General features: G+C 38.7%; 1 pseudogene; it reads left to right on the forward strand.

Moving 5' to 3' along the window:
- The first annotated feature begins 11,461 nt into the window (after positions 1-11,461).
- Positions 11,462-29,336, forward strand: LOC149183799 (uncharacterized; annotated as a pseudogene).
- The last annotated feature ends 42,753 nt before the right edge of the window (positions 29,337-72,089 follow it).

Consider the following 72,089-nt stretch of genomic DNA (forward strand, 5'->3'; position numbering starts at 1 on the left):
TGGAGCTACAACCCCCTAGCTCTTGTACTATCTAATATGTTTACTAGTACGTAGGTGTCGGCCTACAGAAGGCTACAACCTTCTCTTCTTTTCCAGAGACCACATTTCATAAATTTTCAGACTAGATCCATCAACAACATCATTCAATCATCTGCATCGACCAATCTCCTTTGGAACCAACCACAATTGAATCAATCAATCATTCCATCAATCTGATCATTCAGAATGTTGTCACTAGAATACAGTAACCAGAACCCAAGCAATAACCCAAAACACTGCATCAACAAACAGAAGCAACTAAAACATATTTTATAATATATACGCTACTTAAATGTGTCGAACCAGCATGCATACGCGCTTTCCTCAAAGTGAACCAGCATATAGATCTGAAAATCAAATTTATGATGTATACATTGTTTTGATATGCAGAACCAGCGTGTATACACTCCTTTTCTAAAGTGAACTTGCGTACAGATTTGTAAAAGATGATTTAAACATAGCAACTATTCTAGACTTTAGTCATACCCAGATCGTCATATTTACAGACTACAACATGCGCTACTTATTCAAATACATGATCAAACCACATAAATATAATTCACTTCAAGCCTTAAGATCCTAATACATCATTAGATCTTATCCTTCATCAAGCACTAAGGTTCTTCCTCAGTTTAGATCAATCATGACACCACAAGCTGATAACCTACATATTAGATCTCACACTATATTAGATATTCGATACTTGCACACTTGGCCTAATGATCTTCTCCTCCTTTTATAGTTTTAGGCCTTTCTCAATACCATGGACCAAAACCACTTAGGACCAATACCTTGGACCAGATACGTGGGGTCAATACCTTGGACCCAATACCTTGGACCAATATCATGGATCAAAATACCATGGACCAAATACTTCGGACCAAACACTTAGTTTTCCAAGGTACCTGCACTTTTCCTTTTGTGAAATTGCATGTGTATGTATACGCGACTTGTATACAGTGAACCCGCGTGTATACATGGCTTCATCAATGGTGTACCTGCGTATACCTCGCTTTCTTCATTCTGTGTAGTCTGATCTATAACTCTGTGTTGTTAACTTGTAGTACTATGATTTGTCATCTGAATGAGTTGCTTTCTGAACTGATTCATTGAAGCTTCCCTACAATTCATCTCATTTGTAAACACTCCTATTATGCATTTTGTCACATCCGATATCTCTTTTGTAGATTCATCTAGTTACCATATACAAGAGAGTTGTTCTACTACAAGTGGGTTGCCATCAAGTACAACACATACATCATAATGCCAACAATCTCCCCCTTTGGACTTGATGGCAACAACCACACCAAGTCACTCTCCCCCTTTGACATCAAGGGCAAGGGGCGGACCAAGATATTCTCTCCCTTTGATAATACATTATGTTGTTCATGCTCCGCCTGAGTACATGTTGAATTCTCTAATTTAGCTCCCCCTCTGTACATGCAGAGATTCAATATATCATCAAAGCTCCCCCAAGCATATGTAGAGTCTACAAAAATACTTTCTATAAGAATAACATGACTCTATAACTCAACTAAGTGAGTATGACCATCCTATCACCAATGACTCATACATACATCAATCTCCCAACCAGGTGGGAATACACCACTTTGGACTCATCCACCCAACCAAGTGGGGATATACCAAATGTTTATACATGATTGAAATAGAAATTATTACATCATCCTTCCCATGCATAGTGGGGGTACAAATTACATCATATGACTCATGGGTCCTTAAAATATATACATGACATTTAGACCAAAGACCTAAACAAGACCATGATAGTCATCAACAACTATCATACATCATATATGATCTGCACCATAAGCATCTATCAGCAACATCAACAACTTGTATAGATCCATCATCCAAAGAGTCACCTGAATCAAAACAATTATGTGGATTAAGAAATATAAACATATTCAAGTACCAAGACCTTCTAACATAATGCCAAAAATGCATTATTCGAAGCATATGCTCCCCCTGAACCTGTTCCATCTATTCACTGTCAGATCTGATCATGCATATATCAGCAAGAATTATCAAGGAATCATCATCAATCAGATATACATCAAGTTAACTTGTAAGAATCAAAATCACTTCTAAATAACATCCTATGAGTACCAACACATTTCCACACATCATTAGCAGATTGTAACCATCATCAAACAGATTAGATAATTGATTGAACCATATCAGACCCCTTTTCATGAGTCTATTCTACTGCTTTTCCTCAATCCAACATATACGCGATTGTGTCCATATAAACTTGCGTATTTACGCGACTACACTTCGTGAAACTCGCATATAACCACCTTTCTCTGAAAAATAGGATTTAACAGTGGGATGATGCAGAAACTACTCCTATCTTTTGTCTGAGATATTGAAATGTCTCTCTGGGTAGTGGTTTAGTGAATATATCAGCAACCTGTTCTTTGGAGGGAAAATACTCCAATTTGACCTTTTGTTCAAGCACTTGTTCATGTAGGAAATGATGTTTGATGGGTATGTGCTTGGTCTTGCGGTGCATGACTAGATTCTTTGAAATATTGACGGCACTTGTATTATCACATAGAATGGAGATGGGTGGAGTACATGTGCTTTGAATATCTTGCAAGGTTTGCATCATCCAAAGTAATTGTGTGCAGAAAGATGTTATAGCCACGTATTCTACTTCAGTTGTAGATAATTCAATTGAACTTTGTTTCTTGCTGAACCAATACACCAACCTGGAACCCATATAGAATGGACCACCACTAGTGCTTTTTCTGTCATCAACACTTCCTGCCCAATCTACATCTGTATATGCATGAAGTGTAAGATCTGTATATCTAGGATACAATAAACCAAAGTTCTGTTTTACTTGAAGATATTTAAAAATCCTTTTGATTGCCTGAAGGTGTGATTCCTTTGGATTTTCTTGGAATCTTCTAACTATTCCTAGTGCATCCGTGATGTCAGTTCGAGTACCTATTAGACAAAGTAGACTTCCAATCATGGATCTGTAAGTTGGTTGATGTACCACTGTTGATTCATCATTTGAGTAGAGAATACATCCTGTTACCATTGGAGTACATACTGGTTTAGAATCTTCCATGTTGTACTTTTATAGGGTCTATTTGAGATATTTGGTTTGTGAGAGAAAAATACCGTCTTTATTTTGCTGAACTTGGAGGCCAAGAAAGTAGGTAAGCTCACCAAGCACAGACATTTCAAATTCTTGCTGCATTACTGAAGCAAAATTCTAACTCATGGATTCTTCATTGCTGCAAAAAATAATATCATCAAAATACACAAGAATTATTAGCAATTTATTAGTGTCCATCTTTGTATATAGATTTCTATCTACTGACCCCTTTGAAAAACCCTATTGGTGGAGATATTTGTCAAGATGGTAATACCATTCCCTTGGAGCTTGTTTCAGACCATAGAGAGCTTTTCTGAGTTTGCAGACAAGATTTGCATCATTTCCAAGAATGAATCTTTCTGGTTGTTCAATATAGACTTCTTCTTCTAAGTCTCCATTAAGAAAGACAGATTTTACATCCATTTGGTATACTTTGAATTTCTGAAAACTAGAAAGAGCAAGAAATGTTCTGATGGCTTCAAGTCTAGCTACAGGTGAAAAGGTTTCTTCAAAATCTATACCTTCTTGTTGAGCATATCCTTTACAAACATGTCTGGCCTTGTTTCTAATAACTTCTCCATTTTCATTTAGCTTGTTTTTGAATATCCATTTAGTTCCTACGATATTCTTATCATGAGGTCTAGGAACTAATTCCCAAATATTCTTCTTTTCAATTTGCTCAAGTTCTTCATTCATGGCCTTGACCCAACATTCATCTTTGCATGCTTCATTTACGTTTTTAGGTTCAGTGGAAGATAGTAATGCTAGATATCTTGAAGCTTCGGGAATGGTTATTTTAGTCTACACACCTGCCCCTTTTTCTCCTAATATTTGAGCTTCTGGATGATTTTTCTGAATATACCTGGACAAGGTCTTTTCTTCTATCATTATCTCTTCTTCTAGTGCTTCATTGGTTTCTTCTCCAGAACCAGTGTTATTTGATGTGGGAAAATGATCCTCATCTTCATACACTTCAATTTTTATCTGTTTTGGATTTTTGAATGCTTCATCAACCACAACATCAATACTTTCAATAATTTTCCCAAGTATTTTATTGTAACATTTATATCCTTTACTTCAGGAAGAGTAGCCAAAAAGAATACCTTCATCTGCTCTACGTACAAACTTACCAAGTTTTTCATCAGTCCTTTTGATGTAACATTTTCTTCCAAAAACTTTGAAGTATTTTACAGTAGGAGTATTACCAAACCAAAGTTCATGTGGAGTTTGAGTGTCGTTTACCTGAACATTTGCTTGGTTGAGAATAGTGACGGTGGCGAATGCAGCTTCACCCCAGAAGGTTATAGGAGTTCCAGATTCATCTAACATAGCACGAGCCATTTGTTGAACAGTTCTGTTCATCCTTTCTACCACTCCTTTTTGTTGAGGAGTCCTTGCGGTGAAGAATTTCCTTTTTATTCCATGTTGTTCACAAAAGTCAAATAATTCATTCGAGGTAAATTCCCCTCGTGAATCAGATCTGAGGCATTTGATTTTACGATATGATTCATTTTCAACCAAAGCTTTGAAGGCTTTGAACTTTTCAAATGCTTCATATTTATGCTTTAGAAGACCTATCCAACACATTCTGGAAAAATCATCAATGAACAATATAAAGTATTCTTCTCCGTGAGGTGACATTTTCCTTGATGGACCACATAAATCAGTATGAACAAGTTGAAGAGGCTTACTAGCTTACCCTTCCTTTTTGATGAATTGAGATATGGTTTGCTTACCAAATTGACATGATTTTCATATATTATTTTTAGTAATTTTGATATCTGGAAGATCACAAACAGCTTGGAATCTGCATGCTTTTCTTATTTGAGAAAAGCTTAAATGTCACAATCTTTTGTGCAATAGCTAGTTTTCATCATTTTTTCTTATATAGTGTTGTTGTTGTCCTCCCTTGAGTATGTATAGGTTGTTTGGAGTTCTTGTCTTTTAATCACGGTTTCTCTTGTATCAAGCTCACGAACAACACATCCATTTGATCGAAACACTACTTCATTTCCTTTATCACACATTTGACTCACACTCAACAGATTTTCTTTAAGCCATCAACATACATAACATTCACAGCTTTAACTTTTTCTTTCAAGAAAACAGAGCCTTTACCTTTTATGACAGCAGGAGTGTCATGTCCAAATGAGACACTCTTTTCCTTTTCTAAGGCATTATATGAGTGTAGTTTTCCTCTGTCACCTGTCATGTGTTTTGACCATCCATTGTCGATGTACCACTAGTTTTCTTATCCTTCTGCATACAAGGCTATACCACATCTTTCTGTTTGCGGATCTTTCTTTCCCCATATTTTGGGATTTAATGGAGTTTTCTCCTTTTGAGCTATTTTCTGAAATTTACTCCTGCATTCAGATTCTTCATGGCCAAAGTTGTTACAGATTGAGCATTCTATTTCATTTTCAAGAAGATAAATGTTATTATAGAAACTTTTCTTGATCCCTGTCACATTCCTTTGATTTGGTGCTTCTCTAGTCATGATAGTTTTGTAAGCAACACATTGAGCAGCTTTGTGTCCAAAATTATGACATGAGAAACATTGACCATTAAAGAAGTTCTTGCGATTATCGAATCTACTGACCTGGTGATTGTAGTTTCTATTGATATTCTTTGAAGCAAATTGAGTACGATTTACTTGAGGTTGGTTGTGGCTTCTGTTCATTCTTGAAGTAAATTGAGCTTGATTCACTTGGTGATTTGCTTTATGCATTTGCTGATGATTTTCGAACTGTTCACTGCTCTTTGCTGCATCAAGATATCTTTTAGTGGAGGTTGACAGCTTCTGTGATTGAGATGTTTCTTCAGTATATCCAAGAACTGTCTTTATCAGAGGAGAGTGCTACACTTTGATAATTTCATTTAAGGTTTTTGATCCTTTAGAAAATCTAAGGTTGAGAGCTTTTGTTTTCTCAAGATCCTTTCTTAGACCCACAATTTCACACTCTAACTTTTCATTGTGTTTTTCTCTTTCAACAAGTTGGAATGTCAAGGTATCTAATCATATTCTTTTCTTCCAAATATATTTTGAGTTTAGAGATTTTTTCATAAAGGTCATCTTCATCTAAAGCATCCAAAAAATCATCATCTTCATAAGCCATCAGAATCCTATAGTCATTACTATTTTCATCTTCATCACTATTTGATCAACCATCGCTATCTTCATGAGTATAGTAGTTCTTTTTACTTGCACTTTGTTTTCTATTCCATTTTGTGGAATCCTTCCCTTTATCATATTTGTCTTTATGAGGACATTTGGCAGCATAATAACTGACTCTACCACAGGCAAAACATTTGAAAGGTAGTTTACCTCCTAATCTTCTGAATCCCCGTTGAAGCTTCTTGACAAAGTTTGCTTCCTCTTCTTCTTCTGAAATATGAGTTGATTCATTGAGTTCTTCTTTTCCTTTTGTTGAAGCTTTAAATGTGGCTTCTTTCATATTTGATGGACCTTCTTTTCTCATATCAAAGGCAGTTAAGATTCCGTGAAGATGTGTCATAGTAATAGTCTGTAGATCCTACTTTTCTCCTATGGTAGATACTTTTGATTCAAATTTAGCAGATAGGGATCTTAAAACTTTTTCAACTAAGGTAACTTCCTTTATCTCTTCACCCAGATTCTTCATGCAATTAACAATATCATATATACGTAAGAAGTAACTAGCTATACTTTCATCATTGTGCATCTTGAGAGTTTCATATTGAATTCTAAGAGTTTGCAGTTTAGCATGTTTTACCTGAGAGTCTCCTTCGTAGCTTAGAACGATTTTGTCCCATATTTCTTTGGTTGATTTGAGCTGCATAACTTTGACAAACTCTGATTGTGATAGACTTCCCAATAATGTATTGACAGCCTTGGCATTGGTTTCATATTGCTTTTTACCTACTGTATCTATAGGAATTACTGATGGAAATGTATATCCTCCTTCCACGATTTTCCAGACATCTTTTCCAAGAGATTGAAGATAGGCTTTCTTGATTACTCATGATAAAAAATCTTCCTCCAAGCGATCAAGCTTCTTCTGAAGGACCTACTTTGATACCAATTGTTGGAAATAGTACTGAGAGGGGGGGTGAATCAGTATTGGAAAATCAATAATTTTTCATTTCCATAATCAGATTCATATACGCTACTTCAGATAAGGGAACTCGTGTGTACACGCAACTGTGTTTAATGCAACCAACGTATATCCAGCAAACTTATGATTCAGTTAATTCGTCATATGTGGATCTTTAATCAGTGCATCAAAACTTCATTAACCATATAAATAGTAACCAGGTGCAGTAAAAATAGAATAGATCATCACACATAATAAACACACATGAACACTAAGATAAAAGGTGGAAACCCAATGTGGGTGAAAACCACCTATTGCAACTGTCTTTGTCTTCTTTTAATAATAATAATATTTTGTTTAAAATTTTTTTGTACTGGTGCAGTCTTATACCAGTACGCAGGTTTCTACTTGCAAAAGGCTACAACCTTCTCTTGTTCTCCATCTCCTACTAGAATGGAGCTACAACCCCCTAGCTCTTGTACTAGTTGGTATGTTTGCTAGTGCATAGGTACTGGCCTACAAAACGCTACACCCTTCTCTTTTCTTCCCGGGACCACGTTTCATAAATTTTCAGACTGGATCCATCAACAACATCATTCAATCATCTGCGTCAACCAATCTCCTTTTGAACCAACCACAACTAAATCAATCAATCATTCCATCTATTTTATCATTCAGAATGTTGTCACCAGAATACAAGAACCAAAACCCAAGCAATAACTCAAAACACTGCAACAACAAATAGAAGCAACTAAAACATATTTTATAAGATATACGCTACTTCCATGTGTCGAACCAGCATGCATATGCACTTTCCTCAAAGCAAACCAGCGTACAAATCTGCAAATCAAATTTACGATGTATACATTGTTTTAATATGCAAAACCAACATGTATATGCTCCTTTTCTGAAGTGAACTTGCGTATAGATCTGTAAAATATGATTTAAACATAACAACTATTCCAGACTTAATTCATACCCAGATCGTCATATTTATAGACTACAACATGTGCCAATTATTTAGATACATGATCAAACCACATAAAGATAATTCACTTCAAGCCTTAAGATCATGATACATCATTAGATCTTATCCTTCATCAAGCATTAAGGTTCTTCCTAGAGAGTTGTCATCTTGTCTGTGCATTAGGAAATAGATTTGCAGACCTCTTTACTGGTTGCAGCTGGAAATCACATGGTCTTGTGCATCTGTTTTTGTGGTCAGTATTCTCCATGTTCACCTAATCCTCAAACTATGAGTAATTGGTGGTCTAAAGCCTTGTAGTCTGGGGGTGTTCACCCATGTCTAGAGTTAAGCATAGTAGAAGTGGTTATCTGGCTTGGACAAGCATCATTCCTTCCATTCATCCATTTCCAACATTTTGTTGAGTTTGTAATGTTCCTGAGCATCTCCGAGATACAACCTAGGAGAGTTTCTTGGGGTGATAACATTAATTGGTGTCGTTGCCGGGGAGAGGAGATTGAAGCTCAGCTTCCCTGGGAGAATGACACAGTTCCAGATTTTGATGATAGACAAAGTCTGGGAACATTTATGGTTGTAAGCATCTATCTGGCGACTCCACTAGAGGAATACCAACCTTTGGTGACTCCACATTTCAGTCCTGGCTCAGTTCGTGAGACACACTCAAAGAAATCCTCAGAAATCACCATTTGTTCCAGTTCCTGCCCTGAGAAGATTGTTAACCCGAAGAAAACATCACAGAAAGGAGCATCAGGATCAGGTAAGCCCAAGAAATCTTATTTGTCTCTACATGAGAAGTTTTTAGTTGAAGATACACAGTTTGAGGATCTAGAGCCTAGTATTGCTAGTGAAGAATCACCTGCAGAGATTCATAAAGCTCCTTGTCCATTTAGTTCCCCTTTGGATCCCAGTCCAAAGAAAGCATCCCATACAGTCCATCACATTCCTTTGTCTCTGTCATCCATTGCATCGCTTCATACCACTCAATCTACTAGTATCATTCCACCTACCTCAGTCATGGCTGGCCAGCAAGCTCTCACAAAGATTGAAAGAATCATAGCTGCTAGGTATGGACCCCTGGTCTTGCCTGTCCCTTTGAATGCCATGCCTGCGGGAGATTATCAAAAATATATGCCTAAGTTTACTTGTACAGAGGGAGTAACAGCTGAAGAGCACCTTGAATCCTTTTATAGTTATGCTGATAACTTAGATATAAGTGAAAATGATGTGTGGATGAGGGTTTTTGTCCAAAGCCTAGATGGGGAAGCTAGGAAATTGTTCAGAGAATTAACCCCTAGGTATATAGCAGACATTGAGGCCTTAGATGATGTGTTCCTAAAGCACTGGGGGGATAAGAAAGATCTTCTCTACTATCATACTGAATTTGGGAACTTGTTGAGGGAGAATGGTGAGCTGCTATCTGATTTCAACATCAGATTCAACCATATGTACAACAGAATACCAGCTGAAGTGAAACCTACCCCTACTTCTGCTATGTTCACTTATGCCAATGCCTTCAATTCTCAGTTCTGCCTGCTGTTAAGAGAAAGAAGATGTGCTTCTTTTGTTGATATGCAAGATGCATCCTTTGAAGTAGAATCAAACATCATAGCTGTAGAGAGGCTCGGAGGTGATGCTGATAGGAGAAGATAGAGGGGTGAGCTCTCATCATCCTCAGATCCTAAGATCGATAAATGGGCCAGGATGTTAGAGTCATTAGCCTCTGAAGGTTCCAAACTAAAGGTTGAGCAACATTATGAGGAAGCAGGAGCTCCTATTACCTTTGCTCTTCCAAAGCCAAATCTATATAGAGGAGCAAAGGAGTAGTTACAGATTTTGCAAAGAAACAAAGATGCAAATGAAGACAAAAGGGTGAAGACCCTTTTTCAGAATATAGTCATGGAAGAAGAGCAGTTTGAAGAAGAGGAGGAGGTCCATGGTTTGGAAGATAAGGGCAGTGCCCCTTTCTTAACCAAAGCTGCCTATGAAGAGTCATTATCCAGAGGCATTGCTCGTGAGTTTGTTGTACCTGCAGAACAACAAGCTTATCAGCATAAGCAATCAATAGTAGGTCCCACCATCCTCGAAGACCTCGAGCCTAAAGCCAGCCCATCTTCCCATGACTATGCAGATCTGCAAATTGACCAACCTGTTGTTATCCCTAGCCCAGTGATTAAAAAGGGTGAAGTCAATTCCCCATCATCTTATGCTTCTCTGTCTGTCCAAGTGACAATCCCTCATAATTTCCCATTAGGCACTGGAGCAAGCCAGAATTCAATGCCCAAGGCTGATATGGATAATATCTATCTTGATATTCTGAAGCCTGCTCAATTGGCTCCACACAGCTTGAAAGGGCAGTTTGCTAGATCAGAGAGGAAGACGATGCATGGTTTCTGGACACCTCCTTGGATGTGGACTGTTCCAAGAAAGATGCAAGAGCATATGAAGTCTTTGTGTCCCCCGCACAAGAATACATTGGTTCACCATTCATAGTAATTGTGCAGGCCACAAACGACTCAGACAAGTGCACAACAATCATTGTTGTTCAGCAGGTGTACAAAGGCTCCCATGAAGAACATCCAAGGATGAGAGCATACAAAAAGGGGGTGAAATATAAGCCATCTCTACCCAATAAGGTCAAATTCCCCAAACGTTTTGAGGTAGAGGATCAAATAAATCAAATTTTGAAGATCTTTGATGAACCGGCTCATAGGCCGGCCGGGAGGAGGAGAAACAGTTTTGATGGTACAGTAGAGGGCCAGTTTTTGAATATTTATGTTGTTTAAGGTTTTCGAGCCTCAATGATTGTAAGAATGTTCTTTTATAGGTTTTAGCATAGACTTAATTAGACTCCATGCCCAATGGAATACTAGGCAATGTTTTTAAGCTTGATATATATGAAGGCATTGGTCTACGGTTCTTGAGACCTCACGGGGAGGATCTCATCCCTAGAAGGAGCCATTGTTAGCTCTGCTATACAACAAGGATTTTCTATGGTCAGAGACAGGCCTGGTCTGCTTGGTTGTGCTCAAATAGGATGTCAGTGTTAGCCTTGTGGGAAAATGGCCCAAAAAATGGATTCAAAACACTCTTGAACTCTTTAAGAGTTGATTAAGATCTTCCCAAGGTTGAAACAATCATATGCCAAAAGCCCTCAGGAGAGTGGAAATAGACTATCGGGAGGGAAAAACACTCCAAAACCATGAAAAAATACCAAAATCGCAGGCTTAAACAATGGTTGCACAACGGCCATTCGATTTGGCCGATCAATGGTCTAGATCTAATCGATGGATCGCATCGGCAGATCTGATCGGCACTGGCAGGAAGTGGCAATCGGCTGAGGAAAATCAGCAGTATCGGCATGAAAAAAAGGGGAATTGTGATTGCGATCAGCGATGCAATGTGGACCATCGATCGTGCATGCAGATTGACGGCCCACATCGCATCGTTATATCATTGTTGGAAAAAACCAAAGGAGGACTTACGAATGGGCACAGGACACTGCCGATCAGCGATCGTTGATGATCGGATCGGTGCGTCATATCAATGGAGGCTATTGGCATAAACAAAATATAAAGGAACCTTGGGGCAGTGCGATAGAAATGAAACCCGGACTTGATGGGTTTCCGGAATGAAATTGTTTAAATATTTGAAGTCTAGAGGGAGGCCTTTCTTATGTATTTCTCGTGTTTTTCAAGTATTTCAAGAAACAAAGGGAACAAAGGGACCAAGTCTAGTGCGACATGCGACAACGACCCAAGGGCAGACCCGATAGATAGTTAAACCATACTTGAGGAATTTTGAAGTCCGAAAGAAGCAGAATGGGCGGGATTTCTCAGTATTACAGCATTTTCTGTATACAACAGAAAACAATCATTATTAAGAATTTTTCAAGAGGTCACATCACCTAAAAAAGGCCGAGAGACAGAGACAGAAGGTTGGAAGTCGAAAGGCGATAGCACAACACGATGCAGCCCGCAACAGAAGTGATCAAGGAGCATAGACAGCATAACATAGCCATTTCATATTCCCCGAAGGATGAAGGTGGCCAGTGTTCAGCACTCCACACAGTTACTCTTCAACCAACACATTCAAAAAACAGGATGGCTGAGAAGAGAAAGGACAAGACATGAGCAGATCAGCACATCCAACAGTTAAGGGATTTCATCCTTTACGACACTCCACCTGCTCGAGGAGTACAACAGAGCATCAGAGAATGTCAAATTAATTCATTGAAGCAAGCAGATTGCAATAGAGACTCCATCAGATAGTTAAGGTGGTTGGTGGTCAATTATGACCCCTCCACGCATAGAATAGTAGAACATTTTGTAATGAAACTCTATATATACCTAGAACACAGATGTAATCAGGGTTGATGGTTTTTGTTTTGATGTAAGATTCAACTTCTGGGGACTGTAACTACTTTGATATTTGTAGCGTCTGGTCTTCATTTTCAGCTAATACAACCTTCTTTTGTTGTTAATTGCTCACTTTCCATTTCTACTCTATTCTAGGCTATGCCTATTATGCATTTGTTCATGTGCTCTTGATATTTAACATTAGAGGGGTTGTCATCCCACCTCTGTGTTGAAGTCTAGTATGTATCATTGAATGTGTTATGTAGGTTTCTGTTTACTTAGTGCCAGAGAGCTTTCATCTTGTCTGTGCATTAGGAAATAGATTTGCAAACCTCTTTACTGGTTGCAACCAACCATCACATGGTCTTGTGCATTTGCTGGTGTGGTCAGTATTCTCCATGTTCACCTAATCCTCAAACTGTGAGTAATTGGTGGTCTAAAGCCTTGTAGTCTGGGGGTGTTCACCCATGTCTAGAGTTAAGCATAGTAGAAGTGGTTATCTGGCTTGGACAAGCATCATTCCTTCCATTCATCCATTTCCAACATTTTGTTGAGTTTGTAATGTTCCCGAGCATCTCCGAGATACAACCTAGGAGAGTTTCTTAGGGTGATAACAAGCATACACTGGATGTCTGAAAAGAGAAAAACTTTATTTTAAACTCTCAAAATATGAATTTGGCAAAACATCTTTTAATTATTTGGGACATATAGTAGGGGGTGGTGAATTGAAGATAGATCCCTCTAAGGTTGCAGTCATTGTAAACTGGCATAAGCCTAAATCTTCTACAGAGGTTAGAAGCTTCTTAGGACCAACACAATATTGGAGAAAGTTTATTTCCAACTTTTCCTTAATTGCAGCTCCCTTACATTCTTTAACAGGATTGAACAAGGTGTTTCAGTGGGGAGGCAAATAGCAGAAAACCTTCGACACCTTGAAAAAAAAGATTAGTACAGCATTAGTACTAGCACTACCCAATCTTCAAAGACCATTTGAGATTGAAACAAATGCCAATGAATATGCCATGGGAGCAGTGTTGATGCGGCACAGTAAACCCATATGTTATCATTCTGATACATTTAATTCTGCAGTAGTTAAAAAGTGGAAACATTACTTAATGGGCAAAGAGATAGGTAAACATACTGATCATCAACCACTTCAATATCTACACTCCCAAACTAAGTTGGAACAATCAAGACACTATAGATGGGTGGGTTTTCTACAACAATTTCATTTAGTCATCAGATATAGAAAGGGCATACACAATAAAGTTGCAGATATGTTATCTAGATGAATTATAAATGAATCTGCTATACTTAAGCATAATTCAGTATTGCATGAGAGATACATTGAACAATATGCTCAAGATATAGATTTTAAAGATGTATATGCAACTTTGAGTCAAGGGAAACAGGTAGAAGAATTGGATTATCATATTAAGGACCAACTATTGTATCATTGTGGGAAGTTATGCATTCCACAAACTGAAAGAGTAAAGATAATTCGAGAAGCTCACACTTCTCTAATATCAAGTCACTTTGGTGTAAGTAAAACGGTTGCATAGCTGCAAAGATTTTGTTATTGGCCGAAAATGAATGAGACAGTTTCTAGATATGTAAGAGGGTGTACCATGTGTGCTAAAAGCAAGCCCAACAATATAAAACTAGGCTTGTACACTCCACTACCAGTTCCTTCTCGTCCTTGGGAAAGTGTTTCCATGGACTTTGTTGGAGGATTGCCTGAATCTAGGAAAGGTCATGACTATTTATATGTTGTTGTGGATAGGTTCAGTAAAATGTGTATTTTAATACCTTGTAACAAACAAATAACAGTTGAACAAATTGCAAAGTTGTTCTTTCAGCATGTATGGGTTCATTTTGGATTACCCACTTCCATAATATCTTATCAAGATACCCAATTTCTTGGGAATGTTTGGTCAAGCTTATGGGAATTGATGGACACCAGGCTGAAGAAAAGCACAGCTTTTCATCCGAAAATAGATGGTCAAACAGAAGTGGTCAACAGGATAGTGATCTAGTTTCTCAGAGGCTATTGCAGCAAGCATCCCAAACTTTGGGATGAACATTTATGCTATGTGCAACATGCTTACAATTGAGCTAAACATTCTTCTACATAGATATCTCCTTTTGAGACTTGTTTTGGTTTCACACCAAGGTCTCCCTTAGATTTTGACTTTAGTAAAGACATAGCAGTTGATGGACACAGTGATGTAGACAAAGCAACCAAGTTCGTTGAACAAATCCAAGAGATTCACCAGGTACTACAGGAGCAACTGGAAAAGAACCAAATCAAGTACAAGGCAAGGCATGACAAGCATCGGGTGGAGCATAGTTTCCAAGTTGGTGACCAAGTCTGGTTGTATATCAACAAAGACAGGATGTAAGGTGAAGGTAACAAGCTAAAGCCAATAAGGTATGGACCTTTCAAGATACTTGAGAAAATTGATGAGAATGCTTTTTGCCTTGATCTACCAACTTACATGCACATCTACTCAGTTGTTAATGTAGACAACATGGGACTATTTGAACCTCATTAATTGAAGATCATGAAGAGTATATTCAATTGCCTTCTATTGATGATCTGTTACCTAAATATCTTAATGAATTGAAAGAAGATATAGTTCTGGACAAGAAGGTAAGAACTACATGCAAAGGGGATGTCGAGTACCTCAGGATTGGACTCAAAGGTTCAAAACCAAGTAGTTCGAAATGCATAGAAATTGAGCAAGCGAGGAAGAAATACCCTCACTTGATTGATGCTTGAAGGAAAACCAACTTTTGGTGTTCCAAAATCTTTTTCATTGGGAAGGCTATGATCTGAATTAGATCCTAAAACTCTCTAAGTTTCACGACTATTTAAAATTATGCTAAAAGATTCAAGTCCTATAAAATATCGAAGCTATCAGAAGGAATCCTCATAACAATTGTAGTTGTGGCCAGAGCGGAGCAACGAGGACCCTCAATCAAGTGCACAGACCATTGGTCCATGGTAAAGCACAAAGGCACAAAACTGGAAAAACCGGAGGCTAATTCAGGAAACAGAGGTGGATTCTGATATGCGATTAGTGCTAAGTGCTAATTGCGTATCGCAGGGCGTCCCCCTCAGTGAAGGAAAGCCTCGAAATGCTCGAACCCAAAAATGCTATAATATTTGGAAAAGTAACTATTTCGATTCCCTAGCACAGGATTCCCCAAACTAGCAGGATATCGGAAGGCTTCGAGGTGGTAAGTAGTTTTGACTGAGTCCCTCCTGATTCGACACATCGATCGGCACGCGTCCAGTGGAAGAGATATAAAGCCACCCACATCAGACGGGTAAACCTCATGCGACTTATTCGCCTGATATGAAGGATGATCATAGGATCTCGGGGGTCTAGATCGACAGCGGAGATACGTCCCAATGGCTAACCAGATTTGACAGGTCAAAAAGCAAGATGATAGGGATTTGAAGTCCAACATGGATGATAATTTGGTTAAAGGTTCGTGTTCGCAGTCGATCTTGAAGCAAACAGATTTAATGATCATTTGAATATGATTTAGGGAATCTAACACCGAGTTTGTTAGCAAATAGGTGGCCACTTCCCTACAAGGTGTTACCAAGTGATGATGATGTAGAGCATAGGAATTCAAACGGACAGAGGAAAGGAAACCAGAAGGCCAAGAAGTGGAAATGAGTAGCCAAAGAGCATATTGGCTTTAAAGCCATGAACTGATAGAAGCAGAGAAGGAGGTAGAATACAGAGAGGAAACACACAGAGATGAAGAAAGATAATAGCAAAGAATAGAGAGTAGAAGCTGAGCTAACCTAAAGGCAGCATCGAGCCAGACAGATCCAGAAAGAGTTAGAGAGCCTGTGTACTCCATTGAATGCTTGAGAGGTTCAAGAAAGCTCCTTGGTATAGGCCTGTCATACTACTGTGACCCTCATAGGTCAAGTTTCAGTAAGGAGAGTATGTGCACTCCATTCCTACTAACTTCATTTTGTTATTGAGACTCTAATTGAGCTCATTGTTGTAAAACTCTGCTTGAAACATAATAGAGAGGCCACCACTGAAAGGCTGGACCAGGATACGTAGCCCAGGAGCATTGGGTGAACTCCTTATTAAACTTGTTTTCTTTACATGTTTAACTATTATGTTTTCTCTTATTTCCTCAGTGCCTATGTATTTCACAATATTATTGATCTATTGCATAAATTAGCATAGGCACATCCATGCACATGAGTCTATAATACCTTTCATTCTTTATCATGAACAACTTCTAGATCAAATACCATGGATCAAAATACCATGGACCAAATACTTCGGACCAAACACTTAGTTTTCCAAGGTATACACACTTTTCCTTTTGTGAAAGTGCATGTGTATGTACACGTGACTTATATACAGTGAGCCTGCGTGTATACGTGGCTTGGTCAATGGTGTACCTGCATATACCTCTCTTTCTTCATTTTGTGTAGTCTGATATGTAACTCTGTGTTGTTAACCTGTAGTATTGTGATTTTTCATCTGAATGAGTTACTTTCTGAACTGATTCCTTGAACCTGCCCTGCAATTCATCTCATTTTTAAACACTCCTGTCATGCTTTCTGTTGCATCTGATATCTCTTCTCTAGATTCATCTAGTTACCATATACAAGAGAGTTGTTCTGCTACAAGTGGGTTGCCATCAAGTACAACACATACATCATAATGCCAACACAAAATCCAACTCCTAGCTCATTTCCCTTAGAAGAAGTAGTAAAGGAAATCCAAAACAAGCATCCAATTGGCTTATGCTTGGCCAATTCCAACCCACTCCATGTCAAAACCATAGACTTTGGCCTAGAGAGAACCTTGAAAATTAATCTGTCTCTTTATGCTCTCCAAGAAGAGAAGTTATGCAACATGTTAAAGGAAAATCTAGAATCCTTCGCTTGGAGTTACAAGGAAATGAAGGGAGTACACCCCTCAGTGTGTACTCACCCATATACATCAAAGAAGGTTGCAAGCTGGTCTAGAAACTACAAAGGAGGATGAATCGAGCTCTTAAAGATATAGTCAAAGAAGAACTACAAAAACTACTAGATGTAGGATTCATTTACCCTATGTCCGACAGTGAGTGGGTCTCTCCTTTGGTGTTGGTTCTCAAGAAAAATGGTAAGTGGAGAATTTTTGTCGATTACAGGGAGTTGAACAAAGCCACAAAGAAGGATCACTTTCCTCTACCCGTCATTGACCAAGTGCTAGATGGCCTGGCAAGAAAAAAAAAATTATTTCCTAGATGGATTAAATGCATACAACCAAATCCAGATATGTCCAGAAGACCAAGATAAAACCACATTCACTTTTCCTTGGGTTACTTTTGCCTATATGGCCCTTCCTTTTGGCCTATGCAATGCTCTTGCCACTTTATAGAGAGAAATCTTGAGTATTTTCGCTGAATTAGTCCATGATCCGGTGCAGATTTATATGGATGATTTTACACCTTATGGCCGTTATTTTCAAGCAACCCTATCTAACCTAGGAAGAGTGTTGCACAAATGCATCGAAATGAACCTGTCTCTCAGTCTTGAAAAATGTGAATTCTTATTGACTGCAGGGACTGTGCTAGGTCATTCAATATCTCAAAAAGGACAGCAGGTGGACCCAAACAAAATAACTATCTTCCAAAGGTTCCCCACCTCCTTAAAATCGAAGAGATGTCAAAAATTTCCTAGGGTTAGCTGGATACTACCAAAGGTTCATAAAGGACTTTAGCGAGTTGGCCTCTCCTTTATTTGGTCTGTTGGCCAAAGAATCTGAGTTTATATGGTCAAAAACTTGTAAAGAGGCCTTAGACATCTTGAAGGATAAGTTAACTACTGCACTGATTATCCAAGGCCCAAATTGGGCCCTCCCCTTTCATATTCATGATGATGCCTCACACAAAGCCATAGGAGTAGCCCTAGGTCAGATAGATGAAAAACAATCTTATGTTATCTATTTTATCAGTAAGAATTTATCAAAGGCTGAACTAAATTATACAGTGACCGAAAAGGAACTCCTAGCTGTTGTGCATTCATTAAACAAATTCAGGCATTATATTATAGGCTATCAAACATTTGTGCATACTGACCATGCTGAATCAAATATTTAACGAACAAACCAGATGTGAATGCTCGAATTATAAGATGGTTAGTTTTATTACAGCATTTTGATTTAACCATTGTTGATAAGCCTAGTAAGGAAAATGTTGTTGTAGACTTTTTTTCTAGAGTAAATTTTCCTACAGGTGAAGAAGAAATGGTGGATGACCAGTTACTGGATGAGCACTTATTTGTTATTTTAGTTCTCTCTCCATGGTTTGCTGATATAGAAAACTATTTGGTATCAACACAATTTCCACCAAATTTTCCCTCCAAAGAAAAGAGCAAGATAGTCAGGAAAAGTGCCCCCTTGACTTGGATTGGGGCAATCTCTTCAAACTTGGCCCAGATCAAATCTTAAGAAGGTGTGTCAGGAAGGAGGAATTCTTTGACATCCTTCTGACCTGTCATGATGGGCCTTGTGGAGGTCACTTTGCAGCAAAGAGGATGGAATTCCAAGTGTTACAAGCAGGCTATTATTGGGCCACTCTTCATTAGAATGTGAAAAAAAACACTATTCAGTATGATCGATGCCAAAGCATGGGAAGGCCTACTCGAAGAGATGAAATGCCTTCGCAGCCTCACTTTCGAGCCATTTGATAATTGGGACATGGACTTAATTGGGCCTATTGACCCTCCTTCAAAGCAAAAAAAATACATTACTATGTGCACTGATTATTTGACTGAGTGAGCTGAAACTAAGGCAATTAAGGTAGCAACAGAAGAGAAGGTGGTTTAGTTCCTAAGGGAGAATATATTCTACAAATTTGGGTACCCTAGAGAACTAGTCACAGACCAAGGCAGCTAGTTTACCTCCAACATGATTGAAGACTTGCTCAACCATCACAAGATCAAGCATAGAACCTCCACTCCCTATCATCCACAAGCTAATGGGTAAGTGGAGGTGACCAACAGAGCACTGGAGGGCATCTTAACCAAAGTGGTAAGAAACAACAAGAAGGATTGGGCAGAGAGACTAGTTGAGGCCACCTGGGCCTATAATACCACATGGAAGACCACCACTGAATTCACACCCTATGTGCTGGTTTACGAGAAAAATACCTTGATGTCCATTGAATTTGATTATAACACATTAAGGATGGTGGCCCAACTAGATTTGGATCTCAGAAATGCATAGAAAGAGATATTGTTCCAGTTGAATGTCTTGGATGAATTCAAAATTCAGACCCTCCTACATACAGAGGTATTTCAACTTCAGAGCAAGATCTGGCATGATAAAAATATCAAGGAGAAGCAATTTTAGGAAGGTGATTGGGCATTGCTATATGATTCTAGGTATAAAGACTTCAAGGGAAAGTTAAGGACAAGAAGGCTAGGACCTTATGTTGTGGAAAGATGCCACGATAATAGTTCAGTGAAAATCAGAACCATCAATGAAGAAGCCATTCCTTTGCTTGTTAATGGACACCGATTGAAAATTTACAAGAGACCTTTATTAAAAGAAGAGTTCATTGATGATATCAATAAGACAGTGATGATAGTGGAGCAAGTTCTAGCTCATTCCTCATCAAATCACTGAGAAAAGAATTAAGAATAAGGACTTAGGTGGAAACCTCCATGAGGCTCCTGAGTCCCATCATTGGGTTGAAAACTTCTTGAGGTGACCCAATGGTGTCAAAACAAAAAAAAAGAGAATAAGAAAGATCCCTACGTGAAAAACTTTCTTGAGGCACCTAGGGCAAACAACTAGGGTGAAAACCTCTCAGCGGTAGCCTAATTGTTTCCCAAAAAAAAAAAAAAAATCATGAAATTCCCATTTGCAGGTCAGCAAGAAGGATGGTCAAGGAGAAAATGAGGATCGCAAAGAGACCCTTGTCACTCACATATTTATTTTTCCACTCATTACCATGCATTCCTCCATCATTTCTGTCAGTTTTTTCACTCCATTACTTCACTTTATAAAAGGATTGTGTTTTCTATAGGATCCCATGTATTCCTATAGGATCCCTTGAAAACCTACAAGATGATACTGTAGGAATTATAGTGACCCAGAAATCCTACAGGAAGCAGTCCTAAGGCAAATGAATGACTTTCTAGGCCACTAAAATTCACCCTCTTCATCATCAATCACCACACTTTGTCCACCATCATCATCCTTGCACTCACCATTAAAAAGCGAAAAAAAATCAGTTTCAAGAGTATTATTTTTTCAATCTTCAAAAAAAGGGAAATAGAGAGGAAAAATAGAGAGGAATAAAGAACATCACCTGAATATTCCTTGCTCTCCACACTCCATTCCTTCTTTCCATCCATGTCACCATCCTCACAAACCCATTAGGAATAATGATTAAAGAGTTTTGAGGGAGAAGAAGCTACAGGACATCCTGTAGGAAATCCTGTAGCATCCTATCCCATAGAATACTAATCATACTAGCAACAAGCCTTCAGCATGATGATCCAGGAGCTCCAAAACAGCAACATCATATCTTCAACCATAGGTACCTACACAAACAAAGAAGTCATTAGCAGACAGCAAGAGGAGGAATAAGAATAGCATGCAGCAAATACACACAACAACACCTCTGGTCTTCGACAACTACAACATAACATTGGAACCACAAGTAAGTATCCCGCTCGCTCTCTCATATGCATCATGTAGTTAAAAAAATGTAAGGGTTACGAGATAGTTGGTTTAGAATTGAAAATGTGGCCACTTAACTTGGCCACCTTTGTTCACTCAACACATACAAAACTGGGTGTCCTCTCACACGTGGCTACAGTCAACTCAAAGATATAGAAGGAGTAGGACAAAAGTGGTTAAAACTATAGATCCATAAGGTGGGAGCTGATTACGAGGAGTGGGGAATGATGAGGTGGTAGTGGGGACCAACAATCCAAAAATGGAAACGTACCTTTGTTGCTAGCACACCACCTCACCCTGAATCACCATAAGAGGAAATAAAACATCATTCCCATGCATTCATGCATTTCACTTCCTCGAAACTCATTCACTCAGGTCACTCTCATACCTAGGAAACCCTCTAGAAGCAAAACCCCATCATTTTACTGCATAGGAATTCCTACAGGATTGCACAAGAATTCCTACAGGATCATGCACAGGAATTCCTACAGGATACACAAAGACTGTCTACAGGATTGGTAGAGAAGAGTTCAGAAGGGATATCACAGGAGTTGGCCACTGCAAACAATCTAAAGAGGTAGGCTCTGTAATTACATCCCTCTTTACGAGTAATTGAATTAGAAATCCCCTAAGTTTGAGTGAATTTAGCAACTGTGTAAGGGAATTACATACACAGTCATTTTTGTTTTGGTTCTGCATTTGAAAATTGCTTCAACCCTCACATCTCCTCAAGCTTCAACAACAAGATGATAGGAGGATTTAATAGGAGGGATCCCACCAACACTGTGAGAAAGAAACAACACCCCCAAGTGCTTGAAATCTTCACAAGACATAATTGGATGTGGTTTTCAGAAAAATTCTGGGGGTATGATGATGGCGTGGCTCAAAAATTTTCTCTCTCCCTCACTTCACTCACTAGAATCCATGCCATTGTTGTAATAAGGGGCTTCTCTATGGATCTCACCCCTAAGATCATTAGCAAAGTCACCACACTTCGCCTAGGAATACCATGGAGGAAAGAAGACAAAGGAGATAGCCAGGTTGCCAACAGTTAGATCACCATGGGTTAATTAGGATCCGTATAGAATATGCCCTCTAGAACCTCAAAACTCTTATAACATGGTCAGTTTTCAGTGACATACTAGTAGAGGATGACATCAAAGCTTTCACTTATGATGTTAGCCCTACTATCAGTGAAGTGGAAGTAAAGTAGGAAGAGGAAGATACAAAAGGAGATGAGGATGAGATGGACAAAGAAGTAGATGACACAGAGGAACATGGTGAAGAGGAAGAAGAAGAGGGAGAAGAGAAGGAGGATGATGAAGAAACAAAGGAGGATGTTAAGGAGGAAACTAATAGAGATGATGAATATCTACAAGAAGAAGAAGACAGGAAGGACATAGAGGAAGAAGGCAATGGAAAATAGGGGACAAAAAATAAGGAGCAGTCACCTAGGGTGTCTCCAGAAGACATTGAGAGAGTGGCAGCAGATGCCCTCACTAATCTTAGCACCCCAATCAAGGAAAAAGGAAAAAGGCAGAGGAAAACCCAATTATATTTCATGACAAGAAAAATCAAAAGAATAAGATAGGGGAAACCCCAAACATCAACCAAAATTCCTATTGTGATTGAAGACTCCCCTACAAAAAAAGAGAAAATTTCTTCCCCTAAATCCCCTATCACCTATGTGAGGAGGCCTACTACTATATCAAATTCCTCTAAGGGAAAGGCAATCCTATAGGATACACAACAAAATCTACAGGAAGCAAAAACAATCCTACAACATACTTTGTTGAATCTACAGGAGGCATAAAAATTGGAAAGGAAAGGAGGGGAGTAGCAAGAAACTAAAGAAGAGGACCCAAAGATAAAATAACCCAGCCCCCTGTTAGCGCTTGGAATTCACCTAGGCTGAGATAGACAAACTCTCAAGGCTACATCAAACCATTTCACCTCGTAGCTAGCCCTACGAGGTATGAGAAGGCTCTCTCCGGTCAGACTCAAGGTATTTTCTCAATGGGGTGGAAGGGGTCTCGTCATCTTCTTCAGATCAGCGAGTGTTATCTCCACACCAGGTGGAAGGGGCCTCACATTCTTCATCAGCAGAGGCAGTACGGGAGGGCAAGCAGCCCATGATTGAGGATGAGAGAGCTGGCGATACACGTCATGATTCCATTGATTTTGATGCTCATTCTCCTCCTTCAGATTTTTATGAGCTTATCAGACAGAGAGAGGAGGAGAACCTCGTGTTGCAGCGGAAGCTCGAAATGGCTCAATGGACCATCACTTATCTAGAACAGCGCACCAAACAATTAGAAGAAGAAAAAGAACTTGATGAGCTATGGAGGATCCGCAATGATCGAACTTTGAACCGTAGGAGGCCCGGTGATCCATTGTCTGCTGACCGGGATTCCATGCTTATCAGTGTGAATGCACACTTGGAGAGATTGTTGGAGAAGGCAAATTGTGACAAATAGCTGCTACACAACATGAAAACACACTATTGGGCAAGATTGCATGTTTGCAAGGCTAAAATGAAAATTCTCCGAAGGAAGCTGTCAGAGGCCCAGAAGAAGAAGAAAAGGACAAACCCACTCCGTATCTTGGCTGAGGCGTCCCTCACTCACCATGGTACTCATTAGCCTTCATCCAGCATCAAAATCTGAAAATTTTGAGAATTTTGGAGCATTTTGCAAATTTTTGGTAAAATTACAGGTTTTTCCCGTGGAATGGTCTCATTCTCACCCCGGGTGAGACCATTTTCGAGGACTGCTCAGAATTTTGAAAACTTGGCATTTTTGGAAAGGGCATGCAAAGAGAAAAATTACCAATACTTGGGAGAAGCCTGATTTTGAGATTTGAGCCTCCAAAAGCTCAAAATACATCAAAATTTTGACTTTCTGCCCACTTTTTGAGTTGCAGAAAGTGACCTTGGGAGAATTGACTTTGGAGGGGTCAAATCAACTCCAAATCCAGAAATTCCACTTGGGATGGAAAGTATACAGACCAAGCTTTCCAATGAGCCATCTTGCACCTGATTTGGACCAGTGGAACCCACTCAAACGTTGCTGCAAAATGGTGCGACCACTCGAGCCAGAGGTGCGACCACTCAGGCAAAATTTGCCAGTTTTTGACCAGTTCGGCCAGCAAAGCACTGTTTTCACTTTGGTTGACTATTTGGGCATGTAAATGATGGATTCTTGTGTAAATGTCATGGCATTAGATACTTTTACTCTTCTTTACCACTTCTAGAAGCTTCTTTGATGTAAATAGTGAATATTTAATGCATAGATAGGCTTCCTAAGTTTTAGAGGTAAGTTGTTGAGCTGGCCTATTATCTAGTGACTGATTTAGAATTAGTTGCAACAGCTCCTAGGAAGCTGAGCTCGACCCCTAGAGGTGGGGAAAGGAGTTAGATGGTCTATATTATGCTCTCTCTTTCTCATTTTCATGGTTGGACTCTTGTGGGAAAAAGCTTTATTGTATATTGTACATCTATCTCTGCAATTTAAGGAAAAGGAAGGCCAGGGTTTTGCAGACATCATTGTGGATTCTTGTGGATTGTTGTGTTGATGGTGTGTTCTCTACATGTTCTTGTAAGTTTGTTTATGTATTCCACATCTCTCTTTTGCTTCTAATTGGACAGATGAAGTGGTAAAGTTTGAATTCATGCTTTGACATGCTCAGCTTTTTAATTTGTTCAATATTTATGTTTTCTACTGTCTAGAGAGGATTCAAAATGGTTGTTTGCCCTCTTTAGCTCCTTCTCTATCATCCCTGATCATCCATATCAGATTAAGGCATCAGCGCTCACTCCTACCTTTCCCCAAAGATCCCCCTGCAAAAACTGTGCTCAATCCCCGCACCCTGAATTGCACTCCCTCCAATTGCCACCAAAGACCCCAAAAATCATTAAATCAACCCCCCTATCAATTTACTAGCCTAAAATCTTTATTCTTAATTGGTCAGCCTAATCATATTGAAAGATCTATCAAATCTGACCCGAGAGAGCCTTCTCATACCTCGTAGGGCTAGCTACGAGGTGAAATGGTTTGATGTAGCCTTGAGAGTTTTTCTATCTCAGCCTAGGTGAATTCCAAGCGCTAACATAGTGGCGACCATACTGGGGAGAACAAACTTGTTTGTGTGTTGATGTGTGTGTTTCGCAAGTCTTAGACGGAGCCTGAAGTTACGCCAGAAGCCTTCGAAAACGCTCTTGTTTTACATCAGCGCAAGTAGATAAACGCTGCTTCAGTCAATCTCCGTGAGCTTGTGAATACGACCACTTCGATTGCATTTTACCCCAGTACATGTATCAATGTCAGATCTGATGCTGATGGTGGACAGTAGTCAGATACATTTGCAGGCTGAATCATTCACCTGGCGACTCCAACTCGATCCAGACATTCCAGTGCCTGTTGATATGTTCATGCAATGGTAGGGTATGTGGCAAACCCTGCACTGTGTGAAGCTCTAAACGAATTTAGAGAAAGCTTAGTGGATATTGAAATTAATGAAGAAGTTTTAAGTTTTTTCCTTCAATGTTTGAAATCTCTGAATTATCATCCTAGCGTCTGTGAGTTATTTGTTGAAAGAATCAAGAAGGAGATTCAAGATTTAGATGAGCAGATCCAGTCTTATGATTTCCAAGACCCTAAAAAGTTCTTGGAAATCCTCCTTCCTTCACAACAAGCAATAACAGACTTGCCTATAGAGGTATACATTGACAATGTGCAGCTGGAAGCATGTGTTGCAGAGTTGGGGCAGCCAACAGAGTCCGGTGTCCGTGATCCTATTGCGGCATACATGGACACATTTTTCAGGTTGATTGACAGATCAGGCTGTATTTTCCGTGACCAGGGTCATTATGAGCATGAAGGGCTGCCAGCAATTGCATCTGTGACTTCGTGGCAGCATTCTCAAGCGGCTTCATTGTCAGGTTTACTTGAATGGTTAATATGGCATTTTAGCATTACCTGATCTCTTGTTTATACAGCAGATTAGAGTAGGATTTGTAAATAAATAAGCAGCCATAAGGGCAGCATCTTGTTTTAGTTTGCTTGAAGGTTGTTTGAGTTCAGTTTCAGTTTGAAAATAAGTCAAGAGTTGTGTTGATGATGACTCCATTGCCCAATGGATGGAGGCACTGTCTGCTCTCCCAAAGTTCTGCGGTTCTTGGCACCTCCAGGAAGCTGTAGCTGCCATCCCAAATGGAGCCAATGTTAGACTCTGTCTCATGTCAGAGATTGATTCTTCTTCAAAACCCTGTTTTGAAGAAGAAATCATTAAATGTGTTGTTTCAGATTATGTAATTTATTCTCCACTCTTCAAAAGGCAGCAGCTTCCTCAGCTCCTATCTCTGCAAAAGCACAAACACAATTCAAAACATCATCAGCAATCAAAGTCTGGCAATTTAATAATCAAATCAACAATGCCTTCCGCTCCTTCATCCTCACAGGTGGTTCCCATTGCGAGGCATGGTGTAAATGTCATTCTAGATATCTATCATTTTATCATTTTCAGGATCAACAAACTATGCTGATATGAAAACCACAGAAACAATCTTGATTCAGAAGAATAGCAGTGGAGAAGGCATCTTGCAGGATCCAATTCTTGGACCTTTCTCAATCCTTAGAATAGGAATCAAGTTATCCATATGCATCTAGATTTTCAGGGCATGGTACCATGGGAAAATTAATTCTATCCATTATTATATTGTGCATTATACTGGTAGCCATAGCACTTCTTGTCTCTGCGGCTTGCTTTATACACTACAAGTACAGACTAAGAATCCCGTTTTCAAATGTCTCATTTGATAATAGCACAAACAGTTTTACTAATCTAATAAGCCAGGGGTCATCTTTCACGGAGGAGTTTCATGCTCATGACAGCTCATGCCTCAGACCTATTACAGGATGCATGGGAAGAAAATCTTTCAAATTCAACAGTAAAAGTGAAATGATACCAGGCACAATTGTACAACAGATCTCTTATTTACAACTAGCTGAGGCAACTGAGCAATTTTCAATGTTTAATCTCATTGGCGGCAGGAAGCTCTGGTGGTGTTGATGTGCCTCTTAGTAGTGGATCATTTCTCTCAAATATCGAGCGGAGGCACAAACTTATGCGCAAGGAGGACTCGGGCATGCTACAGAGGGACTGCTTTACGATTAGCATTGCAAAATGCAGGTATATATTTTGGTTATCTTGCAGTGAAGATATTCAGTGGTCAAAGCTGCTTGCAAATCTGCCTTTGCGCAACTTATTGCTCTATATGGAGGATCACCGGACGACGTATGAACATTTATTTCCACAGTGGACTCAAAAGAACAAATACGAGTTTCAAAGGGCAGAATGGCTTCTGTTGTGAAGACAGTGCCGTTGTATCAGTCGACAGCAATATAAGCAGGGTATTTCGTTTTTGGGAACCTCGACCAAGGCTTCTAATGTTTTGGGGATCAACAGTGTTGTTGGTTATCTTCTTGGTATGGAGTTTGAAAGAGGGAGCCACAAACATATGGCTTTTGTTATGTTTATCACTGTCTTCATAGCATTACTAGACGCTCTTTTGTTTCGGGTACAGGTTGACAGTAGCGATCTCAGTGTGGATGAACCAAATGGGGCATTTGACATTCCTGATGGACTAGCTCATTTCCGAACGAATATGGAGGAACTCCTTATTGATATTTGTCACCTTTTAGGCCCTGCACAATTCATTCAAAAGATGTTTGCTGAACCATGAAGCTCGTTAGAGGGACCAATACCTTGGCAGGAAGTGGAAGTTAAGGTGTTTGTCCTGAATGTGGTGGCCGAGATAGTTTTGCAAGATGCACAACCTTTTGACGTTTCAGTCTTAATGCACTTGGTTATGGTTCTGTCGAATAGCTCCTCTGGTGGACATACATGCTTTATGTGTTGGGTGCAAAAAGTCAATTGTTGAAGTTGTGGGCTCATACTCAAAGTGGGTTTGCTCTTTTCATGAGGCTATTGTACCATTACTTTTATTTTTGGCTTCGGGGTTGGGTCGTTCTCTGGCTGCCAGTGCATGTGCTAATGCCTTACGCAGAGTTTGTGATGATGCTTCCAAAATGCTGGCTGAACCATCAAATTTGGAAGTCCTTCTTTGGATAGGAGAGGGTCTGGAAGAAATGCATTTACATCTCCATGAAGAAGAAGATGGGATTAGTGCAGTTGCATTTGTTCTTAATACAGTTCGAAACAGAGAGCTGGTGAATAAGTCCTTGGAAAGATTGTTGAAGTCCAGCTATGAGGCTATTGAAACTTCTTCTAAAGGTAGAAAGTGAAGGCCCTTTGACACAGCATTCAATTGGTTATGCTCAACTTTTAGAGTCAGTTGCGAGGGCATTCTACAGGATGGGTGCAATTTTCACCCAGCTTTCAACCCCTGGTTTTTCCTTATCACTTGGAGATGAGACTATTATCCTCATATTGAGACACTTCTGGCCACTCCTTGAACGTATATTCAGTTCTGATCATATGCAAAATGGTTGTTTTTCAACTGCTGTTTGTAAAGCCCTGTCACAAGCTATTCAAGCCTCAGGTTGGAACTTCTCAGCACTATTGTCAGAAGTGATGGATTGCCTTTCAAGAAATTTTCTTTCCTTCCAACATCATGAATGTTTCATAAGAACTGCTACTGTTGTTATTGAGGAGTTTGGGCATGAAGAAGAATATGGGTCATTATTCATTAGTACATTTCAAATGTTTACTGCAGCAGATTCAGTTTCTGCATTGAATTCCTCTTATGTTTGTGATCAAGAGCCTGATCTAGTTGAAGCATATACAAGCTTCACATCAACATTTGTCCGATGCTGCCCCAAGAAGGTGGTGGCCGCAGCTGAATCATTGGTTGAAACATCCTTCCAAAAAGCAGCTATTTGCTGTGCTGCTATGCATCGTGGAGCAGCTCTTGCAGCCATGTCATATATGTCTTGTTCTGGAGGTTTTAGCAGCCACTCAAAGACCTGGAGAGCTGGGAAAGACTTGGTTTCAAGGTACTACTGAGGCCGTCCGCCAATTTGCTTGACTTTTTGAGAATGCAAAAAACAAAGAGATCGATGACATTCTTATCTTGTCTGGAGATCATTTGTATCGTATGGATTACGTGGATTTTGTTCCGAAGCACAGAGACAGTGGTGCTGATGTTACAATTTCTTGTATCCCTATTGAGGACAGTCGTGCATCTGATTTTGGTTTGATGAAGATTAATGATAAAGGTCAAGTTCTGTTTTTCAGCGAGAAACCAAAAGGGAAAGATTTGAAAGCAATGGCGGTGGATACGACTGTATTGGGATTGTCACCAGATGAAATAGAAGTAGCAATTCATACAGATTCAAAACACGCAGATCGCCTTAGACTTCTATATGCCAGCAACGAAGCATTAGATCTTGGTTATGTCCCAGTAAAGAGGAGTGAATTCCTTGGAAACCGAAGGAGTTTTGAAGCTTTGAAACAAGTTAACAGGGAGAACACTGGCCAGGTATATGAATTACGGCTTGGAGCATAATTTGCAGATTGTAAAACAAAGACTTTTACTGTATTGTATGGTGACTCGACATCTCAGCTCCACAGAAATCGTGCAACTGACCTCATTACCCCATACAGGATTTTGTTCCATGATTTCCGCCAGCGATTGATCCTTTGGAGATTTTGTGGGTGATGTGGCTCTTAGAAGGCGGATTATGAGCTTTTGTTGATGCCACCATATTGCATGTGATTGGGTGTGTTGGAATTCGATGGTGGCATATTATAACTCTGGCTTGGTCATCTTTGGTGTCGATTTCTAATTCTGGATATGGTTGTTCATTAGACGTGTAACAAATCTGTAAATACCCTTTTGATCCATCGACCAAGTGCGTCCATAGAGGAGAGAATTCCGAAAGCAGGTGGCAGTCTATGACAAATGGCAACTTTGAAGATTCCTATTTCAAAACAGTTTGACTAGCAACCTTCACAACTCGACACCTTGTGCAATCTGATCCCGATTTGGTCTTTTTTTTGAATATTAATTAGTTTTAATTCCTAGAGGTTAGTTTTCGGTTCCTAGAAGCTTGAGCATGTAATTGGTATTGAAGCAATACTTTGGATTTTTTTTTTTTTTAGAGGGACGTTGTATTATTTTAGGATAGAAAGCTGTCCTCTTTTCTAATTTATTGTAATTGTTCAAACAACGCCCGGATTGTGGGTCGATCTGTTGTTTTTAGGATAGTTTATAAAAATTTTCATTTGTAAGAGAGTCAGAGTGAGGAGAGTTTTCTGAGCTGCTGAAGCGTAGCAGAGCTTTCTTGTACAGTCTTTGAGAGAGATTTTTAATGGAATTTTACAGTTCTGTTTGCTGAGATTCATGTGGTATAACAATTTAACATTAGTTTTTCCTCTGTTACATATGTAAACCGTTATGTTTCATTTCATTTCATGATCATTTCTAGCTGAACAAATGAAGTGTTTAGGTAGGAATTCATAGTATTATATGCTCCTCCTATAAGTTTGTTCAATTCAATGTTTTCTTCTGTTTAAGGAGGATTCAAAGTATTATTTGCCCTCCTTAGCTCCTCACCAGTCTTGCCATCCCATTTAAAATCTAGATTTGGTGTTAAATTGCTTGCCTACCTTGCCTCAGTTGATAATCTGTGTAGTCATTATATTTCTCTGTTCAAGCTGTGATTTTGCCCATGCAGCCCAGAAAAACCCCGTCTTTAAAAACCCCAAAAACTTCAAATCAACCTTCCTAATCAGTTTACTAGCCTAATATCTTTGATCCTAATTGGTCAGCTCACCCCATTGAGAAAATACCTTGAGTCTGACCGGAGAGAGCCTTCTCATACCTCGTAGGGCTAGCTACGAGGTGAAATGGTTTGATGTAGCCTTGAGAGTTTTTCTATCTCAGCCTAGGTGAATTCCAAGCGCTAACAGCCCCAACCTAACCTGGACTCCTATTACCGGTTTACTAAAGGAGGTAGGGTCATACCTCAAAATTTTTCCATCCCATTGTTCTTCGAGCTTGAGAAGGAGAGGGTCAGAACTCACCGATGGATGCAGACCACTAAATCAAAGGGGGTGGAAGACATTGGGCACATGGAAGAGAAACTCAAGGAGATGGGTAGAGAGTTAAGTGGCTTGAGGGATAGAGAATCTATAATGAGAAATCAACTAGAGACAAAAAACTCATGGTTGAGGAGACAACTGCAGGAAAGAGAGAATCAATTGGCATGTATGGCTAGTCTCTCTTTGGAAGCAATCCAGTGTAGGATTCTACCTAAATCCTATGCTCTCTACCTCAAAGAACAATGGCTGCAGTTTTAGATTAATACCCGAGCACATAGAGGCACCATGCCATTTTAGGACTACAAGTAGTTTATTAATCTTTTTGATCAAAGTACACTAGAAGATAGGGCCAAAATGGCTGAGTTTTATTTGCACAACATGGCCCTCATAGACAAGAATGTATGGGACCCTAATGCCAAGCTAGCAGATCTACAATTAATGGCTTTGGCATCATGGATGAACCATGAGGAGTCAAGGGCTACAGAGATGAAAAGGATATTGGCAAGAGAGAAAACTAAACCTCTTCTAATCAGAACTGAACAATCAAATCCCATGGCCCTCACCAGTACCCATAATTTGATTGCAAACAATCCTCAATTGGAACCTAGATATCTTGTTGCCCAAGTGAAAGAAATTTCACATTTTGAAGACATGTTCAAGTTTCTAAGAGATGATAGTCTACATGCTTTCTTGAGGAGATAGAACACACTGCCATACAACTTAAAGATAAGAGAGTATCACTGTCCTCAAAGGTTGAGAGAGGCACTCAGTAAGACACCTATGTATAAGCAATCTATGAAAATGTTGAAGGTCGATTGGATTGGCCTAAAACTCTATCCACCACTACTCTTATGGATGCTAGAAGGGAGAAAAGAAGAAGAAGAAAAGAGGCAGTGGGAGGAGGTAGAAAAGAAATCAGGCTTCTATGAACAAGAAGAGGAGACCATAGTAGAGGCATGGGATGTCATAGAGGCCACTAGAGCCATGAAGGATATGGATATTGATTAAGTTCCTCATAGGATGAAAAACACTTTTAATAGGGGGGTGATGATGAGCCTCATCATTGGGTAATTATATGGGCCTTAATTCACCTCCTAACTTAGTCAAACCAACTTTTCTCATAACTTTTTACATTTTTTTTATTATATTTTGTTTATGAGGTGAGTTAGAGTTAGATATTATGCTTTGTGGACTAATATGCATTGAATGCAGGACTAACGGAGAAAATCAAGGAATTTTGGCAAAGACCAAGGTCAGAACTCGAATGGGACAAGGGAGAGGGATTGTAGGAGGTAAATCCTCCTCATTTACTACTCCTCCATTCGAATATTCCTCCATTCATCACATCAGAATGGAGTTCCAGCAACCGAATCACGAGGACTAGAAGGCAACCGAGCAAGTGAGAGACAAAGCACAATTTTATCTCAAGTTTGGGAGCCGAGCCTCCCTAATTTTAAGGAAGTCATTGGGAACTTTGGATGTATAAGTAGAGAGGCCTAGGACCTCAGTAGGATTTGGATATTTATTGTTTATAATTTAATTTCGATCTGCAATACTTGTGAAAGTTCTCTTGATGTAATTTTTTATTTTGATAATAAGGATGAGTTTTGTTTTGAGCCATCACTGAGTTAACTCAGAGGGTTGATGCTCTTGGGTTAGGGCCCAACCCTAGCAGCCAAGGCTCTTTTTTATTGTACATGTATGTTTAGTGTAGATTCATAGCTTCATTGTTAATTTTGTTTTTAGATGCATCTCCATTATAAGTACTGTAGATTAGATTGGTTGTTTAATAGTTTGCTTCCATTTGTGCCTTATTTCAGGTAGCAGGTTAGCAAGGAGAAAAAGGATCACCACAAGGTTGTTAGAAAGTGCCTCGGCCTAATTTTCTCCCTTTGGGACCATGACTTGAGGAAGGGACCCTTAAGCAGCCCCAAAAACACAGATTTCTACTTCTTTTATGAGCTTTGGAGTTCGATGTCTTTAATTTAGTATTTGGTTAGTTTTGCAAGGTAGATTTCATTGCCATCTTTTTCATCTCCATTTCTGTAGTAGATCTCACTTATGCTTTCATTCCTTTCAGCAACTTTCTACATGCATGGTATATGCAGTTGATTCATTAATTCTGATTTTCTAGATCATGAAAATGTGTCTTGTTGCATATCTTTTTGGGAAGACACACATGTTTTATGCAGAATAGGTTCTTCAGGAGGAGACTAAGACTTCATAGCCAACAACCACTTTCCACTTCATCCACCTTAGCCATCCCTTGTTTTCACCATCTCCTTCAGTATTTTCCATCATTATTTGATAGAAATTCTCCCAAGGACATTGAGCGAATCTATCCATCTATTATCTTGGATATTGACTCCTGAGTGATCCTAGACCTTCTCCCACTCCATTACACCCATCACATACCTTTCCTAATCCTCCCATCACCTCCAAAACCTCACATTTAGCTCTCGGCTATGTCCTGTAGGTTTCCTGTAATTCCTATAGGATCATCCTGTAGGTTTCAAGTACATCTTGTAAGTTTTCCTAAAACTGTCAGTTTTGAGGCCAAATTGATGGAAAACCTCTAGGAAGTCACCAAAATCTTCCTAGGGGTCCTCCACACCATCCAACCATTTCATAACCCTTCCAGCCATCCTCAAACATCCTTAATTCACCTGCCACATCCATAAGAACATTTTTTTTGCATACTTGATTTTGCATAAAAAGACCTTAAAGGAAAAAACAAATTTAGTTTAGTCTCTTTACTTGCACATTAGTGTTGTTTGATGCTTCTTAATTATACAACTCAGATAATATCATTTGTTTCATGTTGATTTAGCATTTATTCCTAGCATATCTTCTTAAATGGTTAAATAGGGAATGGTTTGATTTAGCATTACATGTTGACCTTCTCCATTATTTTAGTAGAGTAACTCTCTTAGAAGTAGATTTAACTTTCATCCATCAAAGAATCAATCTTCTTCTGACTCCATAAAAGTCTGGCTTGGAACCCCAGTGGTCTCTTGCTAACTGAACAATGACAACAGGCAAGACCATCACTTTTACTTGTGCATACAACACTGTCACCTCCAAGTTTGTATGAACCTCGGGTTGATAAGTAAAGCTGGTAGCCCAACAGTTGTAGCATCCTTGCTAAAATATTGGTGCTTATCAATAGAGAGTAAATCTTTCCACTTCCTCCTAACCCTAAGGATTATGAGAGCACCACTAATGAAGGGGGGGATGAAGAATTTCCAGAGTCAAAGTTTCCACATAGTCCTAATCCAAAGGATTATGAGAGCAGCACTAATGAAGGGGATGATGAAGAATTTCCCCAGTCAAAGTTTCCACTTCATCCTAATCGTAAGGATTATGAGAGCACCACTGATGAAGGGGGTGGGTAAAGAATTTACAGAGTCAAAGTTTCCACTTCCTCCTAATCCTAAGGATTATGAGAGCACCACTGATGAAGCAGGGGATGAAGAATTTGCAAATTCAAAGTTTCCACATTGTCCTAATCCTAAGGATTATGAGAGAAGCATTGGTGAAGGGGGGAATGAAGAATTTGTAGAGTCAAAGCTTCCACTTAGTATTAATCCTAAGGATTATGAGAGTAGCATTGATGAAGGGGGGGATGAAGAATTTGTAGAGTCAAAGTTTCCACATATTCCTAATCCTAAGGATTATGATAACACCACTAATGAAGGGGGGGGATGAAGAATTCGTAGAGTCAAAGTTTCCACAGATTCCTAATCCTAAGGATTGCGAGAGCACCACCGATGAAGGGAGGGCGAGGACGAACAATTTCCAGTAAATAGAGATTCAAAGTTTCCACTTAGTCCTAATCCTAAGGATTATGAGAGCACCACTGACACATGGGAGGATGAAGAATTTCCATTAAATAGAAATTCAAAGTTCCACTTATTCCTAATCCCAAGGATTATGAAACCACCACTGATGAAGGGGAGGATGAAGAATTTCATGCAAATGATAATTTGACTATGAATAGAGAGTGATATTTTCCACTTAGTCATAGTCCTAAGGATTTTGCGAGCACCAGTGGTGAAGGGGAGGATGAATATTTCTTGCGAATGATAATTTTAGAGGCACAAATGTCAATAATGCATTTTATCTAAGTGAGTGTTTCAAAGGTAGTTGTGGTGATGATGAATTGAATCCTCCAAGGGAGGTTTTCAAAATCAATGATGAATATGGTGAGGAATTTCATTTGAGTCAAGATTTCAAAAGCATAGATGTTGGTAGTGAAGAATTTCCTTCATGTGAGGTTGGTAATGAATATTTTCCAAGCAATGATGGCGATGAATTTTCTAACTATATTTGTCAGTATAATATTCTTCCTACTGATGATGACAATGCTTCTCCATATAATAATGAAATGAGGGAGATGTTGCAAGAAAATATTGTATCTAGGAGTAGGAGTAGGCCTTTTCATATCAATCCAAAATATTCCAGTTATACAAGGGTTAGGATAGAATATCTCACAAGTAGAAATTATGTTGGTGATATGATTTCAAGTGAATGTTGTCGAAAGGATTGCTTGAAACATATGGATTTCAAGTTTTCTTTGGAGAAAATGAAGAAATATTTGTCAATGAAGAAAATAATGAAAAAATCATTTTTAGTGGGTTGCATGCAATCTACACTGGCAGGTTATGATTATCATATTAGAATTGTATTGATCTTTAGAAAGGCTTTCAAAATGTTGCATTCAGTTGGTAATTTTCGTTTGTCAAGAATCTAAGAAAGACTGGAAAAATACCCTACGTATTATTCAGAAGTACATTATAAAAGAGAGGTTGGACCATAGGCAATTACTGCAATGTCATGGACGAAATACTTCTTTTCAAATCATGGAGAGTGTATTCCAAATAAAGACACAATACATATTCCAAGTAATTTCTCAAGACGATAAATCTACAAATTATACAAAGAATATGCAGAAGGTGTTGAAGGAGATGGTAATTTTATTACATATTCATATTTTACAAGGATATGGAGGAACAAATTCAACAATGTTTGTATTCCTAAGAAGACAAGGATGGGGATTTGCAATACATGTTCTTCTCTTAAATAAAAAAGAGATAAATTTCAAGGGGAAGAAAGAGGTATGCATTCATAACATTATTTTTAAAAATTGGATAGTTATCAACTATGAAAATATATTTATTAATATATTTCTTTTATTTTATGTGCAGATTCCATTGTCAAAGCACTTCAAGAGCATCACAATCAGCAAACAAGTGAAAGGAAAAAATTGTATAAACATAGAAAAAAGTGTTATGATAATCCAAATAAATATTTGGGTTTGATAATTGATGGTATAGACCAAAAGAAAACACTTCTGCCACATTTTGTCTGCACACCAAAAAAATTACAAGAAGAAAAATTTATTCAGTTTCACTTGGTTAGTTGTATGGTCTTTAATGGGAAGATGTTGTCAAGGGTTTACTTCACAGCTCCAAATATTAATAATGATGAAAATATTACCATAACTATAATCCATGATGTGCTTTCTCATTGGTTTGGTATTCTTCCTAAAGTTTTGTATCTTCAATTGGACAACACAAGCCGTGAAAATAAAAATCAAGTTCTTTTTGGATATCTAAACATACTTGTTCAATTGGGAATTTTTAAAAAGGTAAAGGTTGGTTTCATTCTTGTTGGGCACACTCATGACCATATTGATCATATGTTTAGTCATTTTTCAGTAACATTGAGGAGGAAGAATGTTGGGAGCCTTCCACCATTAATTGAATGTATTAAGAAAGCATATATTCTAGAGCCTATTTTACATGTGCGGGAAGAAACTATTGACATGCGAAGGTTTATTTTGGGATCGCATGGTGAGGAGAAATGCATTGAACAACTTAATGACGTTAACTTCCAACATCAATTTTTTATCAAAAAAATTGATGGAAAAACACTTATATGGGGCAAGTATTCAACTTTTGTAGAATGGGGGTCGTCATCAATTTTATCATTTTTGAAGTTCATTCCATATCATCCAATATTTGCATCAAAGATAATAGAATTACAATCAGTTGTTCAACTCAAAAATTCACAAAGGCATAAGAGAGAGATAAATTATTCTAAATGTCTAGAAGAAATAAAAAAATGTATTAGAGATACATATGACTACTTTGATGTTGTTGATTTAGTTTGGTGGGAGTCTTTTTTCAATGATCAAAGTGATATCATCTCAATAACAGGAAATGAATATACACTTTTGAAGGCTCCATTTATTTGGCCTCAAAATATGCCAAATGAACAGGAGGAAACACATTGTTGAACAACAACAATCTCAATATTATTTCTCAACAAGAAGAGGAAAGAGAAAACTATATTGGTTCTAGAAGATCGTATGCACAACGTGAAGCCATGGAAGATATTTACAGGGGTTCTATGCAAGATGTTAAGGAGGGTTGCATGAAATTAGTATTAGAATATGGAGATCCACTTTGCTATCCATTTTGGGTTGCGAAGGTTATAAAATTCATTAAAGAAAATGAATATATTACAGTTGTTGAGGTACATTGGTATGCCACAAATACCAACTCATTCAACGGTGTGTACAAGCCAAAGATGGTAGTTGATAAAAAAATTCACAGAGAGAGAAAAAGAAAGGGTACAAATATAAATAGTTGCCGCACAAACCTATTAAAGGTCTATGACTTCAATTTAACAAACAGAGGAACTCTTTGCTTCAAGACCATAGATATTTTGAAGAATTTTCTTCGAGAAGGAACAATATTGAGATGGGAGTATGTTGAACTTAGTCATAGATCGAGAAGACTTTTGAAACCTAAAATGGTGGGCATGCATCTTGAATTAGGTGCGGCTCTAGTTGATGTAAGAGAAGAATATGGGTCATCTTCATCTACATCCAGTCATTTGTCTGAAGATGTAGATTTTTATGGTGTGTTAGATCCTATGGGTGTGCTAGATCCTATGGATGATTTTGAATAAATTTCTAAGACATTTTATGTAAATGAAGTTTGCATGGTAACTTCAAATAAATATTTTGACTTCCATATGATCTTACATGAAGTTATGGGTCATTTCTATGTTTGTTGGATTTAATGTTTTAATTAAAAGAAATTCATTTATTTAGAGATGTTTTCATGGTAACTTGAAATAACTAGCATTTGCACCTGATGTTGCAAAAGAAACGTCGTAAGGCATAGAGTGTGGAAGAATAGCGACATGTGAATGGGCATTGGTTAAAGCAAGGGTGGATGATAATAAGTTGCAATTGAAATTGTTAGTTATGTGTATGCTGAATATGGATATTTTGTAAATAATAGTGTGTAGAAGAATAGTGACATGTGAATGGACATTGTTGAAAGCAAGGGTGGATGATATTGAGTTACACTTGAAACTATTAGTTATGTGTGTTTTGAATATGGATATTTTGTAAGTAATAGTAGTTTGTGGAAGAATAGCAACATGTGAATGGACATTCTTGAAAGCATGGGTGGATGATAATGAGTTATAGTTAATGTCAGGTAGAGGTTATCCATTATCCATGTAGTAGTTGTTGTTTATGTGAACGTGTTTTTGTACATTATTTTAAGGTTTTTCAAATGGGCATCTTTGAAATTTTGGAAAAGAAATTGAACTGTTTAGCAAGTTTTTGCCTACTACTCATAAACATCAATCCGAAAAAGGGGTACGTGTTGTAGTATTTGTAAATGAGTAAACATTTAAAATTTGGTTTTATATGAAAAAAAGATTTAGTATGCATAACGAAACATTAAATCAAAACAATAATAAGAAAACAACTATTCAAGTGACACCTTCCATTAATTCCATTTCAGCAAACAACAATCTCAGTTGTATATCATGAACCATGTCGTCAAAATTTTGAGGTTCAGGGTAAATAACCGAGATTGCTTTTGCTGAAACGGAACTGATGGGAGGTGTCGCTCGAATAGTTGTTTTGTACAGTTTAATTTCTTGATGTACATTTGGATAACGTGGTTCATGGTATGTAACTGAGATTGCCGTTGCTCAAATGGAATTGATAGCAGATGTCTCTTGAATACTTGTATTTTACAGTGTAATTTCTCGATGTACATTGGCCTCAAATATAGAAAAGAAAGTATAGACACTAAGTGCTCACTCCTAGATGAGGATCTAAATTGGTGAGAGTTAGTCCTGGCTATTTAGTATTGTTTTTATATTACAGTACCATTTCCTATTAACGGACGACAGAAGATAAGATAAGAATAGTTTTATTAATGGCAGTGGGTGACCAAAAGAGAGGTCAACGGGGCTCAAAAGTACACCAGTTACAACATACTGTGGAAGTGCCCATTACTTGTCATTAGGTATAGATGTAAAAAGTAGAGGAGGGAGAAGAAGCATCCACATCTGTATCAATCACTCTGTAGCTACCGATGTGTTCCTTGATAATGTCACCTAGGGAGTGCCTGGGTAGTACCAATCTATAGTCTACATATTTAAATTAGTGCTGGAAAGGGGTTTAGCAAATTTCAGTCCTTTCATTAGTTGAGTAGGGTTTGATTCCCAACTTAAATCGTAATCTAGAATGAGATTCTTGATTTTGCCCACAATGAAACTCTCTAAATTAGCTAATTTGTAAGTCTATTTCAATTGTTACCAACCTATATCCTTTCTGAGCTGGATGATAGGTATCACGCCTCGTTACCAAATGCATATATTTTTTATTATCTTATTTTTGAGCCCTGGGGTTGGCTTGATTGGCCTTGGAGTTAGACATTGAACTTCTCAGAAATGGGATGTCACAAGTTCAACTCTTACGATTCCTTTGGGGTTATGAACTGTAATCAATGCTGATGGTCTACCTGGTTTACCATCTATGAATCATGAGGAATACTTGTAATCAATGCTGATGGTCTACCTGGTTTACCATCTATGAATCATGGGGAATACTTGTAATCAATGCTGATGGTCTACCTGGTTTAGCATCTATGAATCATAAGGAATACTTGGAAGGTCTCTGTGAATTTAACAACATCTATTTAAATTTTATAGTTGATTGTATTGTTTTGCTATTGCTAGTCAATCAAAAATTAAAATTATACATTAAATTGGAGCAGGTTCAAAGTTTCTTTCCATTTTCCAAATTGCATATGTTTATGTCAATTGCCTAACTTGATTGTAACTTGTGAAACAATTTCGTTTTCTCCTCTATTGGTTCTATTATGGTGTTTCTACTTGCATTGACTTCATGGGTTAATTTCCTGTGTTTTATCTTTGGCATATGATATATATTGTTAATTGTAACAATGATTTGCATCTATGAACAAAATTTTTCTAGTTGTGATATATCACCATGTCCATTTCTCAAACCTCAAAGGCGAAGATTCTCCAACATTTTACTTCTCACACATAATGAATTTCTTGTTTTTCCCATCATATTTCTAGTTGAATATGTTTCATGCGTAAATCCACTATTTTTCAAATAGCTTAAACTGTTCATATATTTCCTATACTTATATGTTCATGTGTCTTTTGCACCTATCCAAAGAAAAAATGTCCAGTAGTAGCATTACGTCATGGCATAAAGCAATAGTGCTTCCTTATTGCAAAAATTGCATTTGCGACAAATCGTTATCATTTTTGATAATTTCCTTCATTTATATAAATATGATGGTTATCAAATGACTCTTTAGAAAAAAATTGTATATCAGATGAGATTTCTGACTCTGATGCACATCCAGTAAAATGCTTTTACAGCTGATCTGCCATTTGTTGTATTGGTTGTCACTTGCTATTTTCAAAGTTTCGTATGGTGTAAAATGCTAATTAAGTATTTTAATGCTGACAAGTATCTCTGATAATAACGGAGCCAAAGTTCTGGACAGACCCAGAAAATGCCATCAAGAATGCATACAACCGGACTGATGGGAAAATTTTAGCAAAGGCAGTTGATTTAGGGCCCGGTGGCTCCACAACAGTCACTGCTATTTTAGTTGATGGGAAAAAACTCTTTGTAGCAAATATAGGGGATTCCAGGGCTGTTATATGTAAAAACGGCACTACTATTCAGCTGACTATTGATCATGAGCCAAGTATTGAACTTCAAAACATCGAGAAGGGTGGATTTGTGACACTCCTGCCAGGTACCACTACAAATGTTGTGCAGAGATTAATTTTAATGAGAACATACTTGAATAATTTTTTGATTTGTAACTTTATAATTCTATCTTAATGTTCTAGCTCAAGAGTAACATTTGAATGGTCACAGGGAGAAACTGTATACTTAATGGCGTTCTTTTTTGATATATTAGGAGATGTACCTCGAGTTAATGGTCAGCTTGATGTAGCTCGTGCGTTTGGTGACAGGAGTCTGAAGCAACATTTAAGTTCAGAACCAGATGTGAGAGACACGACCATAGATGCAACCACAGAATTTCTCATTTTGGCTAGTGATGGATTGTGGAAGGCAAGGCATTTTTTCCAATCATTGACTTATTTGCATAGTTACTGTTAGATGCATATTTTTTTTTCGCAAACTCATCTCATGGGAGAAAGCATCTAGGAAATTTTTTGATTACTGTATTGTCATTAATTTTACTCCAATACTTCATCTGAATACCAGAGAGGTTTTTTTTTTGAAGTGCTTAAAGAAAGATGCCCCAAGTAACTACACTGCAAAGAGAGGATTTCCTTTCCCTAGGTGCCAGATCTGAGGGGTATTTATCTGCCCAGTCCCTAGAATTTCAGATAGTGTCACCCCTTAACTTATGCTATAGGAATGCAGAAAATTGTAGCGAGAATGGAGGTAAGGTAGTTGGCTTAACATTCCGTCGACCTCACCAGCTGAATCAATGCCTGTTGGGAAAATAAAATCTTCTATGGAAATGATATGTAATTATTAACATAAATACTTTTAAAACATCAAAGAATATAGATCAAATATTCTAAAGTTTCAATCGAGATCACGGTTTCTCCAGAAGAAAAAACAGATTGACAGCAAGTTCAGTTATGTCAAACTAAATTAAACCTACCGATTGGGAAGAAGTAGAACAACGATTTACAATAGCAATAAGGAGGTGCATAGAGCATCTCTGAAATAGTCTAAAATCTGTAATGAGCTCAAATGACCAAAACAGGTCAACAGGACTGAGAAGAACAACGATTGACTGCCTAGAGCATCTCTGAAACAGTCTAAAATCTATGTTAAGGAAAGAAAGGAAGAGTAGAGAATAAGATGGAAAAGAGGTCCGGGTGGCCTCAAAAGGGGGGCAAATCCAGAAGTGTAAACCCTAGACAATGAAGTAAGTTAGAGGAAAGCATTCCAGTAGTAGTGTTGCACCAGAAAATGTTTCGTGGAAGTAGCTAGGACTTGGGAAGTTTGAGGAAGAGCAATAACAAGGTCAGAGTGAGAGTCAGAAGAGGAGCCATCATCACTGTAAACCGCCACAAACGTGCCAATGCTGAGCTGATAATGGGCCAACGAGAGGAAAAAATATTTTCAAGGATTGAGTTCCAAGTCATATTTATTATTATTTGGACATCTAATTTCATTCTGTCATATTTCACTATTCAATATTTAGGATTATATGGAATCCTACGACAATTGCAAGGCAGATAACCATGAGAACATAGTTAACTTCAGGTGAATAGATCTAACTCTCGTAATTTTGTGAGGTATGCACAATATTCACTCGAGGGAAGCAACTAAGAGCGATGGACTGTCTTATGATTGAGAATGTTGCTGTAATCAATGCTTGACTGGCTACAATGGCTGCTAAAGTGGCAACAGTACAAATTTCCGAGGACAAAGGATAAAAAGGAGTTACTATTAAAATTTAAAATTCCCTCTTAACAAACTCTACTTGGGATTTCTTGAAAATTTTAATTTACCAGCCTCTGCATTTCATTAAAAGATAAGAGCCTTACTGTAAAAGAAGGATTGAAACTGAAAAGTAATGAGCTGTTATCATTTTTTTCCATTCCGCCAGTCACAAAACATTAAACATGCATGTACCAGTTCACTCTACATGATTCATGATTTATTGCAGAAATGGTAAAAAACTCAATGCTTATTTCTTCTGATCTCAACAGAAATTTGCATTTTGAAATGTTATAAATCTATTAAAATAGTAACAATAGTACAAAATTATATCTTATTTTTGAGTGATCAAGAAATTTAAGGCCCTAAAAGCTTTATTATGAGTAAAAGCTTATAATTTCATTGTCTTCTAATAGTTTTGTGTGAACGAACTCTAAATTTCTTGCACCATTCTGACTTGAAGTAAATGCATAGGTGGTATATTGTAGGGAGACAGAGTCAACCTGCAATTGTTTTGGAGAAATCTGTAGAGCTTGTCAATCAGTAATCCTTCAAAAGGCCCAGTGCTCTTATTAGTCTTCAATGTGATTTTTCCTAGAACATACACAAACCTTGTATTCTTTGCCAATTCAATCTACTACAATTCCTCATCTAAGAGTAGTTACTTTCTTCGACTGTATTCTTGCTTGCATAACTTTTGTCATGTGAGGAGGAATGAGTTCCTCTAAGCTTGAGATAGTCTTTTACGCTTTCAAAAACTTGGTTGATAAATTCAGATCCTTCAATGTTTGGGGCATCTTTGTAACCATATTGGGCTACACATTTATATACACCTTTTAACTCTATTTTTCCAACCATAAATCTCTCCAACAAAAGTATTGTCTTGAATGGAACCATTCTTATGGTGACAATGACAAGAACTTCATGCATAGACCCCACATTCTTTACATAATTCTCAATAATCGATGGTAAGTCAGAAATAAGTTCACTGTAAAAGAAATGAATTCCTGGTACAAGTGAATTCAACCCAACAACCAATCTATTCAAACCTTCTATGCTGAGTTTTCTCTGTGCTAAATATTTATACTTTTTCTACCTTCCTTATTTCCAAGAGAACATTATGGTCATAAAAATTGTTGCAATGACAAAGGGACACCAACCACCCTGTGGCACCTTATTCAATAAAGATGATAGATAAACTCCTTCAAAGATAGCAAAAAACAGAGTGAAGGGTGGTATAAGAAAAACATGCATGTTCCAAACCACAAGCATGACCAAAATTGTTGCAATTAGGAAGGGACACCAACCTCCCTGTGGCACCTTTTTCAATATAGATGATAGATAAACTCCTTCAAAGATAGCAAAAAACAGAGTGAAGGGTAGTATAAGAAAAACATGCATGTTCCAAACCACAAGCATGACCAAGGTTACTACGCACGTCGTAATGAACATGACACCAACCACTGCAACCTCTGCACCACCAAACACCTAAAATTGTCCTTAGAAACTCAAAAGAATCGATAAAAACTACCAAATTCGGTTGTCAGATATAAATTTGTATATTCTTACCATATGCATTTCCAAACTGTGTTCCATCCCGGAATCCTACAACAATTGCAAGGCAGATAACCATGAGAACATAGTTAACTTCAGGTGAATAGATCTAACCCTCGTAATTTTGTGAGGTATGCACAATATTCACTCGAGGGAAGCAACTAAGAGCCATGGACTATCTTATGATTGAGATTGTTGCTGTAATCAATGCTTGATTGGCTACAATGGCTGCTAAAGTGGCAACAATGAACATTGGCCAATACACGGGTTGTGGTATTTCTTTGTAGAATGTACAGCCTATGTCCCCTAGGTTTTTTATCAAATAAGTCGCTTGTCCCATATATGTGATAAGTAGAGATGGGTAAACTAACACACAAAAAAGCAAGCTGCACCAAAAAACCCAAATTTCTCATTATGGTACTAAAACTCAAGGAGTATGAAGCACACTGATAACAAATCATAGTGCAGAAGGATAGCAGCAAGGAATTGATGATCAGTCTACAAGTATGAAGAAAAATATATACACGCTGGTTCACTATATACCAAGTCGCGTATACAAGCAGGTTCACTATATACCAAGTCGCGTATACGCAGGTTTGCTATATACCAAGTCGCGTGTACACGCTGGTTGGCTTCAGTAAAAGCGCGTGTATGTGGAAAACTTATCTTTGGTCCACAACGGTTATTCCTTGGAAGTTGTGCCTATGGTTTTGGACCTTGGTGTCTCGACGGACGTGTTGATCCCTAGTTTTGAAGCTGATGGTATTGGATTTCTATGGTTTTGGCACTTGGTATTGAACAAGGCCTAAGGCTATATAAGGAGAAGGAAATCATTAGGCAAAGCCATCTGAAAAGTCTTGAATATCTGATGAAGTATTAGATCCAGTATGCAGGTTATTGGTTGATGATGTATTGCTTGATCTGAGCTAAGAAGAGATCTCATCGGTTGATTGAGAACAAGATCTAAGGAGAGATCACGATCAAATGGTTTCAAAAGAACTATCTTTATATGGTTGATTATGCGAATTTCTAGATCTGCATACTGACGCAATGTTATGTTCTGGGTATAACTGAAATCTAGTACAGCTGCAAGTTATGAAAATTATTTTTAGATCTGTACGCAGGTTGTCTTCGTTAAAACCGCGTGTATACGCGGGTTTCCTTCATTGTAGTAGCGTATATCTTTTGGAGCTTGATTTTTGGGTTGCAGCTGGGTCTGACTGTTATTGCAGAATTCTGTAGTCTGCTCTGTGTTCTGGTGACTGGGTTTGAGAGGGTTTCAGTGGTTCAGTGATTCAAAGATTGATGATGCTAGTATTGGTTGTTTTATGCTTCAATGATTTGTGAATGAATCATGGTCTTCAGATTGTAATGTTGTGCTTCAGGAGTATCCAGTCTGAAAATTGATGAAAAGTGGTACCTGAAGGAAAGAAGATTGTAGGCCAGCACCTACGTACTAGTATCTTAGCTAGTACAAGAGCAAAGGGGGTTGGAGCTCCCTTCCAAGGAAGTTTGGAGAACGAGAGAAGGTTGAAGCCTTCTGCAGGTTGTAGCCTGCGTACTGGTATAAGGCTGCACCAGTACAAAAGATTGTAAACTGAAGTTCTTATTAAAGAAAGATAGAGACGACTTGCAGCAGGTGGTTTTAACCCGCATTGGGTTTCCACCTTATATCATGGTGTTCATGTGTGTGGCTTTTGTATGATGATCTGTTATACTGCATCTGTTTACTCTTAATATGATGAATAATGTCCTGATGCATTTAACTGAAGATAAACTAACTGAATTATAAGATTTATGGTTATACACTGGTTTCTTTAGACACAGTGGCGTGTACACGCTGGTTCACTTAACTGAAGTAGCGTATATGTTTATGAGCATTGAAAAAGTTTTATTGATCTGATAATACTGATTCACCCCCCCTCTCAGTATTATTTCCAACAATTGGTATCTGAGCAGGTCCTTCAGAGAAGCTTGATCGCTTGAAGGTAGATCGTTCATCATGAGCAACTACGAGAGAGAAGCATCAATCAGGCCACCGGTTTTTGATGGGACAAACTTCAATTATTGGAAGGTAAGAGTTACTGCCTATCTTCAATCTCTTGGTACAGAAGTTTGGGACATCATAGAGACAGGCTACACTTTTCCTTCAGCTACTCCTACAGATGCAGCCGAGAAAAGAAATATGAAACAAATGCGAAAGCAGTCAATACTCTATTGGGATGTATATCTCAATCAGAATTCATGAAGGTAATGCACTATAAATTTGCAAAAGAAATATGGGACAAAATTGTCACGAGCTATGAAGGAGACGAACATGTAAAGCGTGCTAAACTTCAAACTCTCAGGATTAAGTATGAGACTCTCAGAATGTATAATGATGAAAGTGTGGCTAACTATTTCCTAAGGGTAGATGAGATTGTTAATTGCATGAAAAACTTGGGTGAAGAAATAAAAGAGGCTATTGTGGTTGAAAAGGTTCTAAGATCTTTGTCCCCCAAGTTTGAATCTAAAGTGTTTGCCATAGAAGAAAAGAAAAATCTGCAAATTCTTACTATGTCTCAGCTTCACGGGATTCTAACTGCTTATGAAATGAGAAAGGGAGGTCCATCAGACAGAAGAGAAGCTGCCTTCAAGGCTTCAAGAAAAGAAGAGTATTATGAAGCAAGTCACGTGCCAGAAGATGAAGAAGAGGAATCAAATTTTGTCAGAAATCTTCAAAGGGGTTTGGGAAGGTTCAAAGGTAAGTTACCTTTTAAATGCTTTACTTGTGGAAGAGTAGGTCATTATGCTGCCAGATGTCCTCACAAAAATAAGAATGACAAGGGAAAGGAACCTGTTAAATGGAACAAGAAACAAAATGAAAAGAAGAAAAGCTATTACACTCATGAAGATAGTGATGGTCTTTCAAATAGTGATGAAGATGAACAAGGTAATAGATATAAATTGTTAATGGCTTTTGAAGATGATGACTATATGGATGCTATAGATGTAGAAGGCTTCTGTGAAGAAATAAAAGATCTCAAATTTTGCTTAGAAGAGAAGAGTGCTATTATTGATTCTCTACAATGTCAACTAGCTGAAAAGGAAAAACATCTTGAAAAATTGGAATGTGAGATTGTTTGTCTTAGAAAGGAGATTGAGAAAACAAAAGCGATTAATCTTAAATTTGTTAAAGGATCTGAAACCTTGGATGAGATTATCAATGTGCAACGATCTCCTCTGATCAAGACAGGTCTTGGATATAATGGAGAAACATCTCAAGCCTCTACCTCTAAAAGCTATCTTGATGCAGCAAGGAGAAGCGAGCAAAGGCCAAATAAAAGTCATCAGGTGAATCAGGGACAGTTTACCTCAAGAACAAATAAAGACCATCAAGAAATTCGGGGACAAACTGCCTTAAGAACAAACAAAAGCTACAATCAGCCTCAGGTAAAATCTTCCCAATTTGCTCCAAGAATGAATGTGAATAGAAGCTACAATCGGTTGGATGATAGATCTGATTATCGCAGAAGTTTCTTTAATGGCCAATGCTTTTCTTGCCATAACTTCGGTCACAAAGCGGCTCATTGTGTTTCCTACAAGACAATCATGACTAGAGAAGCTCAAAAGCAAGGGAGAATGACTGGAACCATGAAAAGGACTTATAACAACTTTTCGGTTCTTGAAAATGAAGTTGAATGCTCTATTTGTAATAACTTTGGTCATGAAGACTCTGAATGCAGGAGCAAGTTCTGGAAGACAAATCAGAAGGAACAAGCCTCAAATGTCAGAACATGTAGAATAAAGGAACCGCAACCAGAAAGATGTGGGATAGCCTTTTATGCAGAAGGTCAAGAAAGTCTATGGTACATTGACAGTGGATGTTCGAAGCATATGATAGGGGACAAAGAAAAGCTTGAGTCATATACCGCATTAGAAAAGGGGAAGAAAGTTTCTTTTGGAAACGATATCTCTGCAGCCATAAAAGGAAAAGGTGTTGCTCCATTGAAAGAGAAGGTCAAAGCTGGAAATGTTTTGTATGTTGATGGATTGAAGCATAATCTTCTGAGTGTCAGTCTGATGTGCGATCAAGGAACAGAAGTAATATTTAGATCAAATGGATGTTGTGTTCGTGACCTTGATACAGGTAAAACAGTGATCAAAGGAAGAAGGACTCCAAATAATCTATACATATTTGAAGAAGAACCACAACAATGCTATTTGAGCAAGGATGATGAACACTGGCTATGGCATCGAAGGTTGGGGCATATAAGCTTTTCACAAATAAGGAAAGCATGCAAATATCAGGCAGTTCGTGGTCTTCCAGATATCAAAATTCCAGACAACACTATATGCAAATCTTGTCAGTTTGGAAAGCAAACCAGAACTAACTTTCCAGAGAAGGAAGGATCATCCAGCATACCTCTTGAGCTAGTCCATACAGATGTATGTGGTCCATTCAGGAAAAGGACACCTCAAGGAGAAGAATATTTGATATTATTCATTGACGATTTCTCCAGGTTTGTCTGGTTAGGGCTTATGAAGCACAAGGATGAAGCATTCGAAAAATTCAAATCCTTCAAAGCCTTGGTTGAAAATGAATCAGGACACAAAATTAAGTTCCTCAGATCTGACAGAGGTGGGGAGTTTACCTCAAACGAATTTTTCAATTTCTGTGAAGAACATGGGATAAGAAGAGAATTCTCTACAGCTAGAACTCCTCAGCAAAATGGGGTTGTGGAAAGAATGAACAGAACAATACAACAAATGGCTTGTGCTATGCTTGATGAATCAGGTACCCCCGCAACTTTCTACGGTGAGGCTGCACATGCTGCGGTTATTATTCTTAACAAAGAAAATGTCCGAGTAAACAGCACTCAAACACCTCATGAGCTCTGGAGTGGTGAGACTCCTTCGGTGAAGCATTTCAAAATCTTTGGGAGCAAATGTTATATTAAGAATACTGATGAGCAACTTGGAAAACTTGAACCAAGAGCAGATGAAGGCATTCTTCTTGGTTATTCTCCACATAGCAAAGCATACAAGTGCTACAACAAAAGACTTGGCAGAATTGTTGACAGCATTGATGTAGTGGTTGATGAGAAGGGATATATTCCTAGGCAAGTTCATCATGAAGACATTGAAGAAGATGAAGGCTACCCTCAAACGCAGAATGATGAAGAAGAAGAACCTCAAGAAGAACCTCAAGAAGAAGAAGAACCTCAAGAAGAACCAGAGGAGCAGACAAGAATAGAAGAGAAGACTCCATCCAGATATGTTCAAAAGAATCATCCAGAATCTCAGATTGTGGGGCAGAAAGAAGCAGGAATACAAACAAGAAGAAGAATTGCAGAAGCTTCAAGCTATTTGGCATTACTCTCTTCTACTGAACCACAAAATATGAAAGAGGCATGCAAAGATGAATGTTGGGTCAAAGCAATGGATGAAGAAATTGAGCAGATCGAAAAGAACAATACTTGGGAACTGGTTCCTAGACCAAAAGATAAAAATGTCATAGGGACTAAATGGGTCTTCAAAAATAAATTGAATGAAAATGGAGAAGTAATTAGAAACAAGGCCAGACTTGTTTGTAAAGGGTATGCGCAGCAAGAAGGAATAGATTTTGAAGAGACCTTTGCTCATGTTGCAAGACTTGAGGCCATCCGAATGTTCCTTGCTCTCTCAAGCTTTCAAAACTTCAAGGTATTTCAAATGGACGTGAAATCAGCCTTTCGGAATGGAGGCTTAGAAGAAGAAGTATATATTGAACAGCCAGATGGTTTCATTCTTGGTAATGATCCAAACCTTGTATGCAGATTGAAAAAGGCTCTCTATGGTCTCAAACAAGCTCCACGGGCTTGGTACTATCGGTTCGACAAATATCTTCACCAACAAGGTTTTTCAAAAGGATCAGCAGATAGCAATCTCTATATAAAAGTTGAAAATAACAAATTGCTAATACTTGTTGTTTATGTAGATGATATTATCTTTGGCAGCAATGAAGAGACTATGAGTCAAAACTTTGCCTTGGTTATGCAGAAAGAATTCGAAATGTCATTACTTGGAGAATTGACATACTTCCTTGGATTGCAAATCCAACAAAATGAAGGAGGCATCTTCTTGTCTCAAACCAAGTACCTCAAGCAGATCTTGAAGAAGTATGGCATGGAAGAGTCAAAGCCAGTATGTACACCCATGGTTACAGGATGCAGCCTCAGTGCAAATGATGAATCAGCAGCAGTTCATCAACCAACTTATAGATCCATGATTGGGAGTTTACTTTATTTGACAGGTACCCGACCAGATATTATGCATGCAGTAGGAATTGTTGGAAGATTTCAAGCCAACCCAAAGGAAACTCATCTTCAGGCAGTCAAAAGAATCTTCAAATATCTTCAAGGGACCCAAAACTATGGCTTATGGTATCCTAGAGATACAGATCTCACTCTTCATGCTTACACAGATGCAGATTGGGCCGGAAGTGTGGATGATAGGAAAAGCACAAGTGGTGGTGCTTTCTTCATGGGTTCCAGATTAGTATCTTGGTTTAGCAAGAAACAAAGTTCGATTGCCTTATCTACAGCTGAAGCAGAATATGTGGCTGCGGCATCTTGTTGCACACAACTTCTTTGGATGATGCAGACCTTGCAGGATTTTCAAATCACTTGCACTCCACCAGTCTCTATCTTATGTGATAATACAAGTGCAATCAACATTTCAAAGAATCCATTCATGCACTCAAAGACCAAGCACATCCCAATCAAGTACCATTTTCTTCGGGAACAAGTGCTTGAGCAGAAGGTCAAGCTGGAGTATGTTCCTTCTAAGGAACAAGTTGCTGATATTCTCACAAAACCACTGCCCAGGGAAACTTTTGAATATCTCAGACAAAAGCTGGGAGTAGTTGATGCCTCATCCTACTGTTGAAGCTTGTCTGTTCTACAGAAAAGTTGGTATACGCAAGTTACGTAAGGGATATCCGCATATATACGCCGATTTATGGTGGGAATGTTGCGTGTATGGTATACGCGTGTTGCAGAAAGCATATCCGCGTGCATACGCTGTTTTATGCAGGAGAAGTCGCGTATATGGAGTTCTGAACAGCAAGGGCAGACTCTGGTTGGAGAAGGTCTGAGATGGGTATGCCAGAATTCTTCAGGCACAGTTTCAGGGGGTGCAGCAGGCACAGGTTCAGGGGGAGCAGCTTAAAGTCTCATAAAGCATTGTTGGCATTTAGGTGCTTTTGGTTCTAGTACACAACTGTTGTTGGTTTCAGGAGAAGGAGCTCAGAAGGAAATCTTGGTTGCTGATCTAAAAGATGTGTATCAGATGCTCCTTGTGACTTTCATAAGTCTTGGTCTAGATTTGTTGTCTCTATGTCATGTATCTCTTCTGTGATATCTCTTTTATGGTGTCAAGGTCATGTAACGGCCTATGTTGGTTTCCCCACTATGCCTGGGATGAATGATGTAATATAATTGGTTGGTTCTGATGTATCCCCTCTTGGTTGGGCGTATGGATGTATGTATTGAGTCTTTTGGTGATAGGAAGGTCCCTTATGGTGTATAAGTCTTGGTTCTTTTGAAGAACATCTTTTGCAGATCTTGCCTACAGTCAGAGGGAGAATGTTTCAACACAGCCCAGCAAAGATATCAGCATTTACTCAGGGGGAGCACAGCCCTTTGCCCTTGATGACAAAGGGGGAGAGTGATTTGATTTGGTGTTGTTGCCATCAAGTCCAAAGGGGGAGATCGTTGGCATTATGAGACAAGTATTGTCCTTGATGGCAAATCACACTGATAACAAATCATAGTGCAGAAGGATAGCAGCAAGGAATTGATGATCAGTCTACAAGTATGAAGAAAAATATATACACGCTGGTTCACTATATACCAAGTCGCGTATACAAGCAGGTTCACTATATACCAAGTCGCGTATATGCAGGTTTGCTATATACCAAGTCGCGTGTACACGCTGGTTGGCTTCAGTAAAAGCGCGTGTATGTGGAAAACTTATCTTTGGTCCACGGCGGTTATTCCTTGGAAGTTGTGCCTATGGTTTTGGACCTTGGTGTCTCGACGGACGTGTTGATCCCTAGTTTTGAAGCTGATGGTATTGGATTTCTATGGTTTTGGCACTTGGTATTGAACAAGGCCTAAGGCTATATAAGGAGAAGGAAATCATTAGGCAAAGCCATCTGAAAAGTCTTGAATATATGATGAAGTATTAGATCCAGTATGCAGGTTATTGGTTGATGATGTATTGCTTGATCTGAGCTAAGAAGAGATCTCATCGGTTGATTGAGAACAAGATCTAAGGAGAGATCGGGATCAAATGGTTTGAAATGAACTATCTTTATATGGTTGATTATGCAAATTTCTAGATCTGCATACTGACGCAATGTTATGTTCTGGGTATAACTGAAATCTGGTACAGCTGCAAGTTATGAAAAATTATTTTTAGATCTATACGCAGGTTGTCTTCATTAAAACTGCGTGTATACGCGGGTTGCCTTCATTGTAGTAGCGTATATCTTTTGGAGCTTGATTTTTGGGTTGCAGCTGGGTCTGACTGTTATTGCAGAATTCTGTAGTCTGCTCTGTGTTCTGGTGACTGGGTTTCACAAGGTTTCAGTGGTTCAGTGATTCAAAGATTGATGATGTTAGTATTGGTTGTTTTATGCTTCAATGATTTGTGAATGAATCATGGTCTTCAGATTGTAATGTTGTGCTTCAGGAGTATCCAGTCTGAAAATTGATGAAAAGTGGTACCTGAAGGAAAGAAGATTGTAGGCCAGCACCTACGTACTAGTATCTTAGCTAGTACAAGAGAAAAGGGGGTTGGAGCTCCCTTCCAAGGAAGTTTGGAGAACGAGAGAAGGTTGAAGCCTTCTGCAGGTTGTAGCCTGCGTACTGGTATAAGACTGCACCAGTACAAAAGATTGTAAACTGAAGTTCTTATTAAAGAAAGATAGAGACGACTTGCAGCAGGTGGTTTTCACCCACATTGGGTTTCCACCTTATATCATGGTGTTCATGTGTGTGGCTTTTGTATGATGATCTGTTATACTGCATCTGTTTACTCTTAATATGATGAATAATGTCCTGATGAATTTAACTAAAGATAAACTAACTGAATTATAAGATTTATGGTTATACGCTGGTTTCTTTAGACACAGTGGCGTGTACACGCTGGTTCACTTAACTGAAGTGGCGTATATGTTTCTGAGCATTGAAAAAGTTTTATTGATCTAATAATACTGATTCACCCCCCCTCTCAGTATTATTTCCAACACATGTGTGATGGAGCATTGAGTTGAGGTGCCATGTTGATACTAGTTTGACATGAAAGGAATTTTTGAGATACATTTATGGGCAGACCTGATTGTAGGAGTCAGCGCTCCAACCAATCACCATACAAGTTCCCATCAGAGATTTATTCAAGCTTAGTAGCAATTACTATCATGATTCATCAGCGGCTAATGTTTAAATACTAAATTGAAAAATGTAGTTAATGCCAAATAATGTATACATTTTTTATGGCATTAGGCAGTAGCAACAATAGAACTAAGTTGTGGGTTCTGTATTGGGCAAATTCGTATTGTGGAATTTGGGTTTTGCATGAGTATTGTTGTTTCTAGAGAAAACGAGGTTATGAATACTGGTGGAGAGATGTTGTGCAATTGCATAGAATGCAATGATAGGTGGCTATGGTAAACATGGGTGTAATGACCAAACAGTGAAACTATTTAATGCAACGCCTAAGCTAGATGAAGTTACATGGAATTTTGTAATTTCAGGATATGCACAGAATGGGTAATGCCATGAGGCCCTAAATTTTTTTGGTCAAATGAAGGAGTGTTTTTAAGCCAAATAACTTCACCTTTGGCACCATTGTCAAGGCCTGCGCTGGTAGTACAACTCCGGAATAGGGGAAGAAGATCCATGCTGACATTATTAAGAGTGGGTTTGAGGTAGATTTTGCTATTGGAATCACCCTTGTTGGCAGGTATAGAAAATGTGGGAATGTAGATGATGGACGCCAAATGTTAGACCTAACCACAAGATAAAACAACATCAACATCATCAGTTAAGTAGAAAAGATAAGAAGAAAGATGCATACTTTTATAGGTGTTTTTCCATATTCAATACTTGTGACATATAGCTTGGAATTGGATTGATTTCCTGTTGACATGGCCCAATTCTACAAACATGGTCTCGACAATGTAGGAATTTACAAGGTAAGTTCCTCAGAAAGAACACCAAAAGGACACTGCTCACAACCAGATCACAGATCAATACACCAGTATTTTTGATGTGGTTAAAACCCTCAAAGAGGGAAACAGTCCACGGCCTGAGCCAACGCGGCCACTTCAGGCAATTTATTAATCAAAGAATGAAAATTTACATAAGCTTCTCTCATGCACGGATTACCCTACAAATGACCCTCCATGCGCTTTGAATAGAATTCATGGACCAATCGGGTGTCAAGCCACGGATCAAGTGTCGGTAATACCGAGGAGAGAATGAACCGTCGGATCACTACATATTGTGACCGTCGGATTGTAAGTTACAAAATGTACAACGGTAAAGAAACACACTTTACCTAACTCTATACTAGACCAAGTTGTACTTAACTATTTCCTATGTGTCGGAATATCCTAACATCCCCCCTTAAGAACAACTTGGGATAGGATTGAAGGATTTACAAATATGACACAATAGGAGAAGGAAGGAGGCACTAGAGCCTATCCCCCCTTAGTGACAACTTCCTAAACTCCAACCATAAATCGAAGTTTAGTGAACTTCGCCTCTATGAGAGCCTTTGTGAAGATGTCTGCAACTTGATCATCTGTTGAACAATATTGCAATTCAAGAACATGGTCGTGAATGAGCTTTCTGATGAAGTGCATGTGTAGTTCAATGTGTTTTTTGCGCTGATGGTGAACTGGATCTTTGCATAGCTGAATGGCACTTTGATTATCACACCAAAGTGTAGTCGAATGCTGCTGCTGAAAGTCAAATTCTGACAGGATCTGACGAAGCCACAAGGCTTCCTTACTAGCTTCTACGGCACCACGATACTCTGCTTCTGCTGATGAAAGAGAAATGGCACCCTGTTTCTTGCAAGCCCATGTAATAGGTCCTGAACCAAGAGTGAACACATAACCGGCAGTAGACTTCCGATCATCAGGGTCACCAGCCCAATCGGAATCAGTGAAACCAACCAATAGAGGAGATGCTTTGGCACTGTAATGAATCCGAAACTGAACTGTACCTCGAACATAACGAAGTATTCTTTTAGCTGCTTTCCAATGACTTTCACGGGGGTTTTGCATGAACCGAGCAACAAGGCCAACAACAAAGGAAAGGTCAGGACGAGTATGGGTTAGATTCAAAAGTTTTCCTACAAGTTGACGGCATAAGGTAGCATCAACTTCAGGAGAAGTACAAGTGACTGAGAGTTTGACTCCAAACAAAAAGGGAGAAGGGGCTGGCTTACAGTCTTCCATGTGAAAATGACGTAGAATATCACAAGCATACTTGGACTGGGAAAGGGAAATACCCTCCTTGGATTGCAAGACTTGAAGACCGAGAAAATAGTGTAAGTGTCCTAAGTCTGTCATTTCAAATTTCCTTTTGAGGCTAGACTTCACATGGTTTATAAAGTTGGGATCACTACCAATAAGGATAAGATCATCAACATAAAGAACAAGGATGATAAGAGAGTTTCCCACTTTCTTGGTGTAGACAGTATTGTCAGAATGACACCTAGAAAAGCCAGATTCTAAAAGAAAGCTATCCATTTTTGCATACCAAGCCCGAGGAGCTTGCTTGAGACCATAAAGGGATTTCTTAAGTCGACAAACAAGGCTGGAGTCTATTTTTATGAAGCCAATGGGTTGTTCCATATAGATTTCTTCATGCAAGTCCCCATGCAAGAAGGCAGATTTAACATCCATCTAATGGACTTCCCATTTGAAAGGGGCAGCAAGGGAAAGAACAAGGCGGATAGAGTTCATTTTGGCAACAGGGGAGAAGGTTTCAGTGTAGTCAATGCCTTCAACCTGTGAAAAGCCCTTAGCAACAAGACGAGCTTTATGTTTATCAACTTTCCCATCTGGTCCATACTTGGTTCTGTAAACCCATTTGCATCTAACAAGTTTTCGTCCCTTTGGTAAAGGAACAAGATCCCATGTATCATTTGCCAATAATGAATGATATTCTTCATTCATAGTTGCTTCCCAATCTGGATGGCCTGAAGCTTCTGCAAAGGTGTCAGGATCATAATTTACTGGAGCTTGAGCCAGTAAAGAAGAGGCTCTCTCGAACTGAGAACGTGTGTGTCGCTGATTTGTAGGATCACCGGCAAGATCACCTGCTGCATCTCGAGTAGCACGAACCCATTTTGGAAGCTCAGGAGCTGAAGGAGGATCCTGAGATGGTGGGGGAGGATTGTCATCCTCACTTTCATCATCTGAAGAAGAAATGTTTTCAAAAGTAGAAGAGATAGGGAGAGGTGGCACAACCACCGGACTGGGCTCACAGGCCGATATATTTTCATCAAATTTTACATCTCTTCTAATGATAACATTTTTGGACTTAAATGGAATAAGTCTATAGCCTTTGACATCTTCAGAATATCCAACAAAGGTACATTTTTCACTCTTAGGTTCTAAAGCTTTATGCTTTTCATCTGGAATATGGGCCCACGCTTCACTTCCAAAAACACGAAAGTGACTTACATCTGGTTTGATTGAGCTCCATGCTTCTTCTGGAGTGATATTCTTTAAAGCCTTAGTAGGAGTGCGATTTATTATGTAATTTGCACAGTTAATTGCTTCTACCCAAAAACTAAGACCAAGTCCTTTAGATTGTAGCATACAATTAGCCATTTCCTTTAAGGTGCGATTCTTCCTTTCAGCTACACCATTTTGTTGTGGAGTATATGGAACAGTATGTTGCATTTGAATTCCATTCTCAGTGAAATAGTTGATGAATGTGTTTTTAACATATTCTCGGCCATTATCAGATCTTAACTTAAGAATTTGATGTCCAGATTGTTTTTCAACAAAGGCCTTGAAGGCCAAAAAAGTGTTAAATACTTCACTCTTGAGTTTTAAGAAGTATACCCAAGTGCGTCTGGAGAAATCATCAATGAAAGTTAAGAAATACTTGCAGCCAGAGAATGACACAACTGGAAGTGGACCACATAAATCACTATGCACAAGCTGTAAAGGGGCTGAGGCGTGCCAAGAGGCACGTTTTTCAAAATTGTCCCGATGATGTTTTCCGAGTACACATCCGAAACAAACACCATCTCTGCAAGATACCATAGGAAGACCTGTCACCATATTTTCTTTACATAGATGTTGAAGGGAGCGATAGTTTAAGTGACCAAATCGCTCATGCCAAAGTTTGCTCACTTCATCGTTATGAGAAACAAATACTGAGGGAAGATTTGATGACCCAAAGTTGTGAAACTTATACAACCTTGTAGAATCATCAGCAATGCCAGTAGCCAAAATCTATTTAGGATCTCTTAAGTCCTTGATTACAACATCATGAGGTGAAAATTCAACAGTTTTACCTTCACCTGAATGAGTTATCTGATATACAGATAGAAGGTTGCAGGATAAGGTTGGAACACATAATACATCATTAAACTGACCATTGTCTAGATGAACAGTTCCAGTCCCTACAACATTAAGAGATCTATCATCACCAACATATATATTTTTGGTGTTACAATCATTTAAAGAAGAGAACATGGCTTTGTTTTTGGCCATGTGATAAGAAGCTCCAGAATCAATGAGCCACTCATGAGAATGAGAAGAAGAAGATACATTTAATGCATAGCCAGACCGAGATGCTTGACAACCACATGAAGAAAGTGCCATTCCTGAAGATGAAGTTGAAGTTGAAGATTGCCCCAAATGAATGTTATGCTTCTTCATTGTTGCTTCCAAGGCTTTCATCTTTTTAAAGCATTTTGATTCTAAGTGGCCATCTCGATTACAAAAATTGCAATGTCTATCAGTCTTCTTCCCTTTGTTTTTATTTGTCTTATCATTTTGTTGAAATGATTTTTCATTTTGGGGCTGAAATTGCTTAGGACCCTTGTTTGGTTTAGGACCATTATTTTTAGGATATGACTTCTTAGAATTCTTTGAATTTGGTTGCTGTTGGGCGGCTAACGCTTTCATGGAAGAGTTTCCAAGATTAAGAAGACCAAGGTGTAAGAGTTTTTCTTGTTCTCTTATTAAAGAATCACAAAAAGACTCAAAGGAAGGGGGCTTGTAGTCTTTTCCTTGAGAAATGAAGGCTTCTCTTGTAGAATGGAAGGTGGAAACAAATACAGAGTAAGTTGGTCCCAACTTAGTAAGGATGGAATAAATAAGGTTACTATCTTCTTTCTTAACCTTAACACTTTCCAAGAGATATCTAAGGGTCTTGAACTTGGACAAGAAATCTTCAATGCAAGAAAAATTATTAGGGTGAAATGTAAGCAACTCATTTTCAAGTTGATGGGCTCTAATTTCATTTTTAATCCCAAAAACTTTAGTGATTTGTTCCAATGCTTCATTAGGAGTATCAAGTTCTGCAATATGGAATCTAAGATCAGGAGAGATAGACATTCCTATCAAACCACGTGCTTGATCTTGTCTATTTTCCCATTTAGCAACCTTATCTTCATCCTTCGGTTTCTTCTCTTGGCCTGTGGCTATTCTGTAGAGACCTTTACTTCTAAGTAAATCCTCAATGTAGGACAACCATTTGAAGTAGTTGGTGCTGTCAAGGGTAACTTGGTATTGACTTTCCATTTCAATAGAAACTGAAGCTGAAGATGCTGAAAGTAAGTGTTCCAATGGATAGATCTCGAAAAATTAGGCTGGTTTAAAAAAAACGGCTCTGAAAAAGGCTTCCGGATGAAGAAGTTATGGCTTTTGGAAAAAAAGTTGTTGAAGTTGCCGACGAAGTGCGGGAATGTGCGGAAATGAAAAAGTCCGCCCCCACAAAATGGAGACTTGAACCCAAGACCTCTACTCTCTTAAAATAGCTTTGAACCAATTGATATATACGAAAAGTTTGAGAGAGAGAGAGAGAGAGAGGGGGGGGGGGGGGCTTTGGGTTCCGTGATTGCTTTGAGAAAGCTCTTTTTCCTTACAAAACAAAAAACACAAAACCCAACACTGACATGCAAAGAAAACGAACCTTATGGCTCGAAGTTAGCTTTAGCCAAAAAACTAAATATTTTCAAAAATGAACCTTGCGGCTCAAAATTAGCTTTCTCCGGAAACTAAATATTTTCCTCAATGTTTTTTATTTTCCGAGATCACCCTAAGGCGCAGGGAAAAGAGCATACGCATGAGAAAAATCCTTCCTTTCTGTTTCTGATTTGCCCAGATCGCACAGAGTCACAGGGCAAAGAGCATACACAGAAATGAAAGGTATAGATCCGGTAATAAAAAGGCTAAATAAACCGAAACCGAAATAAACAGAGAGAAAATAACAGTAAACTGCAAATAAACACTGTATACCTCCAGATCTTAAAAATGACGCAGCTAGGGCTACCTGAAACCTTTTCGCGTGAAACGAAAGGGGTTCCTCACTGGAACAGATGCTCCAAACACAACAGAGCAGTCATGTCAGCCCGAAAGCAGTAAAAAACAACAGATCTAGGAAACGACAGTCGGATGCAGTTCTACCGGCTTCAGATTTGGATCACCAACGGACACGGCCCTCAAATAGCTTTGATACCATGTAGGAATTTACAGGGTAAGTTCCTCAGAAAGAACACCAAAAGGACACCGCTCACAACCAGATCACAGATCAATACACCAGTATTTTTGACGTGGTTAAAACCCTCAAAGAGGGAAACAGTCCACGACCTGAGCCAACGCGGCCACTTCAGGCAATTTATTAATCAAAGAATGAAAATTTACATAAGATTCTCTCATGCACGGATTACCCTACAAATGACCCTCCATGCGCTTTAAATAGAATTCATGGACCAATCAGGTGTCAAGCCACGGATCAAGTGTCGGTAATACCGAGGAGAGAATGAACCGTCAGATCACTACATATCGTGACCGTCGGATTGTAAGTTACAAAATGTACAACGGTAAAGAAACACACTTTACCTAACTCTATACTAGACCAAGTTGTACTTAACTATTTCCTATGTGTCGAAATATCCTAACAGACAACTGGATCCAGTCAAAGCAAAGAACTGATGTTAGTGTTTCTATTTGTGTAGCTTTAGCATAAATAATTGGGATGAAGTTATGATTTTTTTTAAGAAAATCATTGGTATGGATTTATCAATTGAGTTAGAAAACAATTCCAAGTATACTATATGATAAAATGAGGCACATATCATCATGAGAATAATCAATACCTGTTATACACAAGACTACACCTCCAAGCATCACCCATCCTTGTTTGTGATATTCATGAAAGTAATAGTATATATAATATGGGTTGAATTCCTTGAATGCTCCAGGATAATATTTCACAATATTATACAATCTTGTCATGACATTGGTCACAAACCAGGCAATCATTATGGGTAAGAACGTGAAGTGAACTTTACTTGTACTAATTTTTTCAAAAAGGAAGAGAAGAATTTTTCCCATAAAAACAGAGCTTTCGAACGAGCAGAATCTTTACCTCTCAAACCCAAGATGGAGGTGTTGGCAACAAAGCCACCATCATAAAAACAATTAGAAAAATTTTCTGAGTCGTTGCACTCTTCTCAAGCAATTCCTTTGTCTTCGAGTTTATAGCATTTCCACCATTTTGCATACTGAAAAAATTAAATCTAGTATATGATGCAAGGAGCGTGAATTGATTGCCAGTGCTTTTTCCAAGGTTGACAACCCCTGTATTCTTTGCCAATTCAAGGTGTTGCTGGAGAAACACCTTATGAAATTGCCGAGTTGGCAGGAGTACTTAAATAAAGAAAATTGAACTGAAGATGTGTGTCATCAGACTCGATTTAAAATACAACCCACACCCACAGAGGATCGATAGGAAAATAAAATTGTCGTTCCCATCATGTGCTTCAAAAAGTCGATTGTATTGAGACACTGAATTAAAAAATTACATGTCAACAAGCGTGTTTGGTTAGGAAAGAGGTGTGTTACATGCTCCTACCAACGTTCGAATCTTAGAGACATGTTTCGCCCCTTGAGGCCAGGGTACATCTTGCGAAGCAAAACATGACAAGCAACCAGGGCCAGATACAAGTCTGGGGAGACATTATAATAGAAAAGATACCCACCCACGGTTTCTAACAAAAGGGATCTTTAGAATTGTATCCTGTAAGAAGTCTACATTAAATAGTAATATATTCATATTAGCCATGGGTTCAATTTCCACACAGTGATGAAAGTAAGCATTTTGTATAACATAAATAATTAATTATCAGCACTATAATTGAATTTAGAAGAATTTTGCGCAGAAAAAACAGAGCTTTCGAACATCTCTTGGAAAATAAAAAAGCTCTAATGGAATACAGAATTCAAGGGGAAACCCTAGGAATCACCGTACAGAATTCAAGAGGAAACCCCAGGAATCACCACCACAGGCATGTGCAAAAACTTCCATGTGGACACCAAAAGATCTCAATACATGCAGCGCCAAAGTTTCAGGTCAAATAAAGACGAATAAATGGAGTAGAGAGGGGCCCGGTTGAATTGGCCCACGCTCGTCCAGATGCTTGTTGAGCTATCGATGCAGGTTGAGGCTAGTGTCATGGGAGTGGAGACGGCGTTTTCAGTACAAGAGGCCGGAGAGAGTATGGTTGCTGGTGCCAAGCCTTATCTACCCTCGTTACGCAACATTTAATGCTTCGGCGTGTGGTATACAGGTCATCAAACCTTATTTCATGTCATTAGACGTTGCGTTGCCATTGTGGATATTGGTCGCCGTTTCTGGGAGAGAGGTCCCTGATATGAGGATAGTGGGAAGCCTTATCGATGATGAGAGGTCGCCGGCGGGAAAGGTGGGGTCGTCCGCAAAGGGCCAAAACGTTGTACCTTTAAGACTGGTCTGATTCTTTCATCCTCTCTCCTTCTTGGGCATCGAATGTCACCTCATCTCCATTTGTCTGGAAACAGCTCCTCTGCCTCCAAGAGAACAAAAAATAAGTTCACAGAGCATGTATCTACAGTAGACAATCCGAAGAAATAAACCTCTCCATTCATCATGCGCTTCGGTTAAAACAAACACATAATAACCCTCGTCTTCCTAACTCATGGTTAATCCTCTTTTTACAACCTGCAGATATAGGCGGATTTCAAATTAGGGCTACATCTATCATAGAAATTAGAAGAAAACTAGATTCTATCTATTACAATGCCAATAATTAAAATCCTTGCAATCTTCCACAAGATGAATCTAAAACAATTAATAAAGAAAATTCATTAAACCATGAATAAACTCCTAGGGTTCTATGCATACTTGATTGTCCACTCCAGGTCAGGCTGTAGTATGCATACCTGATTGTTCATAGAAATTTGAAATATAAAAATAGTCACATCTATGTTATTCACCACGTTCTGCACCAAAAATAAAATCAGACAGCCAAACAATGAAAACACACAGGGTAGAAATTAGTCAGTTACGACTACCTCTCATGGAAATGGTCATACGTGAATGACTTACTTAACGCAGTTGAATCCCAAAAATAATATCTAACAAAAATCAAATCAGGCAACCAAACAATGAACAGGCACACGCATCAGACAGCCAAACAATTTCATGAGCTTCCACTCGGAATTACAATGAACAGGCACACGCATCAGACAGCCAAACAATTTCATGAGCTTCCACTCGGAATTTTAATGAGCTCGTCATTTAATCTCAGATGATCAATGGTCGATTTTCTGGGTCGCATCTCATACCATACCGGTCCGGTCTAATCAATTGGATGGCTAAGATTATTTTAATCGTCTAACAATTAAATCAAAGGCTCAGAATTGTACACGTAACCCCGTAGGAAAGTTGATTTCAAGAGGAAACGCCTTACGGCGTAAATATTTCTGACTTCCATATGATCTTACATGAAGTTATGGCTCATTTCTAGTTTTTTTGGATTATATGCTTTAGTATATGTGATATTCAATCTACGAAAGTTGATATTTTGATTAAAAGTAAATAAATATTAGAAATTAATGTTGATTTTTTAAATTATACAATGATATTTCTATGATATTATTTATTGTTATCGTTTGGTATAAGATAGTTTTAAAATTATTGAAATTTTAATGCCTCATTAAAAAGAACACTTCATTTAGATGGTTGAATTTTAGGTTTTTCTTACAGTAGGATAAGTTGTCTTAGGCTAAAAATTGAAAAGAGCTATAGCTTTATCCTTTGAAATAAAATTACTCTTGGAATAATGAATCTTTCATTTACTTGTTCATTTTCAAAAATTGTTTTGGTCATATAATTTGTCCATAATTTCATGGTTGAAATGTGTTACAAAGTGAAGGTTTTTAATTACAAGGTTGAAAATTTGTCAAAATGTTAAAGTGTTTCTGAATTATGATATTTTATCTTTAATGATATGGTTGAAAACAATTACAATTTCAAGGTTTTTTAGATTCAATATAATTTATCTTTAACTCCATTTCTAAAAATTACTCTTGGAATAGTGAATCTTTCATTTACCTATTCATTTTAAAAAATTGTTTTAGTCATATCATTTGTCCATAATTTCATGGTTGAAATGTGTTACAAACTGAAGGTTTTTAATTACAAGTTTGAAAATTTGTCAAAATGTTAAGGTGTTTATGAATTATGATATTTTATCTTTAATACTATGGTTGAAAACAATTAAAATTTCAAATTTTTTTAGAGTCAAGATATTTTATCTTTAACAACATAAATGGAAATAGTTGGAGTTATTACAATTCGAGACACGATATTTTATCTTTAACATCATGTACAGGAATTGTTGGAATTTTACAGTTTTTCAAAGTCTGGATATTTTATCTTTAACTCCATTGTTAATAATTACTATTGGAATAATGAATTTTTCATTTACTTGTTCATTTTTAAAAATTGTTTGTCATATAATTTGTCCATAATTTCATGGTTGAATGTGTTACAAACTGATGGTTTTTAATTACAAGGTTGAAAATATGTCAAAATGTTAAGGTGTTTCTAAATTATGATATTTTTATCTTTAATGCTATGGTTGAAAAAGATTACAATTTCAAGGATTTTTAGAGTCAAGATATTTTACCCTTAACAACATGGATGGAAATAGTTGGAATTATCCGGATTCGAGACATGATATTTTGTCTTTAACATCATGTCCGAGAATTGATGAAATTTTACAATTTTTTGAAAGTCCATATATTTTCTCTTTAAATCCATTTCTAAAAAATGTCAAAACTATAACCCGGTTTTTTTTTTTTGTTATTGTAGAATAAACACTTATTTTTAAGCGTGTTTTTTTCATCCATTTTTCAAACAAAGATGGTTTTTACTTCCATTTTAAAAAAAAATGTTGAAAATTTAAACTAAAAAAAAAGCATCGTTCTGGCATAAACAATTTTCATTTTTGGTTTTTTTTCATGTTTTTTTTTGTGATTTTGGGCTCGAGTACCCATTTTGAGGTAATAGTTCCCATTTGATTGATAAATATGTTAAACACATTTTAATGATGTGGTTCACCATTTTTTTATGTTATGGATGTCTTCTTGTGGGAAGAGTGGATAAATACAATTAGAGAAAGGAAATAGTGAATTACCAATCTCATTTGGCACTGCATATGTAAGTTAAATGGATTGAATTTATGGGTTTTCATACACGGTGTCACTATACCAAAGACTGGCTTCAGATATAAGGAACTGATGATCACCTAGAAAACATGGTTTTTGAACAACAACAATGTCTAAGGGACTGGTTTGTTGAGGTAAGTTCAAGGGATGAGTAAGTGGATCATCCCAAGAGGGATCTAACATGATATGAGACTCTAGAGGTTCTTCTGAATGGTGAATAATAATGGTACTAGAGTCGACACTACTAGATGCACGTGGAGGGTTAGGGAGAATTGTTTCTCCTAGTTTCGCAAAATTGGATGCTCCCTTACCCAAACATGGAGTGGAAATGTAACTGCCACATGGTGGTTGTGGTTCAAATTCATGGGTTAAAAGTAAGGGGTGATTGAACCAATTGACCTCACCATGGATGAAGTCTTTAGACTCCACAACGTATTAATCATGGGTTTACTGCAGAAGGCAGTATGCATGATGGTGCATATCATCCCAAGGATAATCGGGAGTGTTCATAGCTTCCATGATGTCTTCATCAGAGTAGAATATGAGTAGACTAGAGGAATAACAACCACATGATGGTGAATATATACATGAAGCATCTTCATGAGAGAGAAGGTTCACATATGCCTTGCCAAGGTTGGGAGACATATGACTAGTAGAGGGAATATATACTAATGTTGAGACTGGGTGTTCATCGAAGGAGGGTCAATAGAATCACAATAGGAGTAATCAAGAGAGTTCCAATGTATCTATCTCATGGATGAATACACGTAGAGAATGGGGGTGGTACTATCCATCATCTTGACATCATAGGGAGGGATAAAAATGGGTGTTTGAGAGACCTGTTGTTCCAGTGTAGGAGTGGGACCAGAATTTGCAGGTAAAGGAGAGGTGGACCCACTAAAAGCGACCTCCAATTTGTGAATCATTGAAGTGTATAACAAAAATCTTTGAGACAGAGACAAAAATGGGAATAGTGGCCATAATTATCACATAAATCACATGGGTGATTCATGTGTAATGATTTATTCTTCTTAGCTAACTCAGGTAAGGTGACATGGACTTCAGGAATATTAGAATCAAGGAAGCTATCAGTTACCACATCCTTACATTAGGTACTTTAGGATAATTATTGGTGGTTGACCAACAACATCACACAAAGCACAAGGAGGAAGAGGCTTTGGCAGCTTAGGTGGAGCTAGAGTTGTTGTGCGGGGGGCCTTGTCTTTGGTTCCCATTTTTTGGGCTTTTCCCCCTCACTAGATGCTTTCTCAATAGGAGTAGGCTCCTTTTGAGGTTGTTGTGGAATTCAAGCAAAGTCAGGGGCCAGAACAATAGGTTAGACCAGGGTCAAAGAAGTGTAAGGTTTTAACTTGTTGGATGGAGTGTTTGTGGGAGGATCGATGTACCAGACTGGGATCCATAAGGTGATGTTGGGTAAATCTAGCATAGCCATAACATGTGTAGAATAAAATCCAGGAGGTAGAAAGAAGAATGGTATTTGACCAGATGAATAGTGTCCTGGAGGAACTGCTTCGAGATGGTTACGGTGTTGGCTCGAAAGAGTCATCAGGGAAAAGACCTTGGGTTCAGGCACAGGAGGCCAATAGTGGTCCGCTATAGTCTAGGACAATTCTGGAATTTTCATCCCACCCCGAAGGGCAAGGAATCTCACCCGAAGTGCATCACAACCAAAAGGGAGAAGGGTTCAACATGGGGTCGAGAGAATACCAATCGAGCACAGGCGATAACACAAATATGCATCCATAATACATGAAACAAAGATAACAGTACCCGTAATTCATATGCATGGATCCATCATAAACATCATAGAACTAACAACATCCTTGCATCAATCTATGAATCATCATTTACATGCAACAGGTAGACTATTTAAAATTTTAATAGGCTAACAAAGCATGATTCTCAATACATTAAAAGTTTCAACAACCATTAGCTCCGTTTATATTAACTTAGCATAACAGAATACAACAGAATCTGACATTTCACCATAAACAATACATAAAATACCCGACTCAGTAGCTCGGGTCAAATCAGCTCCACAACCTAGTTCCTCGACTCTTAGCTCTTTTTGCTTTAGCTTCTACACCTGCGTACCTCCTCGACAACCAAATCCTCTTGCTTCTGGTGGGTTCAACAACAACCTTCTTCCTTTCTATTCTTCCCCTTTTATATCCTTCTTGGCTGCCTGGACTATCATTTCTCGCTTGGCTGCTTGCTCCTTTGGCTGCTTCTATGCCTTCCTATCTCCTCGGCTGCCTTTGCCTTCCACTGCCACTTTGACATCACTCCTCTACAACTATTTGTTCCACCACCCAACCGTTGTTTCCATTTGTCCTTTCCTACCCTTCAGTCAATCGAAACTGGTCAAAATCATTCAAAATTAATGAAAGGCTCCAACAAGCCCTTACTATAATTTCTTGACTCATCCTCGAGTCAAGTCATTTTGACCTCTGGTGGTTCTATTGTTGCTTCCATGTGTTCTACTGGTGGTGGTTGTGTTGCTACCAGTGTTATCTCCACTATCTGTTGTGTCAGCACTTCTGCTACTTCGATACTTGCTTTTGAAGTAGGAATTTCTTTTGTCTCAATCCTAGCTTATGGAATGGAATTTGTTTCTATGGCCCTTTCTTGACCTTGTGGCTCCTCCATTCCAAAAAAAGGCTCCAACTCTAGGACCGAGGTTCTTGTTTACTACCTGAACTTAGTGTAGCACTAAATTTCCAGGTTCCAGTTAGTGAGGATTGCATTGGCACCTTGTGTGAATTCCTCAATCGATTGTGATGTTAAAGTGGTTGGCAGATATCTCTGCAAGTCATCCCATTGTTGGCCACTTGAATCGCATGCCTCCTTCAAGAGCAGAACCTGTATATGAATTGAGGGCCACAAGTCTCATATTATCATTTTCTTCCTTACCGATTCCTCCTCAATGCTGTCAACCTGGGCCTGGAGGATGTCAATTTGTTCGTTTATTTGCTAGAGCTGAGCATGATCTGTACAGTGCCTTGTGCTGCAAAACAAGGACTGAATTTGTTCTCTTAACGGTAGATCTAGTGGTTCTTCAGAGCTAGACTGCCTTACCAGTCGTGGACCTTGCCCATTAAGGCGTATCCATTGGTGAGGGCTTCAGCTAAGGCTTTTTTCTTCATTTCTAGCTCCCTGACCTTGCCTTCAACCATCCGCACATAGATTTCCACAGGATCTAGCAGTGCGAACTTGGCAGTCTCTAGCTTCTGCTTCATTTCTACATTTTTGGTTGCTAGGTGCATGCACGCCATCTATATATGATCGCAGTAGTCAGTCAATGTGCAAGCAGGCATGTCTGTCGATGCTTCTATGTTGGCTTCAGTGACGGTTGGCCATATGGATTGGAACCATTGTGTAATATGATCCACCTAGGCTTGCAATCCTGTATTTGCTTCCCGTAGGCGATCTCATTCTTCCGTCACTTTGAGAAATTACATCCTTTACTTCTCATGTTCTTTGGCTAGGTCTTCATGAAGGCTCTCGGCCTTGTGGGCTGCTTGCTGAATAAAAGAGAATAAATGGGTTGATGACCAGTGATGGAATGTATCAGCCTGGATTGTGTATGGTTCTGGGAATTGTTGTTGTAGGGGTAGGGTGCTTGCAATGGACTTATTAGAATGGGAGGTGGGTGAATGTTCTTGCTGAGATGGTGGAGTGAGCTGTGGTGTGGCTAGAATGATGCTAGGGTTTGGAGAGACTATGATATTTATAGGGAGAGCGGTGTTTTCGGGAAAAGTGTCTATTCAGAACGACCCTATCCCACAGGGTTGTGACGGTGACCTCAGAAACAAACAAGGAAAACTACTCTTGTATTCTTCTTTATGAACAACGAAGATGATTAAGATGAACTGACCTGTGTCTTGCGCTAGTTGTTCGATCCAATATATCCTCTCTTTTCCAGCTTCCACCGATCTTCTCCCTCACTTGCCCAGCGTCACCAAGTTCCTGCAAGTTCACAGAAGAGAGAAACTACACAAAGACATAGATTTATGTTCATAAAAAGCTTAGGATCAGATTTAAGCTAAACACGCAAATATAGCACGCATCAGATATACAAGCATGTAGGAGAAACTCAAGTAGTTTTATTGATAAAACAAGAAGATCTAGGAGGAGTTACAACCGATGAGTCCTGATCCAGCATCAGCCTCCCAGCATAGAATCCCTTCTTCACCTTCAACAAAGCATAAATCACCCAATACTCTGATATCAATCACAAAACCAACAACAATTCTCTGCAATGTACAAAATTCCAGCCTCTGGATCTCTTGGTGAGCGATCCATATATAAATGTATGCAAAGAGGATGAGTCATCCCATGAGTTGATTAGTGGCTTCTCTCTGTCATTTATTACTTCCACTTGGAGACTAAGAGCCTCTTACTCATCACTGGTCGAATTCAGTGAGGCAAGTGTCATTGGAGAAGATTCTGGAAGCTTCCATTGTCTCTCCACCTCGTTGAATGACTCTGCCACTTGTCATTTCCCGCTCAACACACCCTGGTAGTGCATTCAAGTGCATTGCAACGCACCTAGCCAGTGTATTTGGGTGCTTTACAACGCAGTCAGCTAGTGGAGCACTTGAAATGATCCTGTTTTGACTAGTTTTGAGCAGTTTCTGGTGGAGAACTTTTGGGAGAAGCTGTAATTTGTTGACCTTGTTTCTTTAGGAGCTGGAAAAACATCTTTAGGGACTTAGGATCCCTTGGTTTATGGACATTTCATGCTTATAGCTGTAAGGCACAAAAATGTCTATAACAAGCGGGCAAGTATAGGGTAGTCCTTTGTCCCTGCCAATTGGTATCCAGGTGTCTCCTAGTTGGTGGGTCCAACCCAAGCATCAGTATTGTACTATCTATTTGTGGCATCCCTATGGTAGAGGTGGTGCCTTCTGTCGAGCTGGCCGCCTAGACTTCTGCTTCCGCAGTAGTCTACCAATGGCCGAACGGGAGGATCTCAGACAAGGTTACGAAGGTGGAAGCGATTTTTGGGGATAACTCTTGTGACGGTTGTACTCTAGTGGATGTGGTGGCAGGGATCTCCTCGACTATGATAGTTGCGGGAATCGAGTGTTCGACCTCATTAGTGAGGCCGAGGACTGGAGCTGCGGGGTTAATTTTTGGCATTTTGGTAGCCGACTTTTTGACTTGGGGGTATAGATGACTCGCTTCTTTTTCAGTTTAGGGACTGGCATCTAGGAGGGAGCCTGGGTTGCTCCCGCAGGGATTGCCATAGATAGCGTTGGCGTTATAATGGGGAAGAACATGGTGGAACCTTAAAAATGCTCGGGATAGTCACTCTCACCTGGCTCAAAGCTTGCGACTGTCCTCCTTCCTTCGAACATTTTCTCTTCCATTTGGAGTAGCATTGGTTGGAGTACTTCATCTGTTGCTCGCTTCCTACTTCTTTCTACCCCATCTTCCTCTCGGTTTTGTGGCATCAGAGCTCCAAATAGGTACATGGGCTTCCCTTCTCTCATCTCGCAGGCCACTCCCTGCCAGGACTCCACTTCTTTGTGTAAGGCTTCCTCCATCAGGCTAAACCTCTGCGGCCTTAATTTGAATGTGGTGGGGTTGACACACCGCGATCTTAGATAAGTGTGCACGTGGGAGGCACCAAGCCAAATATCGTTTGAGAACTCATCCAAGAGAGTCCTAGGTATCTTGTTAGTTGACTAAATGGTGTCCACCATCTGTGCATACTAGCTCTTGAAAGCGCTTTCGTTGATCTCCTTTGTGTTGGGATCCCCCGATGCCCTCCATGGTTCATACCTAAGCGTAATTGGTTGTTCTTTAGCAATGGTTTCAATTTGCCTCTTTGGTGGTAGCCTCCATTTCCACATTGCCAGTGCCATTACCAAGTATCTAAACACAAATCCAATGCTCCTCCAGTAGACATCCTCACATGCCTTGAATAGTTTCTTGAGCATGAAAGCTGACCAGTTGAGTATTTCTCCCTGGCATTAGTGTTCCGCTATCAAAACGGTGTCCATGGTGCACTCGTTCCTCGTGAAATACCTCATTGTCTTGCCTGCAATAAGGTAGCAGTGGAACCTGATGTTACCTTTTTTTATTTTGTCTAGCTTTTCTCCCTTACCCCCTCACTCTGTCCGATAGCGGGCGTAGAAGTTGTCTTCTATCTAGTTCTTCCCCTGCTTGACCCCAGCATAGAATGTTGTGTTGACTGTATTACCCACTTCTGCCAGCCCAGTTAGTCGATATTTGACATGAATAGGGTATTCTTTGTCCAACCATAGCGAGCCTCCATGCATCTTGCTTGCTAATAATTTGATGCACTGCATGGCGGAAAATTGGGTGCCAAATACAGGAAAATTTCATAGGTTGAACAATGTGGACCTCTATATCCCTCTGAAGTCCTCTCTGATTCTAGAGTTCCTAGTGCCATCCTCCCTTTAAAATTCTTCCACGTATACTTCCCTCTTCATTGCTAGAAACTGGAATCCGTTTGTGAAGTCATTGTTAATGATATTCGACCTGTCATACTTCCCATATAGATCATCCACCACTTCAATTCTTGCATCTA

The sequence above is a fragment of the Pinus tabuliformis genome, chromosome 3_2 (genome assembly GCF_031772625.1).
Source record: "Pinus tabuliformis cultivar Carrire ecotype Pingquan chromosome 3_2, CPIR1, whole genome shotgun sequence".
NCBI lineage: Eukaryota > Viridiplantae > Streptophyta > Pinopsida > Pinales > Pinaceae > Pinus > Pinus tabuliformis.